This window comes from Orbicella faveolata, unplaced genomic scaffold (genome assembly GCF_042242905.1).
Source record: "Orbicella faveolata isolate gen_17 unplaced genomic scaffold, um_ofav_v1 contig_12, whole genome shotgun sequence".
In the NCBI taxonomy this organism is placed as follows: Eukaryota; Metazoa; Cnidaria; class Anthozoa; order Scleractinia; family Merulinidae; genus Orbicella; species Orbicella faveolata.
In genome coordinates, this window is record NW_028301539.1 from 15,470,022 (window position 1) to 15,542,110 (window position 72,089).

The 72,089-nt window shown below is 40.5% G+C and overlaps 2 protein-coding genes, 1 long non-coding RNA gene and 4 pseudogenes across 4 annotated transcripts in view; 5 read left to right on the plus strand and 2 right to left on the minus strand.

Moving 5' to 3' along the window:
- Positions 1-2,763: 2,763 nt before the first annotated feature.
- LOC149116860 (cyclin-dependent kinase 2-like) lies at positions 2,764-4,413 on the plus strand (annotated as a pseudogene).
- An 18,817-nt stretch (positions 4,414-23,230) lies between these two features.
- On the plus strand, positions 23,231-23,887 carry LOC149116861 (uncharacterized). Its single transcript, XM_089280409.1, has one exon. The coding sequence runs from the start codon at positions 23,231-23,233 to the stop codon at positions 23,885-23,887; it is 657 nt and encodes a 218-aa protein (XP_089136535.1).
- An 8,131-nt stretch (positions 23,888-32,018) lies between these two features.
- Positions 32,019-37,129, minus strand: LOC149116862 (uncharacterized; annotated as a pseudogene).
- Positions 37,117-38,486, plus strand: LOC149116863 (uncharacterized; annotated as a pseudogene).
- Positions 38,487-42,737: 4,251 nt separating this feature from the next.
- LOC149116864 (uncharacterized) lies at positions 42,738-44,500 on the plus strand (annotated as a pseudogene).
- Positions 44,501-51,969: 7,469 nt separating this feature from the next.
- LOC149116865 (uncharacterized) lies at positions 51,970-53,771 on the plus strand. Its single transcript, XM_089280430.1, has 2 exons — positions 51,970-53,208; positions 53,277-53,771. Exons 1-2 carry the CDS (start codon positions 51,970-51,972, stop codon positions 53,769-53,771), a joined length of 1,734 nt encoding a protein of 577 aa, XP_089136556.1.
- Positions 53,772-58,974: 5,203 nt separating this feature from the next.
- The window catches only part of LOC110045277 (uncharacterized), a 30,199-nt gene continuing 17,084 nt past the window's right edge, over positions 58,975-72,089 (minus strand). Inside the window, exons 5-6 of one of the 2 annotated variants that reach the window (XR_016205483.1) lie at positions 71,514-71,706; positions 58,975-70,480 (exon numbers count right to left, since the gene is read on the minus strand). This is a non-coding gene — a long non-coding RNA (uncharacterized LOC110045277). Of the gene's footprint in view, positions 71,707-72,089 lie in introns of both variants that reach the window. The other variant, XR_016205482.1, reaches the window with a different exon arrangement.

Genomic DNA, 72,089 nt, shown 5'->3' on the forward strand with positions numbered 1-72,089 from the left:
CACAATCAAATATTCAGGTAAAGTAGGTCAGTTGTTAGACCTGGCACAGGAGGTCTTGCTGATGGAAGCTCAAAGTGACAGAGGTGATAACATTTTGTTTGCACAACTCTGGGAGGTACAAGAAGCTTGTGAGTTTGAAGGATCTAGTGGGACAGCTTTGTTGCAAGTCAAGGGTAGTCTAAGAAGACACGTAGAGTTTTGGCACAGCATAGGTGCCCCTAGGTATATATTATCAGTTATGTGCGAGGGTTACCGTTTGCCTTTTAAGCAAACTCCCCCTGGGTTTACCTCCCGAAATAATAGATCAGCTTTGCATCATTCAGAGTTTGTTAATGAAGCCATTTTGGAGCTTTTACATTCAGGTAGGGTTATGGAACTAAATAGCCCACCTGATGTTGTCAATCCTTTGAGTGTGTCCATCCAGCCCAATGGTACTAATTCTTGATCTCCGTTACATCAACAATTATCTTATTAAGCGTAGAGTCAAGTACGAACATTGGAAGATTGCCTTATCCTATTTCCAAAAGGGTTCTGTTATGATAACTTTTGATCTCAAAAGCGGTTACCATCATATTGAAATTCATCCAGATCACCTGAGGTTTTTGGGGTTTGCATGGAAGTTTCCAGGGGAAGCTTCCATACAATATTTTGTGTTTACAGTTCTTCCTTTTCGTCTGTCTTCTGCACCTTACATTTTTACAACCATCAATTTATTGTATTTATTTATCTATGTTTTTAAGAGGAAAATAATTTATGTTCATTTGAGTGTAGCAAATTAGAATGTAAGAGGTACTTTTCCAGCAGTTGTGCTTTAGTCCAGTGTGCTTTAGATGATATAGAAAGTTTGTGAAAGTTATGTTTTATTTCTGTTTAGGTTTGCCATTTTTCACCGATGCTCAGATGCCAAAATGAAGGATGTTACGCACCAAGGTATTCATCTTGAAACAAAAGAGGCCAGAAAAGGAGGCAGTTACGGATGAAGATGAAGAATTATTTTTGAGAAAAGGACTGTTAGGTTGTGGAATAGTCTCTTTATTTCAATGGAAAAATTTTCGGATTGAGGGGAAGTGAGCATAGGAATTTGAGTTTGAAGAATTTTGAGCTAGGTCCAAACTTTGTGCAAAACTTTTCACAGATGTTTGTGTGATCTCAAATATGTTACCAAGAGCATCAAGCACATTTGTTTGTTAGCAGTATATCAATTATACATTGGTTTCGTAGAGTGTAAATCTGACAAAATTGATTCTTTTTATTTTAGGCCAAGTAAACAAAAATTAGCCTTTGAGAAAAGTCCAGTTGGAATTAACACGCTAAATGGAATCTTGCCGAACTTGTGTAAGGAGGTTGTAATTAAACCCAAAACAGCTCATCCTTTGAGAATTGCCTGTGCAACGAAGTTGTTCAATTCAGGTGTTAGAAAAACTCATTCAAGAAAAGACCAGACATAGGTCAGATGCCTTGATAACATATGAGAAACCTAGTCTAGAGCAGCGTGTTTAAGTGTCTAAACATCCTGGACCTTGCACATCTAGTAGCATAACAGAAGTCACGATTACTAGCAGTGAACTCTTACAAGGTGAAAGCAGTGTGCGTAGAATGTTAAATCAGTTAAATTCTGGAATGTTCTTGAATTACAATGTAAACGTTAACGTTAACTACAAAGAATGATTACTGTAATCCTGCCAGACTAGTTAATACACATTTGTTCAACTACTGCATTCTTTTGCAAATTGATTTCCAAACACACTTGTTTGGATATCCTAACATGTGTGTTTGGATCTTTTCTTTACCAGATATCAAGGGGCATTGTTTAATTACTTAGTGCATAATTAATGAGTTTGAGAATATTATTTCTAGGTATTGTAACATCACAGGTCTACTTCATCGCTGTTACTAAATAAACCAGTTGACATTGAGAAGTCATTTCTTTGTTCAGTTGGAGGCTAAAATTGCAGCACAGAAAGTCGAACTTGATGCACAACTAGCAATCAAGGAAGTTGAACAGGAAGGTGATATGCAAGAGAAAGAGGCATTGCTTCCAAAGCAAGAGGCAGATAAAGATAATATTGTTGAATGAATGAAAGATTTAAGAGGGTACGTCGGTGCCATGAAAAGCAGACAATGTTGAAGGACATGAAACCCGAGGTGGAAAAAAAGTGACCAGGCCATGAACAATATTTGTTCTGAACTGACAGAATACTAATTTTTAGAGATCCAAACTACCAGGTTCTGAAAAATAATATGCCCTTCTGTACAAAAACATAAGACCACTTTAAAGTAATGCCAGAAAATAGAATTTTTGTACAATACTGTGCTCCCCAGACAAATGCTACGAAGGATCAAATCCTCAAAGAACTGGCCACCCCTGAATCCAAAGTGACAGTTATCTTTGCTATTGTTGCCATGGAGATAAGAGTCAATACTCCATCAATACGGCATGTCATCCACATGGGACCACCACACACAATAAGACAATACTTTCAAGAAACAAGACAGGCAGGACAGGATGGATGTATCTCTACTGCTATCTTTTATTGGATGTGAGAATTTCAGCTGTTTTTCAGTCACAAATCTAAAGTTGAAAATGTATCACACTCCTCTTTGCATAAATTACAATGTAATCTGAGCATGCACAGAGTTTGACAGCTGTGAAATTGTGTAACACAACCTGATTTCATTTCATTGTCATCAATATTCCATTCTTGAAATGCATATTGAGCAAATTACACTGATGATCAAGTCAGCATCAGTTAACCATCTGAAATGATTGTCTGATCCTTCTCATTTTTATCAGCCAGCCGTACATAACCTTTATAGCAAATGTATTTATCACATGCCATGTGTAAAATCTCCCGCCAGAATTTAATTTTGCTAGGGAAGGTACTAGCACATCACTGCATCGATCCACACACATGTATCTCTGGGTCAAGCATGTCACTATTTTGGAAATTCAAGCTCCCCAAAATTGTCACAGAGCAACAATTTGCTGAACATTAATAAGTTCGATTGTAGTGCGCTGCCCATTAAAGATTGGCTTGGACTGGGTGCTTTTGGCAATGTCTACATGACGGAATATAGAGCTGAGGGAGATGTTGTTGAAACAGTGGTGGTCAAAAAATGTTGCAGGCCCTGGACTTAGACGAGAAGAAATTGTTCTCCAAAGAAGTAGCTCTTCTCGATGGACTTGCCCACCCTAATGTAAGTTGTGAAACTAATAGGGGTTTGCCATCAGCCACCGGCAGTGATGATTGAGTGTGTTTACTTTGATTTCAAACTGTTTGGGGAAGACAATTTGCCTGTCAGTTTTCTTTCGGATTTTCTGGTGCATATCAACAAATTTAAATGCCACCCGATCAGGTTAATCATGCAGCCATTAAATTTATCCAGGGAATGGCCTATCTCCACTCTAAGGGAATTGCCCATAGAGAATTCAAACCGGCCAACAGATTAGTGTGTAATAGTCACTACAGTATATTTTCTGACAAACAGGAAATTGCCTTGCACTGTCAATCAAGGCCAATATCATGTAAGCTGACCAACTTTGGAGAGAGTCGCTCGATGTGCATGGAAACACAAACTGTTGCCTCAAAGACCAGGAACATAGATTGGGGAATAGTGGTGTACATGGCCCCTGAAATTCTTGTTGAGGACCTTCGGATTTCTCATGCAAAGATTTCGATTTACTACTTGCAGATGTTAACGCCCTGGGATTGGTTTTCTTTTTTTGATAAACCCTAGCCTAACATATCCCTTTTTGCTTGAGATTCAATCTGCAGGAGGCATCAGTTCTCAAGAGGAAGTTAAAAGAGTCGTCAGTTCTCTGCAACTCAAGGGAAAGCACCTTTATGCCAGATGAAGAGTGCGTGGTTAAACATGGTACTACGTCATGTGAGTTGGAGGAGGTGCATGGGGGATACATTAACTTCAACCGACAGAGTTGTTTGCCCTTAGACAAGGCAGCAGCTATCTTGAGTAGAGAGGGCAAAGACTTTGACTTCATTCCATTAAAGGGAAGCCAAGCTACTCCTATACAACAGTTTGATCAGAAAGCTGAAACCCACCTTTAAGAAGCTGGTTATGAAGTGACCGCGTAGTCGAGATCCCACCTGAGCAAAGATGGTACCAATATGTGTACTTTTCTGCCAGTAAAGATAATGGATACAATCCTGACAGAAATTGGAACAAAAGATGGTGTTTTCACAAAAGTAGCTGATACTGCAGAAGAAATAATATGGGTCTTACCAAGAGAAATAAATGCCTATCGCGACCTCAGTAAAATGTATGATCACACGGAAGCATATCACATCCTTCTGGAAAAAGATCACAGGGGCCTTCTATGACTTCTCAGAAGAATTACTGTTTGTAGATGGGGTTTTTGAGCGTGTCATTGAGCGTGTCTGTTAACCAAAAACATGTAACCAAAGAATATTCATACTACTACGCCGGAAAACAAAACGTGTTGTTGGTTACGCCATTTCCTAACCATGGATTCTGAAATGCCGTATTCACGAGCAATTTCACGGTTGTTGTTTACCGCCTCGGCCTCTGCAACGATTTTCAACTTGAAGTTGAGGTCATACGAATGACGGCGAGAGCTTGGCATATTTACGATTGAGATTTGACTGTTTACGATGAGAACGTATCAGTAAGTTTTGCAACTGTGTTTAAGTTCGGCTTGTTGATGTTTTTATAATACAAACTCGGATCGTTGAATATTTAATAGAATCTTTATAAAAAACGAAATATGTTTCCTGAGCAGGAAAGCTGAAATTAACGTGTATGCGTTGTTTGTTTACACTCAAGTTTATCATTAGAGGTGCGAACTTTTAGCTTTTGTTTTCGTGTATATCATTAACTGTGTGACTTTTTCACTTTTGTTCACGTTTACAGAGAGTTCGCATGCTAATTGTGCCAAGAGAATAAAATTTTATCTTTATGAACTCTTCATTTCTTGGTGCGTCTTATAACCGAGTATTTTCACATAATTTTCAGTTTGGGAACTTTGCAAGATTAAGTTGCCAAGTTTGGGGTGCGTCTTATAGCCGAGTGCGCCTTATAACCGAGAAACTATGGTAATCAAACTTCTGATGTGCGAAGATTGTTTCCCGATTAATGCCTGAATGACCAACTGTACGATTGAGAGGAACAAAATAAGTGAAGATTAGTCACGATTGATTTGTCGGTAGATTTTTGGTTAGTCAAACCTGCCAATGTTTGTAAGAGGGAGTTGCTCGTCAAAACAGAGAAAAAAATGCGAATTTACTAGCAGAAGCACAGCGTTACGAAGCATTATCAATGACTACAATCTCTAACCGCTGACCATGTGTATGACATTGCAGACTCGTTTTCCCATGCTCTTAGAAGTGACGTGAATTGGTGAGTGGAAAAAGTTTTCTATTTTTTGCAAATATAACCACGTACAGCTACATGTATCAGTGAATGTGCCAAAACATTGTTCTCGAATGATCTTGCATGACTTTGAGTGGTTTCTGAAAGGTTTTGATTGGAAACACGATTGTTACGTGCCTTCAAAGCAGCTATCGACCAAATAAAATGCACATTTGCAAATTGATGTTTATTTCATGTTTTCATACAACCCGGAACTCGACATAATGTTTGTTTTATTATAAATATTTGTTTCAGCTACAGGCAGGACTGATTTTAAAATGCTATGCTGACAAAAAGATATCTGAACCAGGTCAATACAAAGATCGTTGACATAAATTCTTCATACAGAAATTCTGGATTTGTTCAATATTAAATACCGACAGATCAGGAAGGTTTGCTTTACATATATAAACAAGAGTAAGTTCCCTGTCGTCTGTTTATCACTGTTTAAGCTTAACTGGATAATATTTCTATACTATCTCAAAGGGATGTCATTGGTTTTATATGGTTTTATGAAACTTTTTATGAAGCGAGAGTTATTGACGCCACTGTCCTATACGAAAATTGGCGACACGGCATGCGAAAGTTTCCCGTGTCCACTGCCATTCCCGTCTTGGCCTTCCCGTCCTTGCATCGTATAAAGGTCCCTAATGTTGCTTGTGATGCAGAGGACATTAATGCCATGCACTCAAATTTTAAAACGATATTTTGCAATGTCAAGCAGAATCTGCAATCAGGCCAGTTACATCACTGGGCCACTCAAATGGCACAGAAATCACGAATTCACTGTTCACGGTAATTCATTCTTCTCAAGGAAACTCAAATCCCTTTCCAGGGATTATTCAGCCCTTTTGAGTTATTTCAAGGGATGAACTATGGATTGTCAAGCTTGCTCATGAAGAAGAGTCTTTTTACTCGATTATTTTTAAACAAAATTTGAACAAGATAAGTGTTGGTCTTCTGGTAGGAATTATAAATGTTATTCAGAATTTTTGTCCAGCTGGTGAGTTCAGTTTGATAATAAGAACTATCTCTTGTCAGAACAGAAGCTTTTGTTATCTGAAGACATTGAATTAAACCCAGGTCCTGCAGAGATTCCTAATCCACTTACCTATAGCCTGTAAGCAGGCTCACCTTTGGGTTATGAGCACAGGTGGTGAAGAGCAATTCAGCGGGAAGGAGTCTGGTGAAGAGGCACCATGAAAGTGAGCCTGCCTTGATCTCTGTATTTTTTAATTTCTGCTTCACCTGAGCAAAGTGAAATAAGGCCTAAAAGCAGGAAAGGCGAGAAAACTGTCAATCTATTATTTTTGATGAGGAGCAATTAGATCCCCATGGAGTTGGTAATTTATGGTATTTACCGCACATTCTCACAGTAAAAAAATAAGTCATCCACATTTGGAGTCAGAGGAAGAGTTGAGTGTGCGTATTACTGATGTTTTAACAAAGTTTCAGTCTAATTCTGGTTAAATTTCAAACTAAAGAGGGAGCAGAAAATAGCAGTTGAAAGTATGTTAATGAATTAAGACGTACTTGAGTTGCCGACTGCATATGGGGAGAGTTAAATATTACAAACGTATGTGATTGCAAGGAGGCAACAAAACAGCATGGAGGTGTTCGCCCGTCTACCAGCATCATCAAAGACCAGACTGCCAAAGCAAAATCACTTGGAATCAAGTGAGTGTCCTTGCTGGACATAAACACTGAGGGTTTTTCTTTGGCAAAACTTTATCAACAACATATATCGTGCCTGCATGTTTTTATGAAATTCCGAGAAATCTGAGCTCCCAAAGTTTATACTTCCGGTGAAATTTTTCTACAGTTTCTTGGATGAAACTGAAAAATTTGCAGAGATCAGGACAGGCTCACTTTCTCGTCTTGCAGCTTTGCCACTCAATTTCACGCTCGCGGCTATGCTGCACGCAATTGTGCTCCAACATGAGCCTGCTCCCAGGCTAACTTACCTACGGCCGTGGATTCATGCCCTCATCGAGCACCTATTTTTTTCTGTTGAAGGAAGACAGAAGTTGCACTCAAAACTATGTGAACTCAGGTGTGGGGACTGCCACAATCTTCACCAGTGATCCATTTGTATTGACAATTGGATGTCTTAATGGATGATACATAGACACCTTTATGTAAAAGTAAAAAATCTAAAGGTAAAATTGTCAGGGTAGTCCCTTCAGGGAGCTTACAAAGCATCTCTGCTATGAATAGAAGCCCTGAGGCTATTACCTAACATAGAATACACACTAATAGGATATATACAAAAATACAAACATAAATATAGGAAAGAACATTGCAACAACAGCCTATAACTACCATAGTAATATCTTCAAATTTGTGTACATTTACAGTGTTTATTAGAAACCGTACTTCCATGATAATAAAATGATCTCCTGGCTGTTTCCCTTCTTACTGTAGGCAGATGTAAAAGATTGCTCTGCCAGGTTAGGCGAGTACAAATGTACTCAATGAAAACAAAATAGTTATTAAAATATTGAGGATACCGGCCATCTATGCATTTCCTCACAAGCTTAAGGATATGTTCATTGCGCCTTGTCCTAAGACTTTGCCATTTTAAAGCTTCCATAGCAGTGTCACTACTACATGTAGATGTCTTTATTACTATTCTTCCTACTTGCTTCTGCAGAGCTAAAGTTCCACTGTCTACTTCCCCGTAACACACCCAGGCCCCAGCACAATACTCTAATATCAGTCTAATCATTAAACTATAAATGCATAAGACCAACTTGATTGACACCCCATCCTGTTACACTTGGGTCTGGGAATGGTAAGGATCTCGGGATGGTTGGAAAGGGAAACACCTGACATTGGGCTGTCATTCCACTGCTGGGTATGGAAGTGACTGTTTCAGAGAGGTGTTAAGGAGAAAACAGGCCAGTCACTAGCAGATGTAACCCCGCCCCCCTCGCCCCCGCCGGACTCTCCTCCTCCTCCTCTGTCAACTTTTCCCTTGCTTGTCACCAAATTTTTAAAATTGGCAAAACTATAGAAAAAAATTATTTGAATTGACATGAATTTTTCAGTATCAAACTACTGGTATGAAAGCAAAAAAGTGTGACAATTTGAAGGCAAATAATTGACAAGGTTATGAGGAATAATCATTTCAAGTTTAGTGGGGAGGGTAGAGTTGACTTTCATGTGGAATACAGCTAGAAAATCTCATTTCTTAGAGATTTTTGTCAGGAATGACTTTTAAACCGATTACCCATGACCCCCTTAAAACCATGCCTATCACCACTATTTCAGAAGGTTGAGCGGACAAAAAATGCTGTACAAGTATGTATATTAAACAACATTTTTGAGCTCACTCAACTCAACCTTGATTTTGAAAATTGCCAAAACAGATCAAACATTAAACAGGAAACATCAATACCTTTGTCATTTTCAATAAATAGGTACTCAAATTTTCATAGAATATCAATCTATCTTTCTTCAACTTATAAATAAAACCTGATGTCTCAAGATCACATGGTTCAAACTGTTGTTACTCCCTGCCTTCAATAAAGTCACCAGTGGCATTACCTGTCAAAAAGATATCTTCTGTGATGTTTTTGTATTATCCATTATTTTCACCTCATTGTCATGTTTAAAGCCTTCTTTGATATAACCATAACAGACACCTTGAAATAAATGTTTCTGGCTATTTTGAAATGTAGTCTATATACCAGCTGTTGATTAAAGTCAATGTACAGAACTTACTGGTTTTTTTGTTTTGTTTTGTTTTGTTTTCAAGCGTTCCTTCAGCATTTGAAGAAACCAGGAAATCAGGTTTCTGGGAATGCCCTCAAAGAGGTAAAAATAGTTAAAATTGAATTTCTAACTAACAGGTAGTAATAATCTTAACAACAAAAGAATGTAGTTTCCATTAACAGCTGTGCCTGTCTGTCTTTAAAAAGAACTGCCAATTAAAATTATTTTTTAATGCTTTCTCTTTTGCCACACTGTTGAGAGATTATGCCTGATATTACGTTCAATGTCAAAGAAAAATGCAGGTCTCATTAAATTATAATAAATTTTAAGTCTTGTGCTACACAATTCCTTCATCTAAGTAAAGTACTAGCGATATTACATAGAAGATGCTCGTGCCCCATACTAAATTATCACTTCTTGTGGAATTTCATGAATGAATAAAGAAAAAATGCTGTAACACACAGGATGTTGTTTTAAAGGGTAAAGAAGCAGCCAGTGGAACTTTAATGCCCGTGCATACTGTTTTGAATGACAAGGTAACATATAGCTTCTCACTTTAACCCATTGACTCCTAAGTTTTATATTCTAGAACAGGGAAGGGGATGGTTTATTCACTGTTGAAATGGCATAACTACACTGTTTTGTTTATGCACATGAGCCTGCTAAAGATCCATGATTTCACCAATTTTTCTGGGGGCCCACGTGGGCATTTGTCGGTATTTTGAACTTTTCTAAATTTCACAAAATAAAAAAGTGGGAGATATTTTAAACATGATTTTTGAAAATAGTTTTTCAAGGGGTCTTTTAGGTAAAATATGAACTTTCACTCCTGTTACCAGATTCTTCACATTTCATGTAAGAGCTCATAAGTAATTATATTGAGTATTAATGAAGTTGCTATAAAAAGTTGCACAGAACCTGTGTGCCAAGATCCAGACAGCTGCCGACTGTGGCTACGCCAAAGGGATGTACGAGGGGATCAAGACGGCCACCGGCCCCATGAGCGTGAAAACAGCACCGCTCAAAGCGAAGTCTGGCGAAGTCATCACCGACCAGAGCAAGCAGCTGCAGCGTTGGGTCGAGCACTATCTCGAGCTCTACTCGACCCAGAACATCGTGACAGACGCTGCCCTTGATGCCTTGCCCGGACTTCCAGCCATGGAGGAGCTAGACGAGATGCCCACACTAGAAGAGCTCAGCAAAGCCATTGACAACCTCGCCTGTGGCAAGGCGCCAGGGTTGGACAGCATACCAGCAGAAGTCCTAAAGCATGGCAAACTTTCCATCCTCCAGCCGCTTCACGAGCTCCTCTGCCATTGCTGGGAGAAAGGACACATCCCACAAGACATGAGAGATGCTAGTATAGTCACCCTTTACAAAAACAAGGGTGACCGAAACGATTGCTATAACTATCGCGGCATTTCACTCCTCAGCATTGTAGGCAAAGTCTTTGCACGTGTCGCACTGGGTCACCTGCAGAGTCTTGCTTCGCGAGTTTATCCAGAGTCCCAGTGTGGCTTCAGAGCCGGCAGATCCACAGTAGATATGATCTTCTCCCTCCGCCAGCTGCAGGAGAAGTGTCGTGAGCAGCAGGAACCATTGTTCCTCGCTTTTGTGGACCTGACAAAAGCCTTCGACCTGGTCAGTCGTAGTGGGCTCTTCCAAATCCTTCAGAAGATCGGCTGCCCACCAAAACTCCTTGCCCTCATCACCACCTTCCACAAGGACATGCAGAGCACCGTCTGCTTTGATGGAGCCACCTCGGATGCCTTCCCAGTCAGCAGTGGAGTAAAGCAGGGCTGCGTTTTGGCGCCAACCCTGTTCGGGATTTTCTTCTTGATGTTACTCCACTACGCCTTTGCCGATTGCTCGGAGGGTGTATACATTCGGACGAGGTCAGATGGCAAGCTTTTCAACATTGCCAAGCTCCGCGCCAAAACCAAGACCCTTAAAGTGCTCATACGTGAGCTGTTGTTCGCGGATGATGCTGCCCTGACATCCCACAGCGAGGCAGGCCTTCAACGCTTGGTTGATAAGCTGTCTCACGCCTGCAAGGAGTTCGGCCTTACCATCAGTCTAAAGAAGACAAACATCCTAGCCCAAGATGCAGAGACACCTCCCGTCATTACCATCAACAACACTGAACTGGAGATCGTGGACTCTTTCACTTACCTAGGGTCAACAGTGTCAAGCAAGGCGTCGCTAGATGTCGAGATCAGTTCAAGGATCGCCAAGGCAGCCGGCATTATGGCCAAACTCAACAAGAGAGTGTGGATTAATGACCTGTTGAGCAAGAGGACCAAGCTGCAAGTCTACTGATCTTGTGTCCTTTCCACTCTCCTTTACGGAAGCGAGTCGTGGCCCACATACGCCAGACAAGAGAAGCGGCTCAATGGGTTCCACCTCCGCTGCCTTTGGCATCTCCTTCAAATCAAATGGCAGGACAGTCTCCAACACCAATGTTCTTCAACGAGCCGACATGCCGAGCATCCCTACACTACTCATCCAAAGACGCCTACAGTGGCTCGGTCATGTTCACCGTATGGAACCCGATTGCTTGCCAAGGGAAGTCCTCTACGGGGAACTGTGGGAGGGCGCCCGACGCGTGGGCCGACCTCTCCTTCGCTTTAAGGATGTTTGCAAGCGTGACCTGCGACTCGCTGATTTCAATCCCAATACCTGGGAGGTCCTCGCGCAAGACCGCGCCGCCTGGCGTCACGGTGTGAAGGAGGGGGCACTCAGGGCCGAGACGAAGGCCAGGGCCGAGACGAAGGCCAGGGCCGAGGCGACAATTAAGCGGGCGGCGAGAAAGGAACGACAAGTATCAGTTCGTGAGGCCACCAACTACATCTGTACCAGCTGCAACAAAGACTGCCACTCAAGAATCGGGCTCTTGAGTCACTTAAGAGCCTGTCGACAGTGACACGCTGACCATCACCTCTCCGAGACAAGGATGCCATATATATATAATCAATTTATGTAATAATGTATGTTTATAAAGTTCTGGATTATTATTTTTATAGGTGCCAACACCTTTGGACACTGTTGACGATGATGACAGAGTTTTACTTCAGAGTTTTCAAGGTAAAAAATCATAATTTTGTTATTTACAGAAAATAGTTGCCAGTCTGTTTCAATTACTGTAACAGTGCCCACCCCCCCCCCCTCCCCTCTTCCTGGCCAAATATTGAGCATACTTTTTTGAAACAATATTATACCCATTTATCGTGACAAAGCAAAACCTCGACTGCCTATCAAAATTAATGCTGTTGATAACAGTACTCTTTGCAATATGCTTTGTGTGTTAAAACCATGGCAAATGGTTATAGTTAACTGTAGACTTTTCATCTTTGATTCCTGCAGAAATGAAGACATGGAATCTCATAGGTCTAAAGGACTAGAAACTGGAAAAGGAAAAGGTGATGATTTGAAAATTTATTTTCTATTCATTACTTGTGTTCAGTTTTTTTAACCAGGTGGGGCAATGATTGTGTCTTGATGGATAAAGAGATAATTATGTATCGTTTAAAATAATTTGGCAGTATAAATGCATTATTTGCTCACAAATAAAATTTATGCAACAATTGAACCATGTATTTTGAACCATGACCATTTTACCCATTGCGCGATAAGAGGAGAGGTTGAGAGCTTGGTACTGAGGATGTTTTGAATTTTAAATCTGCAATGATTTGCACAAATTATGTCATATTCACAAATCTTCGCATAATGGATGTCATGTTTGTGATTTCGTTCACACACACACCTTTTATCGACCCTTTTATCATTTAAAATAATTTGGCAGTATAAATGCCCTTTAGAAATGCAATATTTGCAATAATTTTGGATGGCAATGATATATCTCTAAGAAATACTTATTTACTTACTTAGGCCCATCACTACAGGTGGAGCATAGGCCATCGACAAACCCCTTACCAGCAAACTAAAACTTGGGCTTTTCGTTCAGCTTCAATGTCTAATAATTAAAATCAATACTGAAATGAAAGGTACTGAAAGAAACTATACAGAATTTCATACAAATGCCCAACAAGTGGCTCAAAACTACTAAGTACTCTGTTTTAATTTTGTTTATTTCTATATATTTAGGTAACTCTATAGTAACATCAGAGAGCCAAATTCATCAAATGTGACAGAATGATCAGATTTGATGAATTTTTAGTATCACTGAATACAAGTAAAAACTTAAGTATGAACTCTGACTATTAACATATCACGTTTTTAGTGTTCGCAATACTTGTTAATGATTTTAATATCAACATCTGATCCACAGGGTTTGAATGAAGAGCTCGCAAAGGCTACCTTGGTTAAAAAAGGTAATGTAGTATTTTTTTTATTCATTAATTTATTTATTTACTTATTTATTCATTCATTTTTTTTTGAGGTATTGCAAGGTTAAAAAGCAGCAAAATAAGCAATGCATTGCAAAATTATCATTTATGTAGTAGTGCACATAAGGTTAAACCACCAAAAGCAGCCTCCATGAAACATTTTCATTGGTTATTTTAAAGTTAAAAAATCAGAAATCAGTTGTAGTTTTGATAAAATAAAAAAGTATTTATCACGAAAGAATGTAGAACAAATTCATTTAAATATATTAGCATAACTTGTAAACTACTAGTTTTTAATGCAAATTTTTGTTGTTTCATATGCCCTTTTGATCCTTAAGTTTAAAAGTGTTTGACTCAAACAATGCTAACAAAACTTTGGCATATGATATGTTACATTGTGAAGCATGAGTGGGGACGATTATAAAAAATCTTGTGCCATTTTAAAGAGCAGTGTGTATCTCTAGGTCCATTTACTATTATGATGCAAAAACTAAGGTTTGAAAGTTTTTGTGATTGTTTGAAATCAAACATACAAATTCTTTTGTTCTTACATACAGTATTTCCCATACAACATGGTTTAACACAATGGTATTGGCTTGCCTGTTTGACATCTGGATCATGCAAAATTTAAGCTTTACTGATTTCACTAAAAAGTACATCATAGCAAACTTCATTCCAAGACTTATCATTGATGTCAATTTCACACTGATCCAATTAAGGGAAGTTTGCTAAAAAGCTGATTGAAAATGTTAGTACTGGTCTCCAAAAAACTGTCTCGAAACGTCTAAACACGAAAAGTGTCAGTGGTAGGGAAGGTCAAACATATCTTTGATTTTGGGAGTGAAATCCTGGAGGTTTCTTGTGAGTATCACTGGTCCTAACTTTCATATCATGCTCATTTAGGCATGTTGCAGGAGACCTTTTCACAATCTATCAGCTGATTATCAAAAACATCACAAGTGTCACAAGGACCATGGTTCCCATATGGCCGGTTTTGACCAGTGTAGGAGTCAATGGACTAATTTTACCCTATTTTGAAAAAGGTAGTTAAAGGTGAATTGCTACTGATGTTTAAACGTGTTTAAACGAAAGAGAGTTTAAACTCATTTAAATGTTTTAGTTACCTGTTTTAAACACTTTTTCTGCACGTCTAAACATTTTTTCTATGTTTAAACACAAGTGCAAAATTTCCTCTGTTTAATACTCCAATAATTATGTAGTGGTTAGTTTAACAAGCCCATATTGTTCATAAATTAGAGTAATTGTTGTGGTTACCTTGGGTTTCCCGCAATTACATTTTCCTCGGTTATGGTCATAGTAAAGTGAATTGATTTGTAACTTAAATGCATGGTCCGTGATTGTGTCAAACAACTTTGATTTACATTCAAAACATTGATGTCTCAATCGTAAAAGACACTACTAAGTTCATCCTCGTCAAATTGTTTAATGAAGGAAAAGCTTGAAGCAACAACAAGCCTGTTTTAGGCTAAGGTCAAACAATCCTTGATTCCATAAGTAAACATACCACTTATCAGGATGTTTCCTATTTGTTACAATATGCACGTGATTACTATCAATGTTCAACTAGACTAGAATCGAGTTTCATCCTCGTGTCTTACTGCGTTGTACACTATTGAATGTGGGACTAAACAGAACTTGAAACATGGTGGCACCGAAATAGGGAAAAGAATCCTTCGCCTACCACTTACAGAGTCACAAACTAAAGCTGAAATAACCCTGTAGCCATGTCTGACACTGAAACGGAGACTGAAGCACCACCACCAGGTTTTTCGCAACAGCCACAAGCACAACAGGAACTTGTGCAACACCCATCTTTCAGCACGATGGCCGGGATAATGCACCCTGGAAAATTAGTTACGACTGGGAACGTGGCGGACAATTGGAAAGTATGGAAACAAATGTGGAGCAAGTACATGGTCATTGCTCAACTCGAGATGAAACCATTGGCGTACAAGGTCGCATTGTTCCTCCATTGTATCGGGGTTGATACACTAAAGATTTTCAACAGCTTCCAATTCGACAATCCAGACGATAAAAATGACCTGGCCAAGTTGATACAAAGTTCGACGAATTCACCATCAGAAAACTGAACAAAACCTTTGAAAGGTACACTTTCAACTCCAGAAACCAACAGAAAAATGAAAGAATTGATGCTTATGTCACTGCCCTCCGCACACTCACGAAAACATGTAATTTTTGTGACTGCATGAGTAATTTGATAATTCATCACAGGATCGTCCTGGGCATTGAAGATCACCAAACTCGCAAATGGCTTCTACAAGAACAGAGTCTCACTCTGTCGAAGTGTATCGATCTTTGCAAAAGTTCTGCAGCAACGAATTTGCAATTAAAAATGATCTCTGGCGCCCAGCATGAAGATGTTCACGCCATGCAAGATAAACACCCGCCTTCCAGCTGCCATGATGACAAGTCCAAGAAGAGCTGCGCTGGGAAACCAAAGACATGCAAATTCTGTGGCAAAGCACATCCTTTTGAAAAGAGCAAGTGTCCAGCATGGGCAGTGAAATGCACAAAGTGCGGTGGCAAAAATCACTTTGCAACAACCTGCACAACTCCAACTAGAAAAGTGCACAACCTGAGGGATGAATCCTCCAATGACAGCGATGTGGAGTACATTACAAGCATTGTTGCACAACCGGAAATGATACACACCGTCACGCAAGAGCATGATTACCCAAAAGCAATCTACACTGAAATGTTTGTAGACAAGGCAGAAGTGAAATTTCAAGTAGACAGCGGCACCTCAGTGAATGTAATTCCCGTCAGTTTTGTGGCTGACAAGAAGCTCAAGCCCACCCCAAAGATGCTACAAATGTGGAACGACATAACACTAAAGCCACTGGGTTCCTGTCAATTAATTCTCAACAACCCAAAGAACAAGAAGTTCTCAGTGGAATTCCTCGTTGTTGACAGACAACTGACACCACTCATAGGAGCAAAGGCAGCTCAACAGATGGACCTAATTACTGTCAACACACAAAACTTCAAGATCGCAGAACTGCCTGATAGACAAAGGACAGAGGTTAGGAGTATGCAGACAGCTGATGAAATAGTAGCCAGCTACCCAGAGGTGTTTCAAAGAGAGCTAAGAGCACTTCCAGGAACAGTTCACCTTGAAGTCGAACAGGACGCCACTCCCGTTGTCGCACCGCCTCGCTGTGTCCCAATGTCACTCAAAAAGAAGCTGAAGGAAGAATTGGATCGACTACAGCAGTTGGAGGTCATAACTCCAATCAATGTGCCCACTCCATGGGTTAGCAGTCTTACTGTGGCTGTGAAGAAATCTGGAGCGCTGAGAATCTGTATCGATCCCAGGCCACTTAACACCGCCCTGAAGAGAGAAAGGTATCAGCTTCCTCTGCTTGAGGACATACTCCCGGAGCTGTCAAAAACAAGAGTATTCTCGACAGTTGACCTCAAGTCGGGATACTGGCACTGTGTCCTCGCCACTGAATCCAGCATACTCATGACCCTCGCGACCCCCTATGGAAGGTATAAATGGATTCGTCTGCCCCTCGGTCTCTCCACCTCATCCGAGATATTCCAGAAGCACCTAATTCATGCACTGGAGAACCTACCGGGTGTTCTGTGCATCACGGACGACATCCTCATCTATGGCACTGGAGAGACCGATGCAAAGCAACCGCAAACCATGACAGAAGTCTACAAGATCTCCTTCAAAGGTGCAAGAACCGCGGCATTGTCCTCAACCCAGACAAGATGAAGCTGAGGATGAGCGAAGTAAATTTCATAGAACATCTCCTGATGAACAAGGGCCTATAGCCTGATCCTGCTAAAGTAGAGGTGATCACGAAGATGCCTAAGCCACAAGACATTGAAGGCATTCAGCGCCTCAACAGATTCGTCAATTATCTAGCCAAGTTCCTTCCAAAACTGTCTGAGGTCATGGAACCAATTCGCCGCCTGACTCGTGAGGACTGTTCATGGAACTGGTCCTGAGAACAAGACCAGGCGTTCGCAAATGTGCAACAGCTAGTCACAGAAGCGCCTGTTCTATGTTACTACAACCCTTCACGGGACCTTACCATACAGTGTGATGTGAACCAGGGTGGCCTTGGCGCAGCGATACTTCAGAACCGCAAGCCCATAGAGTACGCAAGTCATTCCCTCACCGACACAGAAACCCGGTACACTCAAATAGAGAAGGATATCCTGGCGATTGTGTTTGCTCTTGAGCATTTCAACCAGTACACATTTGGTCAACATGTACACTTCGAAAATAACCATAAGCCACTGGAAATGATTGTACTGAAGCCACTCGCTTGAGCACCTTGACGCCTCCAGTTAATGATGATGAGGTTACAGAAATATGATTTCACCGTGCACTATGAGCGTGGCAAGAACATGCATTTAGCCGACATGCTGTCAAGGGCTTACCTGCCCTACAGGGGCAAAGAAGTAGACGATCTTGAATCAGTCAACAAGGTCCATTATCTGCCCATATCTGACCAGTGTTTAGACAAAATAAGGGCAGAGACCCGGAGGGACCAGTCTCTGCGAGAGTTGTCAGAGACTATTCTCGTAGGATGGCCTGAAAACAAGGAACATGTTCCAACACTGACACACCATTACTTCAGTATACGCGATGAGCTGACCGTACAAGATGGGTTAGTTTTCAAAGGGAATTCCGTCATGATACCGAAGAGCCTTTGTGCGGGTATGAAGTTGAAGATGCATTCATCCCACCTCAGAATAGAAGCGTCTGAGGCATGCACGCAAATGTATCTACTGGCCAGGCATGGCTGCAGAAATGAAACTGTACATCTCCGTGTGTGAAACGTGTAGAGAACTCAACAGCACTACCCATGCAAAGGAGACACTGATGTCCCACGAGGTTCAATCTCGTCCTTGGGAGAAGATTGCCACAGACATCTTTACCCTTGATGGCAAGGATTACCTGGTCACCATAGACTATTACAGCAATTTCTGGGAGGTGGACAGGTTGCCAAACACCAAGGCCAGTATCACCATTCTGAAGCTGAAGAGTCACTTTGCCAGCTATGACATACCTGATCAAGTGATCAGTGACAATGGGCCGCAATTTACATCTGACGAATTTGCCAACTTCTCCAGAACATGGGACTGAGCATCTTACCAGTAGCCCTGGAAATAGCAAGGCCAATGGCAAGGCTGAGTCTGGGGTGAAGACAGTCAAGCGTATCCTGAAGAAATCAATCAGGGCTGGAACTGACCCATATCTCGCCATACCTGTCTATAGAAATACGCCCACACAAGGAATGATGACCAGCCCAGCACAACGTCTGATGAGCCAAAGGACTAAAACACTCCTTCCTTCAACTCAGAATCTACTACTGTCCAGGACTATAAACCTGGAAAGTGAAAAGAAAGAGCTGCGACAACGCCAGCAGGCCCAAGCCAAATACTACAACTGGTCAGCAAAAGATCTACCTAGTCTGTCTGAAGGTGACAATGTTAGAATGAAGCCATTCAAGCTTGGCGACAAGGCCCAAGTCACTGCAAGGCTTGACGAGTGGTCATACACTGTTGAGACGGACAACGGAGCAGTCCACTGCAGGAAGTGACAGCATCTGTGAAAAACGTCTGAACCGCCTGCTGAACCCATCATCACAGAGCCAGAACTGGATATGGCCAGTGCAGATGAAAAGGTGACTACAACTACAATGTCTACCCCTGATCAGAGTAGTGCCCTTCGTGAGTCACGCCCTGAAGTGGTGACTGTTCTGGAACAGTATCGGAGATCAGAGCGAGTCAGGAAGAGCCCAGCATACCTCAAGGACTTTGTCTGTGACTAGACTCGTGACTTTAAATCTTTCGTTGCCATTATCATAGCGATAAGTGTTTATCGTTTATTGATTGTGTTGTGTCGAACTCACCAGCTGCTAGATTTGTCTTATGCACCCATTGATTCCGAACTGAAGTGACATTGACATTTTTGTCATATTTTTTTGTCAAAAGGGAGGATGTTACAATATGCACGTGATTACTATCAATGTTCAACTAGACTAGAATCGAGTTTCATCCTCGTGTCTTACTGCGCTGTACGCTATTGAATGTGGGATTAAACAGAACTTGAAACACTGTTCATCTCAGTTCCGAAAAGATAGATATAATTATGCATAAAAAAATGTAGTGTGTTAATGTTACCTTTGCAAACTAAGGTGTGTGTCCACCATAAGAGGTGTAAGTATCAAGGTACTATGTATGCAATCAATCACAAACCCAAATCGGCTGAGCAAGTGCCTATTATTTTTTCATGAGCAAAACACAAGCTTCCCACATCACAGTGGACATCGTTTCATTAAGTGAAGTTTACCATTTAAAATTTGTGATTTCTTGGACATTGTTTCTACATTTCAGACCATTCCATGCCACTTGCAAATGCATAAACAGAGTTTTCGATTTTTATGTGAAATATTACCTGTAGGAACAAGCAAATTATTTGCATTGGCTGCTGGATTAATTTGATTATCTTTGTTGACGTTACATAGAAACATTAGCGGGAACAACTCTGAACAGAAGGAATATCAGTGTCTATGAAATGAAGACTGTATACCGGTAGCTTTAATTTATCAGCAAAAAAACCTGGTACCCCAGCAATAATGAGGCAGCTGATCCAAATCATTCAAGCGTCAACCTTGAGCGGCAGAGTTTGTTTTCATGTGCTTATAGCTTGAAACACTGTATGAATTAGTACACTTTTTTCCAAACGTTTTTGTTTTCCTCAAGAATGAAGTTTGAATGAAATTAACTAGAACCAATATGGGTTTCTGAGCTAATGTGAAGTTTTGGAAACTTGAGCAGTGTTACACAAGAATCAAGGAAATTCCACAGGAAGATATCTCATGATTTATTCTGGGCTTTATTCTTATGCTAGAACAGTAAAGACTGTCATCCTTCATAATGCTAACTCCAAACATAATGAACATTTATGAATTTCAAATTACATGCAGCCAACTGTTATATACATGTACTTCAGTGAAACTTGAAACATTTCTCCATCTAGTTTCTGATGGGCATGAATCGAAGTATCATATTTTGAAATAGTGCGGAGAAACCATCTTCATTTGATGCAAATTCATACCAAATTAAACGACTAGGGAAAGACGTGCAGACACAAGTAAGTCATTTTGTTTTATTCCATCAGTGTAAACAGGCTGTAAGGTGCAAGGCTATGTCCCCTATCATGTGTCACAGAATTTTAGCTAACTTTTGACATGCAACAATCGCCTTTTTTGACTTTTCTGAAAATGGATCGTTTTAGGTTTTATATAATTTTCATGGTAGTTCACTTGTGAAAAAATCATAACCAGAATGCAGGCTTTGAGCAATTAATTGATTTTAGGCTGCTCTGAATAGACCAAATCCTCATTACGTTATGTTAGTTATGAAGCATTCAGTAATTTGCTACACATTTTCACTATCACAAATGAGTTCCCACACTAACTGAGAATGATGGCGAAAATATTTTACTTTTAGATACCATTCAGTAAAAATCACATCCCCCAGGGCTTGCATTATAATGCCATGATTTCAGAGGTCACCAGGAAGGGTAATGTAATAATCTGTCATAACTATTAAATAAATCATAGCATTTAAATGCTCATTTGGAGGTAACATTCAACATTTTTAAAACTAGTTTAACCTTTTTTACAGTGCGTTTGAACATTTTTTTACCCGTGAATAAAAGCGTTTTCCTCTTTTAATCTTTAATCAGCTTTTCCAAAATAGGTTTACTTATAGTTGAATTCGTAAAGTACTGAATCCTCTTTGCTGCCTGCTCTACAGATCCCATATTTGCTGACCAGTTATGATTCATAATTATTAATTATATAAAGAATTTTAACTTAAAATAGTTATAAAAACTCACAAAACCTTCAAAGTTAAAGGTGTATTTACAAGGATGGTTGCCATCCTTTATTCTCAATTGACCTTTTCATTGGATACTTTTCTTCATAGTGGCTACGATCAAGTAGGTGACAAACACAACAAATAAGAAACAAAAGGCACTCAAATAAATAATTTATTATCTTCCAGGCAAGAGGACCAGTACAGGAAAAAGTGTTGAAGAAAAACCTTGAAAGGATTAGTCCTTTTCTCAAAAAAACTCAGTTATTCTATTTCACAAAGTTTATTTCTTCACACTGCACTTCACAAATTACAACTAGCAACTGGCAATGAACACTTTTCTCACACTGTTTCTATAATGACCTTTAGGGAACTGTAACTCATTCATCAAATTGACATTTTCTCATAATTTAAGGCCCTGTGCAGTACGCAGTTAAGGTGACCACAACTGCGCACAAGGGTCAAACAAGAATGATTACCATATTTTCCTTTGAAGAGGCAAACAATGTCAAAATGCTATTTTTCGTCAATTTTAACCATCCTTCTGTTCCCGTTTCTGACAAATGTAGATAGTTTTTTTACTTTGTTTTTGAGGTGTTGGCATAACATGAAATTTGATATTTATACCAGAATTCTGTTTAGTCAATGATTTACATGAAAACAGTAATATTAGTGGTTTACTTAACATCACATATAAATAAGGCGTATTTTAAAACTTTATGTAAATATTTTTCAAGTACTAATGAGGGATATTGGTTACTACCTCATCATTTATCGTGTACTCAATACTGTTTGTAAATCAGATCATTTCACATTTTGGAGAATTTCACACTACTAAGTTCTCTGTAAAGTTCTCTATTTGTTATAATAAAGCTTCCCACAATGCCACCTTATTTTAGTGTTGTATTTCCCCAAACTCTTTTGACACAATCTATTAAATATAAACAGTATTTAAATTAAAACCATCCTAGGGCCAACCTGCAGATGCCAACAAAAAAAAGAAAAGTTGCTACATCACAGAAATCGTTTTCTGGCTTGAGTTTGCAGACATCATTTTTTGGTGGAGACAAACAATAGCTGGAAGAAAGTCTGCATTCGCAGGCTACATAGAACTTTAAAATAATAAACATCGTAGGCTTCTTCTCTCAATGAGCTTCTTGTCAGTAACAACAATTATTAAGTTCGAAAGTAAGGAACGCATCTTCAAAAAGCAAAGAATCACAAGTACGCAAAATCATCTGGAGTTGTCTACTAAAGTTATTTCATTATGTTTTTGCTTATACTTCACAATACTTTTGCTGTTACTTTACACTAAAACAGTACAATACAGGTACATACACTACTTACAATACAACAGAGCTATTAACACTACTTACAGTACAAGACAGCTTCTTCACCCCACTTACTATAAAGAATTGATTTTTAACAAGTTTTAAAGGAACATTACGTACGCAACAGCAATACAGGTATTTTCTAAATTGCATATCCTTAATTAATCTATTGTAGCAATTTATCTAGAGATATAACACCCTTTTCTAATACCTTTTAAAAGCATTAACAGAACAGAAAATGCGAAGAAACATCATATAAGAGAACCAGAAACTTGATTTTCTATTCTTAACTTGTAATTAACTTGCAAAAAAAATCTTGAGTTAACAAAACATCTCAAGTTAGTAAAGTAAATCAAGCAAAAAAGTAAACCAAGCAAGTAAAGCACATTAGGCAAGTAAAGTGTTATAATCTAGTCACGTGCGGAGTCATGTTATCGGTAATCGGATATCCATGTTGTGTAATGTAGGATTTCAATTCATTCTTCTTCGTGATTATTAAAGCATATAGATCTACAATTCGCTTCACCTTGATTTATTACATTGGCGACGAGGATAAACATGGCAACCTACGGGAACGTGGGAGAATTTAAGGAGTCAGAGGAATCGTGGACTCGACACGCGGAACGACTCGAGCAGTACTTCGCCGCAAATGAAATTAAAGACAAGAAGAAACAAAGAGCTATCCTGTTAAGCGTATATGGAAGCAAAACATATGGGTTAATTCGCGATCTGTTACAACCCCAGAAACCGGGCGATGCGGGTTTAAAAGAGATCTTAGAAAAGCTGGAAAGCCATTTTTCGCCGAAGCCAAGTGTTATCGTTGAGCGATTCAAATTCCATAGCAGGAGTCGCCTCGAAGGGGAAAATGTTGCAGAGTTCATCGCAGGACTCAGAAGGTTTTCAGAGCATTGCCAGTTCGGAGCAACACTCGAAGACATGCTGCGAGATCGACTCGTTTGTGGAATCAGCGACGATCGCATTCAACTACGACTGTTGGCTGAACGGGAGTTCACATTCAACAAGGCGGTAGAAATCGCTACAGCAACCGAAATGGCTTCAAAGAATCTAATCGATATTGGCGGGAAGACGCCCGGGTCCAGCAGTGACAACAGCCTCAACAAGGTCGAAGAAGAAACTAAACCTCCACATTTTCAGCCAAAACAGGAGTGCTATTGCTGCAGTGGGAACCATGATCCCTCGAGCTGCAAATACTGAAGACCTACTGAACTTTGTTGATAGCTTGCAGCCATGCCTGATGGGGGAAAGATCATTCACTTTGCGCCACGTTAAATATGAAGAGGTCCTCAAGGAAATCAAATTAATTCGTTCCGATACATCGACAGGACCTGACCAAATACCAGCTAAGTTCCTAAAGCCTGTAGCCGACCTGATTGCAGGACCTTTGACAGACGTGATAAATTCCTGTATTGCCACATCAACATTTCCTGACGCTTGGAAAGTTGCAAGGATAACCCCAATCCCTAAGACCAGTGGCTCTACCTTCAGTGTATCAGACATGAGACCGATATCAATACTTCCGGTCCTTTCAAAAGTTTTTGAAAGACTCGTACACCACCAAGTCATCGATTACATTGATTCTCACTGCCTGTTAAAAGAGAATATCTCAGGCTTCAGGAAAGGACACTCAACGACTACTGTTCTATTAGGGATCAGAGATGACATTATTCGCGCCATGAAGCGAGGAGAAGTTACCCTCATGGTACTAGCCGATTTCTCTAAGGCGTTTGATACCATCAAGTACAAGACTGTTCTTGAAAAGCTCAGCCTGTTAGGCTTTTCCAAGGAATATCTTAAATGGACGATCCAATATCTTACAGGAAGGAAACACTTTGTGCAAGTCGACGACAAAACGTCAGAGCTTTGTAGGGTGAGTTTCGGCGTACCTCAAGGTTCTATCATGGGGCCACTCACTTTCAATCTCTACGTGGCTGACCTTCAGTCATATGTACGCGGAGTTAAATGTCATCAATATGCTGATGATACCACATTGTACACACAGTGCAAACCAGCAGATCTTCAATCAACTCTAACTGAACTTTCTGCAAGTATAGGCAAATTGGAAGCATGGTCACGTGAAGCAAACTTAGTCATTAATCCTTCCAAGACTAAGCTGATGTTATTATCTACTCCGCAGTTATCAAAGGTCCATCATTTAAACACTGAAAAGTTCGACATCACAATCAACAGCATCCCCTTGGAACGAGTGACCACCACTAAATTATTGGGGTCTCACATCCATGAGCATCTGAACTGGGAAGGAAATGTCACACAAGTAGCAGCGTCCTGCTATGCTACTCTAGCAACCCTAAGGAAGTTAAAGAACATCCTGCCTTTCCATATCAAAAAGAATTTGGCACAGGCACTGGTTCTAAGCAAGCTATATTATAATGACATAGTATACCACTCACTCCCAGATTATTTAATGAAACGTCTCCAGAGAGTACAAAAGGCTACAGCTAGTTTTGTGCTTGGTAGATTTGTGTCATCCGAAGACATCCTTACAAAACTCAAATGGCTTCCCGTAAAGGAACAACGCGAATGGAACCTACTTAAGGCAACTCACAAAGCCCTTCACAACCCATATTGGCCAAGTTATCTGAAACTTAATGTATTTCAACACGAAAGATGCTTAAGATCTTGTAACAGCATTCAGTTAGAGAGATCTTTAATTAATAATACTCTACAGGACCAGACTGCAAGTTTATTTAACACGTTGCCCAGCAACGTGAGGTGCTGCCAAGACTATATTAAATTTTGTAAAGACACCAAAAACATTATTTTTAAGAGAGCTTTAGAACACCTGGCATAATTTTAATTATTTATTTATTTATTCATTTATTTATTTTAGCATATCTTAAAACACAATTTTATCTCGTTTACATATAGATATAAATTCTTAGATATCTTTTAATCTTTTTACAATTGTAAATTTAGTTAGCATCGGGTAGGCAAAGAGCCACCCTGTGGATATACTGCCCGAAATGCCATTATTATTATTATTATTATTATTATTATTATTATTATTATTACAAGAACGAAGTGTGTTACAAATGTCAAAAGAAAGGCCACATGGCTAAAGTATGTCTAGGAAAGAAGAAACCTCAAAAGCAAGACAAACGTGGGCGCCGGCCAGATGGTAAACAAAGAACGCATTTTGTTGAAGAAAGCGCCGATCAAGACGACATCTATGCCATGTATCATCTGTCCAGCGATCGAAAGAAATCGTTCAAAGTGGATCTGGAACTTTGTGGACGGAAAACCACGATGGAAATCGACACGGGTGCTTCGAAGACGATATTAAATGAAGCAACGTACGGAAGATTGCGTGACGCATTGGGTCCACTCCAGACAACAAAAGCGGTTCTAAACACGTATACAGGAGAAAAGATTCCAGTACAGGGAGCAGTTACGGTTCCAGTAAAATATGAAAGCCAGCAGAAGAAATTAAACGCTCTCATTGTCAAAGGTGGCGGACCGAACCTACTTGGTCGAGATTGGCTTGAAGAAATTCGCTTGGATTGGGAAACAATCTTTCAGATAGCCAGTGATAATACCCAATCGGCACTTCAAGACGTGCTTTCAAAATACCAAGATGTATTTGCTGAAGGACTGGGCACGCTAAAGGGTGTAAAGGTAAAGATCTACGTGGATCAAGACGCTGAACCAAAATACATCAAAGCCAGAGCAGTACCTTACGCATTGAGAAGTAATGTTGAACTTGAACTCGAAAGATTGGAGCGTGAAGGAATTATATCTCCAGTGGAATTCTCAGAATGGGCAGCACCCATTGTACCTGTGGCAAAACCCAATGGGACTGTGAGGATCTGTGGAGACTATAAACTAACAGTAAATCAAGTGTCCAAACTGGACAATTATCCAATACCGAAAACAGAGGATCTTTTGGCTACCCTGGGAGGTGGTGAGAAATTCACTAAGCTGGACATGTCGCAAGCATATCAGCAGATGACTCTAGATGAGGAGTCTCGGAAGTTTACCACCATAAACACCCATAAAGGCCTATTTCAGTACAATAGACTGCCTTTTGGAGTGTCCTCTGCACCTGGCATTTTTCAGAGGACGATGGAAAACCTCTTGCAAGGCATTCCTCAGGTCATTGTGCGAATGGAGGACATTCTCATCAGCGGGAAGGACGACAACAATCACATTGCCAATTTAGAGGCAGTACTCAAGAAGCTGTCTGAAGCTGGACTGCGGCTGCGAAAAGAAAAGTGTTTCTTCATGGTGCCGGATGTCACCTATTGTGGTTATGAGATCAATGGTCGTGGTATCAAGCCAGTAGAAGCTAAGGTGGAAGCCATACAGAATGCCCCAGTGCCTGAGAATGTTACTCAGCTGCGTGCATTTCTGGGAATGCTAAATTATTATCACCGTTTCCTACCAGACATTGCTACAGTACTAGAACCACTCCACAAGCTTCTTAGACAAGGTACAAAGTGGTGTTGGAAGACCGAGCAGCAGGTGGCTTTTGACAAATCCAAGAAACTACTCTAGTCTGCAAACCTCCTGGTACATTTCCAGCCAGATCTGGAACTAATCTTGGCGAGTGATGCCTCAGATTATGGAGTAGGGGCGGTACTCTCCCACCAGATGGCAGATGGAACAGAGCGCCCAATTGGTTACGTCTCAAGATCACTGAACACAGCTGAGCGTGGGTATTCCACTATTGAAAAAGAGGCTTTGGCCATCATCTTCGGAGTGAAGAAGTTTAATCAGTTCTTGTACGGTCACAAGTTCACCATACAGACTGATCACAAGCAGCTGGAAGGGCTTTTCAACGAGAAGAAAGGAGTATCCCAACAAGCCTCTCCAAGAGTTCAGCGGTGGGCCCTTACCTTGGCAGCATATGAGTACAAAATTGCCTATAAAACGGGGACCACAAATCCCAATGCGGATGCATTAAGTCGACTCCCCTTGTCCAAGAGGCCAGAGTCTGTTCCTGTACCTGGAGAGACAGTTTTGCTCTTAGAACATCTGGACCACACCCCAATCAACTCACGTCATATCCAAGAATGGACAAGGCACGATCCTTTCTCTAAAAAGTGCACCAGTTTACACTTAATGGATGGCCACACCACTGCCAGGATGTGCAGTTACACCCATATTTGAGCCGGAAAGCAGAATTAACCATAGAAAGTGGATGCGTTCTATGGGGAAACAGGGTGATAGTACCACCTCAAGGACGAGCACAAGTCATAGCCGAGCTTCACAAAGCCCATCCGGGCATATCAAGGATGAAAGCCCTTGCACGTGGTTATGTGTGGTGGCCAAACATGGATCGTGAGTTAGAAGATGCAGTTAAAAAAGTGTCAGCAATGCCAACTGCACCAGAAGGCCCCAGCAGAAGCACCTCTCCACCCATGGGAGTGGCCCGGTCAACCCTGGTCACGGGTGCACGTTGATTATGCAGGGCCATATAAGGGTCACATGTATTTAGTGGTGATCGATGCACATTCCAAGTGGATGGACGTCCACATAATGCAAAGTACAACATCAGCCGCCACCATAGTGAAGTTGAGAGAAATCTTCGTGACCCATGGTCTCCCGGAAACCATCATCAGCGACAATGGTCCCAATTTCACAAGTGCGGAATTTGAGAATTTCCTCTCAAAAAATGGCGTCAAACACACCAAAGTATCGCCATACCATCCAGCTTCGAATGGACAGGCGGAGCAAGCAGTTAGAGCCTTCAAAGAAGGGATAAAGAAGATGGAAGAGGGAACCATGCAAGACAAGTTGTCACGTTTTCTGCTCAAGTACAGAACAACACCACACACGACAACAGGGGTTACACCAGCGGAGCTGCTGATGAAGAGAAAGCTGAGAACTAAGCTTGACCTCATAGTGCCCAACACTGCAAGTCTGGTGAGACAGAAGCAAGAACATCAAACAGACCCACGACCACCACGCCAAACACAGGGACTTTGAAGCCAGTGATCCTGTGTTCATAAAGGACTTCAGTTCCCCCAAGTCCTGGCAAAAAGGAACTGTGGTGCAGATGACGGGCCCAGTCTCAGCCCTAGTCGAATTACCGGATGGTCGAGTTGTTCGACGACATCAGGACCATATGCGGAAAAGCCACAGCCAAGACCCAACAAAGTCAAATCCTGAGATATTAGTACCAGGAGTGGGGTCGGAGGTAGATTGCACAACAGACACAACCCAACCGAGTAGCCCAACCAAGCCGGTCGTGAGTTCGTCTGATGCACAAGAGGCTAAACCATCACGCCCAGTCCGCGACCGACGTTTACCCGACCGTTTCAAAGACTATGAACTTTAAAACTTATGACACTGCTTTTGAACATTGATTAGCGATCGGCAAGAATCATTATGTGAAAAACATTTCATTGATTTTATTACGCTTCTGCTCAGTGTTTCTTTTTGTTTTGTTTGGAATAGCAAAAGTCTTAAGGGGGAGGAATGTTATAATCTAGTCACGTGCGGAGTCATGTTATCAGTAATCGGATATCCATGTTGTGTAATGTAGGATTTCAATTCATTCTTCTTCGTGATTATTAAAGCATGTAGATCTACAATTCGCTTCACCTTGATTTATTACATAAAGTATACCAAGCAAGTAAAGTACATCAAGCAAGTAAAGTACACCAAGCAAGTAAAGTGCATGAAGCAAGTAAAGTACATCAAGCAAGTCAAAGTGTGCCAAGCAAGTAAAGTACATCAAGCAAGTGAAGTACATCGATCAAGCAAGTAAAGTACATCAAGCGAAGTATACCAAGCAAGTAAAGTACACCAAACAAGTAAGGTACATCAAGCAAGTAAAGTACATCAAACAAGCAAGTAAAGTACATCAAGCAAATAAAGTGTACCAAGCAAGTAAAGTAAGTAAAGTATGCCAAGCAAGTAGTTTGCCAAGTAAAGTATGCCAACCAAGTAAAGTATATCAAGCAAGTAAAGTACCTCAACCAAGTTAAGTACACCAAGCAAGTAAAGTACATCAAGTAAGTAATTAGCACATCAAGAAAATAAAGTATATTAGGTAGTATGATACCCTTACAGCCAGGATCATGGCAGAGTTTTAGTGCCAGAATTTCCAATGCAAGTACAAATAAAAAAGGACTTAATGGACATCCCTGCCTTATACCTCTAGACTTTAAATAATTTGTCCTGTACCTGCTGTTCATCACTCTACTTTCTCTATTGTTGTACAGAATCGAGACCCACTTTCTGTTCCTAGGCCCGAAGTTGAAGATTTCCAAGGCTTGATGGAGAAAACTCCATTTTAAAGTATCAAAGGCTTTCTCGAAGTCTACAAAAAGAATTCCAGGGATTTTGTTAACGTCTGTAAGGTCATTAGGTCACCTAATAGGTAGATGTTCTGTCTGATGTAAATTCCTTTTATAAGCCTTTTTGATCAGAATGAATCAAGGACGGAAGTGAGGGTTTGATGTATGTTGCTATTATCTTAGCGACAATTTTATAGTCGACATCAAGAAGGGTTATTGGATGCCAGTATGTTATTTCATTTAAGTTTTCCTCAGTTTTTGGTACAAGGAAAATTATTCCTCTTCTTTGTGATATTGAAAGTTGGTTTTCATGGAAGGCTTCATTGTAGCAATCCAAACTCTGAAAAATGAAAGCAGTAAAGAAAAGGAAGTGGATAATCGCTTGGAAAAATACATTTTACTGACCTTGTGAACGATGCAAAGTCGGTTGCAGGTTTTTCTCCTCCCGGCCAATTTCAAGTTGGGCGGAATTACGTCACATAAACACAGCCTGGTTGCCAAGGACAGTTCAAAATGGCAGCCTCTGAAGTCACTTCTGTCGAGATGAATTTCTTCATGATAGCAGGCACTTAGTGGTTGAAACTTCGATGGGTGAAAAAGCTGAATGTTTACTTGCTATAGGTGAAGACAAAAATATAAGCTTTTTGGAGTGACCCTCTCCTTTAATGATCCTTCTATCGTGATTCCTTTTCTCCAGGTTGAAGAAATACTTTTTTGGCTTCTCTCCCTGTTCAACTCATCTTGCTTTGGATTTAAACATAGCCTCTCCTTTTTTTGAATCGTACATATCTTCTAATTCTTTCTTAGCCAATTTGTAGTTATCCAATAAATTTTAGTTGAAATATTGATTGCCACATATTTGCTGGTCTAGTCTTTGGATTTCTTCCTGCAGTTCAATTTCTTTTCTTTTTAAGCTTAATCTTCAATTTTTAGCGGGGCATCAGGGCACGAAGCATGCCAATGAAGCACCATGGGTAAGGAGAATTGGTAACTCATCAAGCTGAGAAAATTTGGGTACAAGCGAACAAACATCCATCCATCCATACAGACTCTGGGGGGGGAGAGGCGTCTCAAGATAGCCCTCATGAGGAACCTAAGGAATGCAATCTTTTCTTGGCGGGATTTTTCAAAAAAGTCAGAAAAAACCTCATTTCTATTTGTTATGTCAACAAACAATTGAAGACGTTGATCTAACGTTTTCAAGATAGGGTTTAACTAAAGCAGAACATGAAAGAGGATGGCAGAGAGCAAGGATTAACAGCCAAAGTGGCGAGGAAGATCGCGAAAGAGTGGGCCAGGGCTAGAAAGGAGGCGAGATAGTACTGAACAATGCTGTGAGGCAGAGCAAACCAAAATTGACTCAGAAGAATACAGAACTTCATGTCGAGATGTGCAGCCATGCAAGAAGTCGCATAATTTCATCAGGTGATCAACAAGAGAAATTAAACATGTTTCGTGTGTTTAGAGGAAAAACAGATTGGGAAAAAGTGGTCAATTCGTTGATCTATTGAAAAGATTAGTTCAGTTCAGTCTTTGCAACTCTTGCTGGAAGTTTCTGCCTATAGGATTCAAACTGAAGTCAACTGCCAAATTGTGGTAAGCGACTTTGTGACAAAGAAACTTTTGCGTTTTCCATAAAAACTATCTGGTTGCTTCAGCGAGATAAGCTTACAAGTTAAACTTATATCTTCAATAGGAGTTTTTAAGTCTCCCTGATTATCTGATTTGGAACATGGAGAGAAATTTGAAAAATTTCAAACAATCAGACTACAGTTGTTGTTGAATATTAAGTTGCATATTGTAAACAAATAAGCTTAGTTGTCTGTCTTTTTCACCATATACCGATAACCTCATGTCTAGAAGTAATAAAACTGTATTTGTAAAACCGCCAGGGGAGTTTTGAAGTGTTCTTTCTGTTAGTAGGGACAGCCGCTTTGTAGACTGCTATAATTTCTTCTTCTGTTTACCATTGGAGGAAGGAAAACCATCGATTTGCTATCTTTGACAGCTTTTGACGCTCATATGTTGCCATGCATATTGTGTTTACAAATTATGGAACTTCCTTCTTTTGTTTGTTTAATCTATTGGGTTTAGTGAAATGCTTGGCTGAATTTCTTTTAAGGTTATTGGTAAAAGACTGGTAAAGCTACGACTGAAAAAAGGACTGCAAAGCTGTAGGCAAAAATAATATTCAAATTACGCTTTAGCGCGAATAATTATCAAACTTGAACATCTCAAGTCTTTGAGATTTTGGGCATTTTCTGGCTTCTAAATGCATCTCTTGGCTTTAACTGGAATGATAATCAATCTTAAACGAATTTTCTGTAACATTTCTGTCATCCTTCTTTTGAGTCACCTGTAGTGATATGCATATTGTGTTTGTATAGGTAATAGCATGACCTGTACGTGGTATTTGGCAATAATACCGCGAGTGATATTTCAAAATTGCCCAAAATACTACAAGCCGCGAAGCAGTGAGTGATATTTGGAAAATTTTGAAATATTACGAGCTGGTATTATTGCCAAATACCACATACAGGTCATGCTATTATTTGTTTATAATAAAAGCCAAGAAATTTTCGGGAACACACAAGAGACCTTTATTTTGTTACAGTTGGAAAAACAAACACAGGCGTCTGGATTTGTAACAATCTTTTTACATTAATGAAAAAAATGATTGACACTATTTTGTGAAACCAGTTCAAACCACTGAAGGCAAACAACATGAAATAGTTCAATGAAAGTTATTTTCAAATCATGGTTTTTGCAGTCACTGCAGCCGTGAAGTGAAACCACAAATTAAGAAAAGGTATGGGCAAGCTTCTTCCAGTGTTTAATTGCTGCTTTGTTGAAAAACACCCACGCCAGCTTCGTAATTTATCGTGACCTGACAGCCATGAAAGTGGTAGACTACTGTTTGGCAGGCTGGCGTCGCTGTACACTTGTACTGAATGGGCAAATTGGAAAGAACTGGGCAGGAATTCTGAACCTGTTGGCCGACAGGAGAGCTGATGATGGATGAAATCTGTCGCTGTTCTGCTTCGTCACCTTCCTTGTAGTCTGCTCGCTTGTGTAGCCTGTTACACTGATGATAGCACTTCTTGGCTGATTCGAGACCTTCAGCTTCTTCACAACTGTTTTTCTTACCGAATGGCTGGTTAACTTTCTTCCCTCTACATCCAATTCTGCTTCCAAGGCCATATTCTTCATGAAGGAGTCGATCTTATTGACACCCATCCTCTGTTTCTTGTACCACACTTTGGATTTCCATTTTTTCAATAATGGCAAGATAAAATGGGCCACTGTTTTGCATTTCTTCAGGTCTGTGGGCAAGATATGTTTTGAAGAACTGGACTGGACAACGGGGATCACCAGTGGCAAACATCTTTGGCTGGATGGCTCTTCGTTTCTTTCTTAGACTGCCTTGCCGGGTCTTTGTTGGGTTTTCTTCGAATGTCACATACTGTGCCTTGGTCGTCTTTGTTCAAGCTAAAATCTTCAACAAACATTTCATGGTGCTCTTGGCAACCTCGCAGACCAAAATGAAGGGTGAGCAGATACCACAGAGTATGAAGGAGTGACTGGATTTTGTTCACCAAGTACACGATTTTTCCATAGCTGCTCTTCATCTTGGACAGTAAGTACTTTAGTTGTATTAGGTTGTTTTCTGTGGCCTTTTTCACGAAGAGCTCTTTTTTTTCTTCCTCATAACCTTTATTAACCACATTGTACTTAATTACATCAATAAATGTGAAAGGCTACACATGCATGCACACACACATAACAATAACTTAGGTAAATGCCTAATTATTTTACAGATTACATTAACAAACCCTAATTTGACCAAAAAAATTATAAGCTAAAGTGACCATAGCAAGCCATCCTTGCAGTTCTTAGTGTAGAAAAAGACCCCATCTTCTATTAAAATTGTTAAGAGTCCCATTCTTTACAGCAATATGACTTTGTCTCTTTTTTACTTCAATCTTATATAAAAACAAATTAAAATTTAGAGGGCAGTTTGACGTCCTACATTCCCAGATACATAATTTACTTAGAATCAGCAGATAGTTTAATATGTCGTTCCTTTCTAAAAAACACAAGATAACATCTTTGAGTGTCAACGTTAAATTTCATCAGACATCTGACCACATATCAATGGAGCATTCCCAAAAAGCTTGCACATGAGAGCATTCAAAGAAAAGATGATACAGAGTCTCTTCATTTAGATCACAAAAGGTACACTGATCAGTCAACAACTCAATTTTTAAAAGCTTAATATTGGAGAAATCATTAACTAGTTAATGATAGTTAATTGACCAGTGAGAGATTTCAGTATATCAGTTAATGTTCTCGATTTCGTGTCAGTTGTCTTGATATCCAGAGTGGAGACGTAAGCTTGATTTCATCACATTTACCATTCCAAGCTCAGTACAATTTACAATGTCTGCTTCTGAAGGTGTTCGTCCAAAACGTAGAACTAAGCCGGTTTACCATGTAGATTTTGTTTATGACCTGCCCGTCAACTCTCTGTTCTCCGACAATCTCTTGGGGTCAACACTCGATAGTAGATCAGCTCCTTCATCCCAAGAACAGCCTCCCGTTTCTTCTTCAAAGTCAAATACATCAACATCCCTGCTATAAGCGAACACGATCCCAACATCAACTTTGACGTTCAACCAATAGCTTCAGTTAGTCCAACTACAAAAGGAGAAGCTCGAATTGGAACTTAAAGTTTTGGAAAGCCAAAGGGAACGCCCTCTTCATTCAATGTATTCAGAGCTTCACCTCGGTGACGCTAGCACCAAAGATCCCACTGTAGCAAGGAAGCCAAAACGAACCATCGACTGCCAGCAAGATTTCGTCCCTGGCGTGCAAGGCGAGTATGATAAACTTGATCTTTCTGAGTTTGCCTCTGGTTTTTTACTAATGATTAAAGGATATGAAGTCGCTGAAAAGGAGGCTTTATTGTCCCAGTTAGAGTTATTGATGACAAAATCAATAAGCTATACATGGTCTAGCATTCGTGCGTTTCACAAGTTCATTGCTAAGCAAGTTGAACAACGACGTATTGCGTGGCAAGATACCAAAGATATTCAGGATCAAGCCAATACCTTTTTCCGTGATTCCGATCTGCAAAATTCCACTCGACAAGATGCCCCACCAGTTGGGTCGGGCATCTTTAATAATTCAGCCACGTCCATGTCTAACAACAACACCACGACTAAGGCATGCAAGGCGTGGAATTATACGGGCGCCTGTAAATGTGACAAAGATATACCGAATTACAAAGATCATAGTTGTGGTGTTTGCAAAGCAGATCACCCCATGCTGCATTGCCCGAAACGTCGTTCTCCCATTCCAGCTTCCCCCCAATGACAACAATCTGTCAATCATCTCGACCATTCAAATGTTTTGACTTGGACCGGACATGGACATGAACTTTGGACAAGCTTTAACATCTCCATAGTGGTTCGACATCTGCTCACTTCTCAACATCCCAAACCAAATGCTTTCGGTGCAAGAGTTTCAGTACCAACATTGCTGCTTACCAATGTCTGGCGAATTCTTTTACCTGATTATCATGATAACATTGTGGCTGAATTTCTCGCTTTTGGCTGCCCGATTAATTACACCGTGCCATCACTGCCTTCCTCTACATCGCATAATCACCCTTCAGCAACACAGTACGATTCCCACGTGCGCGAACACATCAATACAGAACTGCATTGGCAGGCCTTGGCCGGACCAATTGACCATTCTCCCTTTCCGCAGCCCGCCATTTGTTCTCTGTTACAAACCGTTCCTAAACGAGGGTCAACATCGCGTCGAGTTGTTATGGATTTAAGTTTTCCACCAGGTCATTTGGTCAACAATGGCATTCCTTCAGACAGTTACCTAGGTGATGCTTACAAGTTGCACTTACCCGGAATCGACCGATTAATGGAATTTATTCTACAGAAAGGACGAGGTTGTCTTATTTTTAAGAAAGATTTGCGGCGGGCATATAGACAGTTTCCTATAGATCCCAAAGATTACCATTTGCTAGGTTTTTGCTATGACGGAAAATTGTACTTCAACACCTGTTGTCCTTTTGGGTTGCATTCTTCTGCGATGATTTGCCAAAGGTCAACTAGCGCCGTAGTACACATTTTCACCAAAACTGATTTTTTAGCGGACGTTTATCTTGATGATTTTTATGGAGCAGAGATTGCCTCGCATGCAAAGAAAGCCTTTGATCATCTTGGTGACTTGTTTCTTAAACTTGGCTTAGATTCATCCCCTGAGGATTGTCCTCCAGCTACAACAATGGTTTGTCTTGGAATACTTGTGAACACAACCACGTTTACTCTCGAGGTCCTGGCAGCTCGCGTAATGGGGTTACTTACCCAATTACGGGTTTGGACAAAAAGTTCATCGATTACTAAAAAACAACTTCAGTCGCTTTTAGGAAAACTTTCGTTTGTCACTGCCTGTGTAAAACCTGGCAGAATATGCATGGCATGTCTGCTTAATCGTCTTGAAGCCTGCAATGCTGCTTCTCATCACCGGTACTCAATTACTAATGACATGCAATTAGATATCCAGTGGTGGCTTCATTTCCTCCCCCAGTTCAATCGGGTATCATTAATCAAGCCCTTCTTATGGGATTTTCAATGCTTTAACTTTGCTACTGACGCTTCTCTATGCGGCGGTGGCGCGACTTGTCGATCAGACTGTATACGCTTTATTTTCCCAGATGACATTTTGTCTTCGTCACTTCATATTAACACGCTCGAACTTTCTACCATTGTTGTCGCAGTCAAACATTGGGCACTGCAGTTACAGGGTTCCAAGTTTATTATCTCTTCCGACAACTCAACCGCAGTAGCTGTTATCAATTGATCTGCCTCGGCCAATCCCTTTATGCAACGTTGTCTTCGACAGCTCTGGTTTACATCGTTGCTATTTGACTTTGAAGTCCGGGTCGAACACGTTCTGGGCAGACATAACCAATTAGCTGGTTATCTCAGCCGTTGGCATTCTGACATTTCCGCCTGCGACAAATTCCATCACTTGTGTAGCGTTTTGGATCTTACATTAAGCTTTCAAGAAGTTGCGCCCTCTTGTTTTTCATTCGATGTATTATGATGACATGGACTTTTGTTCCTTTTCTAGGCCAGCCACATGTCCGACTCCAGATGGGAGATGTTTTCTCACCGGTATTTCTAGAATCCTGGGCGTCTCGCCTAGTCTCTTTGGCCCATGCGTCATCCACGCAGAAGAATATGGCTGCTCATGCCCGCAGTTTTAGGAACTTTTGTGAACAGTTTTTTCTTTGTACTTTTCCTATTTCTCTCAAATCAATTAGTCTCCATGTTGCTTATTTAGTGGCTCATCAGCGAGCCTATGGTACAATTTTAAACCATATAAGTAGCCTTAAGCATTTTCATCAATTAGCAGGATATGAGCTTACTTGGAGCTCAGATTATCGGTCTACACTTTTGTTACGTGGTGCTAAACGTTTTCTGGGGCAAGCTGTTTCCCGTAAATCAGCCATTACGCCTCACATTTTACATGGTATGTTTGTTCTCTTCGATTTTTCGCTTCCCCTGCGTGCGGCCATGTGGGCCTTGTTTTTGGTAGCCTTTTTTACTTTGCTACACATATCTAATTTAGTTACCAATAATCTCTGGGATATTTCTTTTAAGGTCATTACAAGAGCAGATCTTGTTTTCACTGATTCGGGTGCCCAGATTTTTGTCAGGGCGACAAAAACCATTCAGTTTCAGCAGCGTGCTTTTACATTGCCGCTGCCCTGTATTCCGTGATCTCAGTTGTGTCCAATCGCTGCTTTACGCCATCATTTAACCCTAAAACCTGGTTCAGGTTTCACCCCCCTTTTCTCAGTACTTTTTGGGTCCCAGCTTCACCCTATCACATATAAGCAGTTTTCCGTTTTTCTTTCCTTCATTTGGAACCTTCTTTTTTCTCCCCACATAGTTTCCGACGTGGCGGTGCGACTTTTGCATTTGACTGTGGTCTTCCCTTGGAAATTATCAAGTCTCTGGGAGATTGGCAGAGCGATGCCTACCTTATTTACTTAGAGTTATCTGATAAACAAAAGTTAAACATGTGTCAAGCTATGGCACATAAACTGCAAGCTACATTTTAGTACGTTTCTGTTACAGGTTAATATTTTCTTTCACTTACATCCACGTCTATTTAATGTTTTCTCAATCAGCCTTCCTTTCAATCCTCCTTTCCCCTACAGTTTGGGCTTCTTGGCGTTTTTAGTTCATTGAACAGTAGGGTCCCGTTTTATTCACTGTCCAATAAACATTTTTTAGCCCAAACTGTTGTCCTCTCGTTATCACGTGGGTTGATTGAGAAATCATTAACTAGTTAATGATAGTTAACTAACCAGTGAGAGATTTCAGTATATCAGTTAATGTTCTCGATTTCGTGTCAGTTGTCTTGATATCTGGGGTGGAGACGTAAGTTCGACCACCCTCCACTCTCAGTTTTTGGTTTATTGTACAGTAGGGTCCCGTTTGATTGACTGTCCAATAAACATTTTTTAGCCCAAACTGTTGTCATCTCGTTATCACGTGGGTTGATTGTAAACAATACGTAATTCAACAATCAGTACTGAAAGGACCATACATAGGGTTCATTCACAACAGTTTGAGGCAAGAGATAAATTTTATTGAGCATATCTTCAACGTCAAAATCAGTAATTAACCTATTTAACATATTTGGTAACTTAGCTTTTTTGGATAATAAAGTTTGTAAAATTGTCTGTTTTTGGCAGACTTGATATCAAAACCCTTGTGAGCATCTTCTAATACCACAGGGTCAAACTCATTCACCAACACTCTAGCCTTCAAGGACTTTGGAACAGAGGTCCGCAAGGCAGTCGAGGTCAGGAAGTTAGTATGCAATCCTGTGTTTAAAGTACTTGTAAGAGGTGACATTATCATATTCAAATAACAAATCGTGTAAACAAGTAATACCCAGACTGTAGTGATTTGCATAAAAAACAGGCCTATTATTTATCTTAATCTCTTTATTGTTCCAAATTATGTTTTCTACACAACTCATGTGGAAAAGCGACCTTCTGAAATCAGCCCACCATAGAAGCAACTCAGCGTAAAAGCCAGTACGGTTTAGGCTAAGATCATTGACATCATAGTTACAGCTTAGCAAAAAGGCTCCACCATGGTTTCTTAAAAGAAAATTAAAGTACGATTTCCATGTTCCTTTCCTTTCATCTAAAATGCGAAAGGATCCAAGATAGCCTTAAAGCTTTGATCTGCGTTTCAATGTCAGTTAAATTCAAACCTCCATGTTCTAACGTATTTATTACTGAATTTCTCGTAACTTTATCTGGACCCTTACACAAAAATTTGTAAATCATCTTTTCCATCCACCGTGATATATCATACGGTGTTTCAATAATAGATGACACATATAACAGTTTTGGAATCAAAAAAGGTTTTACTGATAGTAACCTTACCAAAGAGCTATTGCTTTTCCTTCCAGGACCTGTCTGCACTTGACGAATTCTCAGTCCTTTGCTATGAATATGTTGCTGTCATTTTGTTTGAGGTGTCTGTAGAGGGCAGGTAACATAACTCTTAGGCTGTTCAGCTCATAATCGGAGCCATTGCTTTTGCGAATTTCAGGAAAGAATCACAAGACATTCATCTAGTTCTTGAGCTTCGTATTTGACAATGTCATCCTTAAGACCCTTGCTTTCTGCCCACGACTTCCAAACATTCATCCACGTCTTAGCAGTTTTGACTGCATTTTTGTTTATTGCTTTTTCGGCAGGCTTTTCTATTTCCTCAAAGGAAATTTCCGGGAACCTTGGCGCCATTTTTTTGAAAACAAAAGCAAAAACGTAACTGTGTTCAGTGTCGTCATGTTAGCCTTGTTTGTTATACCATCCATTTTTGCTGCTATGCCACTATTATGCATAAGTAGTGATACCATCAACCAATCAAAACTCTGAAATTTCTCAGCTTATATTATAAATGTAATTTACCACGGTTTTGTTGAAATGTCGAGTGGATGATTAGTATTGCACTAAACTCGCTGATGCAGCAAGTATGGAATATAATTTACCAAAATACTAAATCCATACAATCTTCTGAAACCTGGTAAATTGCTAATAGCACCTCCATATCCCCTTTTTGCACATAAACATGAACTACATTTTCTGCAAAATCAGTGACCCTGCATGCAAAGAAAGCTCTACACTGAGTTTGATTCCATTAGAGCCATTGTATTTGGTCAGGGATGTACAGTCCCTATTTTTCAATTTTTTGGGGGCTTTAAGTGTTTAGCTTTGGTGCATCTAGGATATATTTTTTATCTATTTAGCTATAATGTTACTGATGTGTTAATTAAACATATCTTGGCTTGACTGACCAAATGCACATATGCATCAAAACCTTCGCGTGTGTTCAATTGTCTGTAGTAAAGTGTTATTTTTACCATCTATGCCAGAGAGATTTTGTCATTGTGAATGTTGCAATTTTGTGATGGGGAATGGATCCCATTATATTCCTGTATGCTGTTCTGAATACTGTACAGCTGTCATACTTTTAACTGTATCGCACTTTTGGGAAGTGTCTTAAGGCTGTGTAGAATTCCAGTAATTTTAAAAGCGAGTATTAATAGCATATTTTATGAAAAGAAACTGAACTATTGATTGATGTACAGCATAAAGGCAAATAGCAATGCACGATTTTGTTATAAAATACATGTACAAATTCACGCCACAAGTAATTCAATTGTAAACATTGTAATATAATAGATTTAGCTAAGCCTAAAAGTGGAGCTCCTGGGCCGGGTTGCTCAAAGCCAGATTAAACCAACCCAGAATAAGCAAGAATTTTGATTTGAGTTTTGTCACTTTGCATTGAGGTTTTCTGTTTTTGTCTGGTCTTCTGTTTTGAGTTTCAACAATCTCAAACTACATTATACATAAGTGGTGACAAACATTTGTATACCTTCCAAACAACCTAGCCCTGATCAACAAGTTAACCTTGCTTTAGCCCGGGATCCAATTGAAAATCAGTACTTGGTCAGCAGTCAACTTAAAAAAAAAACTTGTGACCTTGATGGGCTCTAAACCTGAGCCCATGATATGGTCACATGATACTGGTCAGCAGATACTTTGTTTTGACAGCTGTCAATGGACAATAACATGGATGTCCAATATCATGTATGTATGATTAAACCAAGGCTGCATGACTTGGTTTTAGCTGGAGTATGGCCGCCACGTTCCGCATCATTGGGCACACATGCCACGATCCATGCCGCTAGCCATGTAGACCATGAAAAAAGAGTTGTATGGTTTTCTATTTCTATGCATGCATGTGGTTCTGTTTCTATAGCTATGGGGCTCCACTTTCTATGGTTATGGGGCTCTGGTGGCCGTCAGGAGCTCTGCTATAAAGGTGGCTGTATCATAAATTGTTTCAGAAAAAATGGAAGGAAGGAATAAGTTCCTGGTTTAAGGTTACCATATACCTTTAGAAGTGTTTCGCATCCAAGAGAAGTAATGCTTCAGTCTGTTTTATACTCTACTGTAGATACCTAAACCCCTATATCAAATTAAAGCTTATAGAACTGGTTATACAACGAGACCGAGAATTTTGAAATAAAATGAATTTTCCAGTTATCCATGCCCCCTAATGGTCCAAATCACCTTTACAAAGCTACAGGTCAATGCAAATTTTTGCTAATTTAATTCGTTACTCAGGTTCCAGACCCAAAGTGCTTAAACAGTGTGTCTGCATTTTGCCATATTCAATTTCAGTGAAAAGTTGCAGAACATTTTTGAAATATGTGGAGTGATTGTACATAAATCACTCTTGGGAAAAAAATATTTCTAAATAAAATATTCCCTGTTGTTGTTTCATGTCAAATTAGCTACATTGCTTAGATGCAAAACACTTCAAAAGGCATATGGTAATCCTTAAGACACAGCATTTACAACAGAGTGATTCTAAACTATATCCTTATTCTAGATCTAGACTATGCATTTATACCACTATCACCCAAGACTGCATAACCTTCATGACCTAAAGGCAAGGTCAAGATCAGATCTACTGACTGTTTTTTAAAAAGAGGAAGCTTGGGATTGCATAACACCAGATATGCATGTTTGCCAAGGTGACTTGACATCCCAATTTGTGTGCAGTTTTTTTAAACAGCACATTCAATATAGACAAGGGACAACAAAAGAAAAGCCACTACCTGGAATGCAAACAGTTTTAAGACCTAAATGGAAGATCAGGATTTATTATATAAACACCAGTGAAATACCAGATTCTTCCTTTTACTAAAAAATCATCTTCATCACACAGTGACGATACTGTTTCTCTCTTTCACACTGTAAAGATATCATTCCTTTTTGATAACATTTTTCTTTTGTCCCTTTCACTACACTTAAATTTGTTGATGTATGATTGAAACATCTTTGGATCTTCTTCGGTCGTCTTCAGCAATCTTCGGCAATCTTCGGTATTCGGAAAATGTTTGGAAAATGTTCGGAAGCCTTCATCTGGCCTTTGGAACAATTTTGGAAAATCTTCAGAAATCCTCAGAAAGTGGTCGGAAACCTTCAGAAAATCGTCAAAAACGTCATAGTATGTTTATGTAATAAACAGAATATTACATGCCCGCTTGTGAATAAGAATTTTATCTTCTCATTTTCAACTCAATATCTCACTGCGAGTTGAACACTTGAAGATAAAATTCGTATCCATGAAATAACTCTAGCTGGCCACATGTATGAGAAATATCAACTGCATCTTAATTTAAAGGAGGAAAATGCCTCAATGGATAGAATCCAAGAAAGACTGAAACAGCAACTCTGATTTGAGGTCCATCTCTGGACTCTAAGCATCTTCCAATAATTCCAGGTGAGACGACCAAAGGTAAGCCATCCTTTTCTTCAAAAATTTCAACAACTTTTATTTTCAGTGATATATAAAATAAAAAAGAATGCCTGTCAAGATGGGGGCAGGACTCAAAACAACCTAATACTAGAAAAAGCACAGCACCAATATTTGAAAAAAAGGGGAAAAAAAAGACATGGAAAGGAGAAACAAACTAACTACAAGTAAATATAGAAAAGACTACTTTAAGACATAAGAATAGTAGATTCAATGAATGAATTTCCTTAATGTTGTGCTGGCCGTAATTGGATATGCTGTTCATTTAGATATGACTTAAGGAACTTATACCGTTTGTTTTGTTCAAACCTATTGAATCAATTTTTCTGGACCTAAGAGCATTTTTGTGGTCTCTTAAGGTAATTACTCTGAAATAAAAGTGACCATAGATTTGCGTTCAAACTTTGTCCACTGAATATTTGTCATATGATAACTTCAATTTTGAAATAAAAAAGGGGGGTGCCCATGCTCTTTAAGGAGCAGTGAGGCATTGAAAATGCCCCATTTTGGCATTATTTAATGCTTATTATAAGAACGCATTCCCAGCAATTTCAAAATCTTTGTGAACCCAGACTCATAAGAACACGCATTAACCTACAGTCAATACATTGTGTCGGACACAAATAAACATTTTAAGTATGATTCAGACAGAAAGCTAAATCCTTGATTAAAAATTTGAACCAAATTTCTTGACGTGGTTACCGACTGCAAAATAGAAAAGACCACAGTGTATCTGCTATTTTTCTTATTTATTCAATTTTCAGCAATAGAAATTAGATCAGTCTTTTCTCACGCAAAGCTTATGATTAGTTGATTACAATGACTGGAAAAAAAATTGGGGTGCCCGTGCTCGTTGGTGAGCTAGAGCCATTTTTTCAACTGACAGAGCTCAATATCAAGGCAAATCCGTCATGTTTTCAATATGCACGTGCACAAGCGCGCGCTAATGACGCCATAAATTATGCGCAGTAAGGATGCGCAATGCAAATGTGAGGAATGACCTTAAATAGGGTCACAGTTCCGAAGAAGTAGCCGTAAGATTATGGTTGCAAAGAAGAATGAAATGCCTAACTTAAGGAAGGGAAGAGGGAGAACAAAGAGGGCAAAAACAGGAGATTCTGGAACAGCTGAAAAAAATGGTTGCTGAAGAACCCGAAGATGAGAATGACTTCTTGGAACTTCATCCATCAAAGTCCCAACAACCCGTTCAGATGGCTAGCAACATTGAAGTCTCCTCGCCTAAGGAAGAAGCTGCAAGTGTTGAAATCAGTTTTCAAGTGTACCCATTTGCTTGAACACTGTGTCACTACCAGCCGCAGCCCAAGCGTCTTGCTACGCTGTTATGGGATGTGTTCTCTGCATTGGACAGTGGCATGTGTCCAGCGCAAATGCTTCAAAATGCCCCTTGTGTTACACGTCCATGAATCACATGCTGATACCCAGTGCGCAAAATCTGCAATTTGTTAGGGCAGCCTATCCACAACATCCACAATGGTGCAAATGAGGAAAGTGACACTGACACTATCCCCTATGGTATTGAAGACGACGAATCTGCCCATTTGGAAGAGGAATTTAAGCTTCGCCCAATGCTTTGACTTTAGATCAGCTTTGTTTCACATTAAAAAAACACTAAACTTTCCCAAAAGTTTGAACGTTGAGTTAAAATATTTAAGCAATAAGGTAGTATATAGTTTACCTTCACTGATGTAATGTAACTAAAAAGAAAGTTGTAAGATCTTCTCCCTACTGAAGTTGTGTTACCTTACAGAGAATAAAACTTAAATGGTTTAAGTCACGAATTTTCTCACGGTGCTTCTTTGAAAAAAGAATGTGTAAGTTTATTCATGAAACAAGAGTGATGTATTGTTACTGCTATGCAATGTGATATTACTAAAACTGTTTGTTGTTAGAATTATTCCAGGATTTGAGTAAATTTGAAAAAATGATCAAGCTAGGCTCTTTTAGAATTCAGTGGGGAGTCCAAGTTCGAAACTAATCGCATGCAAAGAGGGCGTTTTTATTTTCATTCTTCAAGAGGGTCCTTCCATCCAGGCTTTCCCACTTCCAATGCCATCCCTTCATTGAGAACTGAACACTAGCTATCTCGCCTTTTGGGAGCCAGGAGCAAACATAACACAAAATTTCATGGACACCAATGTTTGATCTACGATTTAGAATTCAAAATTCGAGCAGTTTCAAAACTGAAAAGACCTTGGAAGTTGTCTTCTTATTAAAATAAGAAAACTAATGAACATTGCTTCCTTCATAAAACTGGCCAAGTAGGTTATGTACCAGTCAATTCGAAACTTCAACACCCGCCCGAGCAACCCCCCTGGGCATTAGACATTTTGAATTTTTCGTTGGTCAAATTCCCATCCCTGGGGTGAAAATGGTGTTCAAATGCCCCACCTTGGGTGCCTCCTTAGGCGATCAAATGCCTGTATCCAAAAGGCACAGTAGAAAACTCAACATTGTCACTTGCATTTTGAACAAAACGAATTTGCATTCAAATTTATGACAAGTAACCAGCCCACCCCTCATCAGATGGTCACGTCAAAGCGGCAAGTGTGGGAGCGACAACACTTTTCCCAGCATGTCAACATACAGGAATACTGGCTCATGGTTGCCCCAAGTCTAATTGGTTATTTCTCCATGAAATTATCATTTACATTTTAAACGGTTTTCTGTTTTGTGCACAGAGAAAATCTGAGCAGAAAGTGAATCTACTAAAACAAATTGGCACAGCAAATGTCCTCCTGTATTCTGATATAAAGAATACTTCCCTTGATCTGGAATGAGAATAATCAGGGTGATAAATGTCTCGTGATGTCAATGAATGACAGGACAGGTCTCCAATCAAGGAACCATTCCTGTTAACGTGTTGAAAAATTTCTGTTTTGTGTCAAATCACTGGCCAGAGGATCATTGCCAAATGAAAATTCACAGGTCACATCACCGCCAGCATTAGTGTACATCTGAACAGCATAATCAGTGCTTGGAACTTTTGCTAGGTTTAGTGGATGAATGTCTCGTGATGTCAATGAATGACAGGACAGGTCTCCATCAAGGAACCATTCCTGTTAACATTTTGAAAAATTTCTGTTTTGTGTCAAATCACTGGCCAGAGGATCATTGCCAAATGAAAATTTACAGGTCACAACACCGTCAGCATTAGTGTACATCTGAACAGCATAATCAGTGCTTGGAACTTTTGCCAGGTTTAGTGGATGAATTCTTCTGGTTGCTTGTGCCACTATGTCTGGAATTTGATTGTCTCTTCCTTCAGAGTAAAGAAATATTTTACCCGTACTACTCACTCTGTGAGGGCCCCCATGTTTTTTAATTGAAAATAAAGATGCCCTGAAGATGTGTTGATGGTTCCCGTCCCCTTTCTACCGACTAGCCGTACATTGTTAGCAGGCAGTGCTTATAAAAACTGTTTACCAGTCCATGGTCATAACTATACTGGAGCACTGCCACTATTGCCGTATTATGATCGGTGTAATATCAACATCATTCGCTGTAATTGGAAAAAAAATTCAATGAAGTTATTCTTTTCTCGTTTCCTTCTCAATTTTACTCTATCTAAATTAGATACTCTCAATTTAAGTTTGTCTAAATTAGTCATCTAGTGTTTCTTGAGAGGAAACCTAAGCTTACAAACCCTGTGGTTTTTATGAAGTTTCCTCGCCATTCTTTCAGTTAGTATATAAATTGTAGTTTTGTATCTTTATTGTAATCTTGCATATTAATTTTTGTTCTTTATTAATCATTGTACTCTAGTTCTATTTTTGTTTGTGTGGGGTATGGGAACGAGAAATAGGCCAGAAAAAGATCAAATGACTTGTATAAGTTGTATTTAGCTTAGGAGAGTGAATTCAGGAAAAAGCTGCAGTTGTAATGGTTCACAAGTGTTCGGAAAGTTATAATCAACATTCAGAGTCGTTTTATTAAAACTATTATGCGTAATTTTTTGCTTGCTTACTTTCCAGACCTTGCTCTTCTTGTCACAAACTTTTCCACCCCACCCCCTTTAGATGTGTCAAAGCTGAGATCGTAAGAAAACTTGCAGTGCATTTTTGGGGACAACAAATTATCATTCAAAAAACGTGGAGAATTTTCGGAAAGAACGAATTATCGCTTGAAAATACATGACTAATTATCACATACTGCAAATTATCAAACGATAACTTGCGGTAGGTGGTACACAGTTCCGCAACAATGAGCATCACAAAAATGCAAGGAAATTTCCTTGAAATTTTGTTTTGAGTTAAATTTCTTCAAAAAGTCACAAAAAGCCAGGAATTTCGTCGAAATTTATTTGCATTACTTTTGCACAATACTGTATGTTCAAAGTGCTACAATGCTGATGAACAAGACAGCGAAAAAAAGAAGTTCAGCATGAAGGGCATGTCAAAGAGACAGAATAACATCACCTGGCAGTGTTTCAAAGCAGCGTTAAACAGCAGCACTGATAGAGCCAAAGATAGAGGATTTTTATGGTTAACAGCAGGATGGCCACTTATGAGCAGCAGAAGCTGGGGCTGAGAGCTTATTATGGCAAATGCTGGGTGCTGCCAGATGGGATTCACACTGAGCCAATCGAGTTTAACATGACTTGAGCGGGCGGAAGCAGTGTGTTTGGCAGCACAATCAATAGTTCTTCGCGGACAAACCCGCACTTAGGCCCATCGTGCAAATATACAACAGGCTCGTTCGGCTTTGTCACAGCCCTTTCAAGCGTGTAGACTTTCAAAGACCAGATTGGACCTGTAGCCCTTTGAGTCCCACCATCAAGCTCACTAGGCTGGTAGAGATAACGAACATTCACATTGGAGGGGATCTTTTTTTCATTTATACCAACTGGCCTTGGGTATGGAGTGGAAAGTTTTGCCGAAACGGGCTTGTCTTTGATGGCGACAGCTCGTTTTTTACCAGACAAGCCTGTGGCCTCATTATTCAGTGCCTCAACAACATTGAGAAGCCTTTTGACCCACGTAGTCGACTGCTGGCCAGAAGGCAGGAGCATTTCCATGGAATACTGATGACCGAACAATCGCTCAGCAACTGTGCAGTTGAAACACTCAACAATGGCTTGGTCTCTGTGAATTCCAGTGCTCCCGTGACAAATATAGGTTTTGAGGTTTTCCATTTCTTTGGTCACACTTCCCATGAGCTTGCGCCCAGGGTCAACCTGCGGCATCTGGGGCCACATCAAAGGGCTATGCTTGTAAATCGACTGAAAAGCTTTCACAACTTCAGCAGAGTCTTTCAAGGTCAGAGGCTCAGCTTCTTTGTAACGGCTGGTGACATCGACAACGATCAGTGCATATTTATAAACTTTGCAGCCACTGGGAAGCTTGTTGTGTGGCAGAAAACAAAGGTCTGCTTGGTGGACTGCATTAGGAGACCACACGTCAAATTTTGGGCAAGGAATGTAGCGCGGCGCAGGAAGATAGCTCTGCCAGAGTTTGTTTGATAAGCCACTGCTTGACAGTTTCTTCAGGGACTTTTGAAGCTTCTGCTAATTTCTTGATGGCAGAGATGCCTTTCCAGTAGCCGTTGGGGCTGTAGAAGACTTTGGTGAGCTTGGTGTCCATTATTTTACGCCCACGAAAGTTCAAAGAAAACAAAAAACTGCCTAACCAAGTGCGAGCTCGCTGCTGCCCACAAGAAGCAGCTTGCCTTGTTTCTCCTGCTCACGGGGTTGATAATAGTCTGCAAATTGAGGTTCTTTGCAAGGTTTGATTTGCTGGTCTGGGTGCGCCTGGTTATAGCATTTGAATGCATAATCGGCGTTCATGAAGTTCTGCTTTCCCTGTGCTTTAATTTCCCTGTTGGTTTCAATCCAATCAAAAAGCTTGGTGCGGTTGCACACGTATTTGGCTTGACCAGTTTCATATGCTTCAAGAGCTTTTTCATGCCACACTTTATGCGCCAATGCAGCTTTTCCGTTGTCGCCAGACAAATATTTAGCAAGATAGTTGCTGCCGGTGAAAGAAGCGGTGTTAAGAATTGCACCTTTGATCATCATTGCAATGCTAGCCATCGTGCATAGCAATACGCTTATTTTTTAACAGGTTGGGCGAATCTCCTTGTCCTTGAGATACTCTTTCAAATCATGTATATGTAGCAGTTTCCTTCATACAGAAAAAAGGTGGACCTCGCCCCACATATTCTTGCTTTCAAGGCCATTGTTGTACAGCATGTTGGATGAGCCGTTGATCGTCATGCTGACTTTCAACAGGTTGGGGAAGATGTATTTTAAGGTGGTCTGTGTGTAACACACATTGAAACTTTGTGTAAGGCTCTACATTTGCCATGGATTCAAAAGCTCCTAAAAAGTGACAGCTGGGGGACAGAAAATTGGAAAGTCATCCCATGTTCCTTCTTTAAGAAATATGGGGGCTTATACTTCTTGCTTCACTGAAACTTTGATGAAAATTTCCTAAAGTCGATTGAAATGCCATCCTTCTACAAGCAAATTCTGAGTTTCTTTTTGGAACTGACGAGTATCTATGACAAGAACAGAGACCAGGAATTAATCCTTTTTTAACAACAAAGAAATACAAATAGGTGGTAAAACTGTGTTTTATCAGGATTGGTTTTGGCCAAGGAGTCTACTCAATTTGTGACATTCTTGATTCCACTGGAATGTACTTGAATTTTGCAGATTTCTGTCAGAAATTTTCAGTTAAGTGCAATTTTCTCACCTATTTTCAAATTCTGTCTGCTATCCCTAAACGACTGCTGGAAAAGGCGAGGGACTTTTTTTGGCACCAATCCAATTTTTACTCCAGGGAATTCCATTTTTCACCCGTCATCGTCACTGTCAATCGACTTATCTAAATTAACATGTAATGTCGTGTCTTTTGTATGCATATCGACCTGTGAAGTACTTTTACGGCATAACCATTAGATTTACAATCTCAGGGAATTTATATTCAAGAGAGCTCAGAGAATTTCGAAGTGAACGTAGATTAAAATGTGACGCGTAGAAACGCATATTAAGGCTAAGAAAAATTGTACGACGCTGTGGAACTCTGAGGTAAAGGTCAAGATTCTTGATGTTGGTGAAGAAAGTTTCGTAAGAGAGCTCAGAGAATTTCGAAGCAAACGTAGATTAAGATGTGATGTGTAGAAACACATATTAAGGCTAAGAGAAATTGTACGACGCTGTGGAACTCTGAGGTAAAGGTCAAGATTCTTGATGTTGGCGAAGAAAGTTTCGTAAGAGAGCTCAGAGAATTTCGAAGCGAACGTAGATTAAGATGTGATGTGTAGAAACACATATTAAGGCTAAGAAAAATTGTACGACGCTGTGGAACTCTGAGGTAAAGGTCAAGGTTCTTGATGTACTGCAAGGTAGTTTGAGAGTCGGTCCAGAATACTACTCTTTCAATCTTGTAGGTTAACTCCTCTCGACAAACTTGATAAATCCTGGCAGAGAGCGTTGCAGCTTTCAGCTCGGGAACCAGGTATTTCCGAAGAACGTGTTAGTTTTCCTAGAGATGCACAAAGTTCCGTTTTGACTGGTTCTCGAAAATTGAGACGTTCAAGTCATAGTTCAAGTAGTGGTTCAAGATCACGTGAAAATGCTGCAGTAGAAAGCATTTTGGCCGAAGCGAAATTGGCTCAGTTAAAGAGAGCTAAAGAGAGAAAGTTGAAACAGCAGCTGTTACAGTTAGAAAATGAGATAGCTGACGCCGAGGACGAGGCTGATTTAGCTCAAATAAAGACTCGTTTTTACGAACATTTGGATTTAGACAAGGGAAGCGAAGGGTCTGAAGAAGTGCCTATTGTCAACGAACCATCTACTGAGCCAGCTGCTTTGGAGAAGGTAGTCCAGTACTCTGATCCGCAAGTAAATGAGAAGCTTGAACCATTTATTCCTGAAACTTGCCTGAAAGGGTCTCAGCCGTGTACCAGCGTTCCAGATCCAAGACTTCTTGAGGAGGTTCCAAGATCAGCATTGAACCCTAGGGCTCCTCCTTTTCCTCAGCCAGATGGTGAATGCGGAGCTTCATTTAAGGTTATTAATACTGACAGTACTAGTGTTCTCGAGAGTGTTGTCACTAACATGAACCTGATTGCTACAGGTGTGAGCTTGCCCCCCCTGGAATTGGTAAAGTTTTCCGGAGATCCATGTGAGTTCTTCAAATTCAAAACACATTTCCATCAAATGGTGGAGTCTCAGAGTCTGTCTGACACACAAAAGATGTCCCGTCTGCTGTAGTTTCTCGAGGGCAACGCAAAAAAGGCTGTAGCAGGATTCGAAGGCTCGCCTGGTGGAGTTAAGAAAGCCATGCGATTATTGGAGCTACGATTTGGCCAGCCACACATGATAGCCAAAGCATGTGTTGATGCTTTAATTGAAGGACCAAACATTTCAAACAGTGACAGAGAAGGCCTGAGAGAGTTTGCAGATTGTAGCAGGACCTTATACGAGACTCTGAAAGAAATGAACGCCCTGTCAGAAATGAACCTGTCAAACCTTGGAAGAATGTCCAGAAAGCTGCCTACTGTCCATCAGGCTAGATGGAGAGATGAAGTGCAACGGATCCGCGAGCGGGGGATGTTGCCAAGCTTTAAAGACCTTGTGGAGTTCGTAGAGAAACACGCAGATGCTGTAAACAATCCAATCTTTGGACGAATTGGCGAAACAAGCAGAGCGGCAAATGTATCTGGCAAGAGAAATTTGGAAGTGCCTCCTCCCGGCAGAACTGACGGTAAAGTGACTACGCTAGCAATGCAGCTTTCTCTGCCTGGCCAGAATGGTTCCTGAGGTACAGGCCGCCCAGTTAAATGTATGAATTGCGAGGCATCCCACAAGTTGGCCGATTGCGATAAATTTAAGAAAATGACTGTGAGACGATGAATCTTTGTTCGAGGTAGAGGTCTTTGTTTAAACTGCCTGAGGAAGGGACACTTCGTTTCCCAATGCCTTGCCAAATCGAAGTGCAACCTGTGCTCACAGAAACATCTCCTCTTGCACAACGCCACATCGCAGTGTGTTGAACCCCCTTACCGAAGCCAAGACCAAGTCAAGGTAACCGCTAGCACTATGATGGGCAATGGTAGTACATTCTCCTCTAGTCAAAACCAGGACCATGTTAGAGTATCAGCGAACGTGATGACGGCCGATGGTGGTACCTCCACTGCCTTCACCTGTGACCAAGCTATCAGTGAAACCCCAACGATCAGTACGGTACATTTTGCCAAGTCCACATCCTACAAGGCGAGCAGTCCGACAGCGTTCACTTCACATAAAGTTGCTCTGCAAGTGGTCCCTGTAAGGGTGGAGGGAGAAAATGGGAACTCAGTCAACACATGGGCGTTGCTCGATATGGGAAGCGAGGAGTCGTTTATTGCTAAACCTACCGCTGACAAACTGAAGTTGAAAGTGAAGAGCTTCGAGTCCTTGGCAGTTTGTACCTTGACTGGGGAGTCAACAGTACGTGTAGGCAAAGTGGACCTGGCAGTTTTACCAATGGAAGGTCCAGAAGGCCATCGAATTCAGATTAAGGATGTCAAGGTTGTTGAATGCCTCAATGTGAACATGTCTAGGCCGCAGGACCTGTCGAAATGGGAACACTTAAAGGACATACAGCCTCCAGAGATTAGTGGAGAAGTTACGTTGCTAATAGGAGCAAATGTCCCTGAAGCCCAGATACAGGAGGAAGTTCGCGTTGGTGGAGCGGGAGAACCATATGCTGTTCGTACTCTACTTGGGTGGGCCATTATGGGTCCGCTTAATAGCAACATTAGAAGCCAATCTGACAAAGTAAATGTAAACTTTCTGAAGTATGGCAGCGAGATGTTAGACCAACAAATGAGTCAGTTTCTTGGTTTGGAGAACATTGATTCAATCAGCAGCAGTAGGAAAGGGATGTCAGTTCAGGATCGAGAAGCCTTAGGCAAGCTGAACAGTTCTGTTCGCCTAGTAGATGGCCACTACGAGGTAGGAATGCTGTGGAAGCACGAGAATCCGTGGTTACCAAACAACCGAATGACCGCTGTAGCTAGACTTTGTTCCCTGAAAAGACGGCTGTGCACAAATGAGCAGTTGTGCTGTAAGTACCGGAGCTTTATGGATGACCTTTTGACAAAAGGATATGCACAAAAGTTGACGGAAGATGAGGCTGCGGCTCGAAGTTCCAGGACGTGGTACCTACCACACCACGGCGTCTTCCACCCACGCAAGCCGGGAAAAATCCGAGTGGTATTTGATGCCGCAGCATTGCATGATGGGGTCTCCCTTAACAGTCAGCTGAATCAAGGGCCAGATTTAACAGTTTGCTTGGTGTGTTACTGAGATTCAGACAAGAACGCATTGTACTTGCAGCAGACATACAATCTATGTTCCTTCAGGTGAAAGTACCTCCCGAGGATGCCGACGCCCTTCATTTCTTATGGTGGGAAGACACTGATTTCCGTAAGCCTCCTGAGGAGTTCCAGATGGTCTCTCACATTTTTGGTGCGAAAGATTCTCCAAGCTGTGCAAACTACTGTCTTAAAAGAACCGCTGACGATAACAAGATCTTTAGCGAAGAAGCCGTTAAGTCCATCCAAGAGGACTTTTACATTGACGATCTGTTGAAGGCCGTAGAAGCACCCAGCAAAGCGATTTCATTGGCACACGAATTGATGGCCCTACTTGAGAAGGGCGGATTTCGTCTGATTAAGTGGACAAGCAATAGTCAAGAAGTGTTAGCGAGCATACCCAAATATAAACGAGCGCAGCCAACTGTAAACCTAGATTTGGATGAGTTGCCAATTGAGAGGGAGCTGGGTGTTCTGTGGAACGTCGAGAAAGATGTCTTCCAATTTGAAGTCTTCAAACCTGACAAACCAGCCACTAAATGAGGGATCCTGTCAGCTATCAGTTCCCTTTACGATCCTATGGGTTTCGTCTGTCCAGTCGTGCTGGAAGCAAAGAAGATCATGCAGCGACTGTGGAAATTACAGTTAGGATGGGATGATCCTGTCCCAGAGTGTGAGCTTGCCCATTGGGAACGATGGAAGTCTGGGCTGTCTGCTTTGACGTAGGTGCAGATACCGAGATGCCATTTCCAGCTATGCGGAGAAGTCAAAGAAATCTCTCTCCATCAGTTCTCTGACGCGTCAGATGAGGGTTACGGCATGTGCTCCTATCTGCAGTTCGTCTATGAGGATGGTTCTATTCAATGTTCCTTCCTGATTGGCAAGTCAAAGGCGATGCCAGTGAGACCGATTTCAATCCCAAGACTCGAGCTGCAAGCTGCAACGCTCTCTGCCAGGATTTATCAAGTTTGTTGAGAGGAGTTAACCTACAAGATTGAAAGAGTAGTATTCTGGACCGACTCTCAGACTACCCTGCAGTACATCAAGAACGAAAGCAAACGTTTTCACGCCTACGTAGCCAACAGGATTACTGAAATTCGTGAGATAACCAGCCTAGACCAATGGAGACACTGCCCAGGAAAATTGAATCCAGCCGAAGACGCTTCCCTTGGTTTGAAGCCCCAGAAATTGACCGATCAGTATTGTTGGTGGAAAGGACCAGTTTCTATGGGAATCAGAAGAGAATTGGCCTCAAGCAGAGATTGGCGAAGTCTCACAAGACGATCCTGAAGTTCGGGGTGAAGTGCAAGTTCATTCAATCAAGATCGAAAACCCCGACGCTGGACTCAACCCAGAACCCCCATGCGTTTACAAGATGATGACTCACTATAGCTCGTGGTTTAAGTTGCAATGTTGCGTTGCTTGGCTACTGCGCTTTTGCTATTGGCTAAAGAACCGGAAAACCTCTTCAAATACAGAAGCATTAACCACAGAGGAGCTACGTGAAGCAACCCTGCTAATCATGAGGTTAATTCAGGCTCAAAGTTTCGCTGAAGAGCTGAGAGACCTCAAAGCCAACAAGGAAGTAAAGAGTTCCAGCAGACCTGCGAAGTTGAAACTGGTGCTGGCAGAGGCGGTTCTTCGTGTTGGAGGCCGGCTGGAGGAAGCAGTTGTACTGTCCTATGACGAAAAGCACCCGATCATACTCCCAAAGAAACACCACATTAGTCAGCTGATTGTTCGCTACTGTCACGAAAGTCTGGCCCATGCTGGTAGAGAGCAAACCCTAGCGCAGACGAGAAAAATGTTCTGGATACTCAGAGGCAGAGGTTTGGCAAAGAATATCATTAGAAATTGCTTCAAGTGTTGCCGGCTGAATGAGAGGCCAATGAAGCAGGTTATGGCTCCTCTTCCTAAAGAGAGATTGCAACTGTACAAGCCACCCTGTACATTCTCCGGTGTCGATTTCTTCGGGCCACTAATGGTTAAATGGGGCCGCAGTTCAGCAAAACGCTGGGGATGCCTATTCACTTGTTTAACAATGCGAGCCGTTTTCCTGGAGCTAGTACCGTCATTGGAGACCGACGATTTCATCATGGCCTTGCGACAGTTTATCAGCCAAAGGGGACCTCCTGAGGAGATCAGATCGGACAGAGGTACTAACTTTGTTGGGGCGGAGCATGAACTAAAAGAAGCAATCAGGGGCTGGAACAACACTAAGATCTACCAAGAATTGCAGCAGAAAGGAGTCAACTGGACTTTTCACCCTCCTACAGCGGCCCACATGTCTGGAGTCTGGGAAAGACTGGTGCAGAGTGCAAAGAAGCACCTGAAGGTTATCGCGGGAGACAGATTGCCCAGTGAGTTTGCGTTGCGAACTCTGTTCACCGAAGTGGAATTCATTATGAACAACCGCCCGATTGTAGCAGCGTTGGATGACCCTGCCGACTTGGAAGCGTTGACCCCCAATCACTTCTTGCTGCAAAGAAAGGTGGCTGGATTGCCCCCAGGGGTTTTCATCAGGGAAGACCATCTAGGCAGGGAGCAATGGAGAAAGGTGCAATACCTGACCGACGTCTTGGAAAAGGTGGATTAGCGAATATTTACCGACCTTGAGCGAACGAAAAAAGTGGCTGAAGGATCAACGAAATGTTAGAGTGGGAGATATCGTGCTCATTTCGGAAGAGAATGTTCCCCGTAACAAGTGGAATTTGGGTCGTGTAACAGACGTTTTTGTGGGACAAGATTCAAGAGTGCGATCTGCCAAGGTGAAGACTTCCAGCACGGAGTTACACCGCCCTGTTGTTAAGCTGTGTCTAGTGGATGGCTAGGACAGACACCACGATTGGCAAACGTTTGGACTTTGATGTTTGCGGGGCCGTTGTCGTGTCTTTTGCATGCGTATCGACCTGTGAAGTACTTTTACGGCATAACCATTAGATTTACAATCTCAGGCAATTTATATTCTGACTGATGTGATAAGTTTCGCGTGCACATGACATTTTGTTTTTGAATAAGTGCGTGCAACTTTACTCTTTGAGAGTAAAGCACTTCGGAAAATACATGCCGATAACTATGGAATGTTTCTTCCTCCTTCACTTAACTGGAAAGGTTATGGTATGGGGAGCTAGACATGCTGCTTTGCCCTAATCTAAGCATTTCAGTTCCAGAATCTGGACATTTTCCAGTTGCTGCTGTACAAAAGAGTGAAGATTTTGTCCCTGAATTATCTGTTGCTGTAGAGGACAAAAGAATGATCAAACAGGAGTGGTCTTTACTGGGTACAATGACAGAATTTTCTCAGGCATATGCCACAGCTATTGGTTTTTTCTTTCTTGTGCCATTATAAATTTTGTATGAAACGTTCTTTCATACCAAGTTTGTTGTTGTGTCCTCAGGGGTTTGCTGCGTTTTTTTACGACTGCTAAGAAGACATAATGATTGCGAAAGCTTGTCAGTGGTCTGAATATTCCCTCGTTTTGTTGTGGAGTGTACTTCACTATCGTATTTTTTATCCACCCACGTGGCCCAGGGTGGGTAATGTAACTCTCCCATTTGGCTACTCAAACAGCGTACGTCCTGATTTTCGTTATTTAGATGAAGACAAATTTCATTTTGGGGAAAGCCTAGACTCGCCAGTTTTTAGGAAGACACACTTTTGCTGGAAGACTTAGAGACGACGTGCGGAGGCCTGATAAGGGCGTATTCATAAACGTCGTGCATGAAAAAGAGGACAAACAGGATCATTAAAATTCTCACTTCCTAAAAAAAAAAGTGGCTGAAGGATCAACGAAATGTTAGTGGGAGATTTCGTGCTCATTTTGGAAGAGAATGTTCCCCGTAACAAGTGGAATTTGGGTCATGTAACAGAGGTCTTTGTGGGTCGATATTCAAGAGTGCGATCCGCCAAGGTGAAGACTTCCAGCACGGAGTTACACCGCCCTGTTGTTAAGCTGTGTCTAGTGGATGGCTAGGACAGACACTTACCACGATTGGCAAACGTTTGGACTTTGACGTTTGCGGGGCTGCTGTCGTGTCTTTTGCATGCGTATCGACCTGTGAAGTACTTTTACAGCATAACCATTAGATTTACAATCTCAGGCAATTTATATTCTGACTGATGTGATAAGTTTCGCATGCACGTGACATTTTGTTTTTGAATAAGTGCGTGCAACTTTACTCTTTGAGAATTAGTATGTGAGTTAGTTCGCGAAGTTCGCGAAGATGGTTTTGTAAGAGAGCTCAGAGAATTTCGAAGCGAACGTAGATTAAGATATGATGCGTAGAAATGCATATTAAGACTAAGAAAAATTGTACGACGCTGTGGAACTCTGAGGTAAAGGTCAAGATTAAAACATGGAGTTTTCATGTAAAGATTACCACTGGATTTTTTGAACAGGAAGGAACCTTGCGCAACTGGCCCTAGCAAGTGGCAACGTGACCTTCCACTGTTCATTCTCTTGAAGCACAATTTTTAAGCAGATAAAAAAAAAAAAGAATTACATTTATATGGAACTGAAGACAACAAGAGCTGTCATTACTGCGGGGAAGACGACTCTTTACTTCACTCCTTGTTAGGTTGTCATATTGCAGTTGACTTCCTCCGGAATGTGCTATGCTGCTTTAATGAAAAGGAAAACTCTTCCATCACATTCAGCTGAAAAGAAATACTCTTCAGAACTGTTACTGATAACGACAATAAAATAAAAAAAAATAAATTTCTGTCTCCTCTATGCCAAATTCTGCCTTCATTTCCAGAATATCAACCAACACGCATGTAATTGAGATGCTTTTGTCCAGAAACTAAATTGTATGTTGAAAATAGAAAGTTTCGCTTAGTTCAATTTGTCCTCTACCTCTTGCAATAAAAAAAACTCACAAAATCTTCATCTTAGCAATTATGTAATTATATAGTATTATTATTAGTACAGTAGTTACCCGTAGTGTTGTATGTAGCGTTATGTTAATGTTGAAAAAAACGTATTGTAGGTAAGTTTATCATAAGTATTGTATTGTAAGTAGTTTATGGTAATTAACATATTTTAGGTGAAATTTATTGCAATAAAAAAAAGAATCACTTTAAAAAATGTATTTTTCTGAATCCCTTGTGCTTAGGAAATACTGCTCTAAGAAGAGGAGGACGTCTTTCATTGACCTTCTTTGGGCATTAACGATGATGTTCAGCCTCGTGTCAGTGCCTTTCATGAATGGGATCACTTTATGATGAAACATGTGGTCATAAGCAAACTCCTTGCCACTGGAGTAAATGCTGTCCACCTCATCTGCAAGTGTCTTGCTTTGGATCATTTCCTACTCGAGCTGGATGTTGGTCAGCTTGTATTTGAGCTTCGTGGGGTCAGAGCCTTTGACCACTTGTGAAGCTGGGGCAAGGGTAAGTTCAAAAACGAGGTCATTGTAAAGAGCCTGGGGATAGAAAACACCTGGGTCAGCCAGGATATGGTCAAGCCTGATGTGATATTTGGTTCCATAAACTTCATTCAGTTTGTTTTCAGCAAAGATGCCCAAAGTTTTCTTGTCCCCTGCGATTGAACGGATCTTGCATAAATTCTTGCTCTGTATTCCCTCAGGTACCATGTTGTCTCGCTTTTCCTCTGAAAGGAAAAGGTCCTCAAAGGTTTTCTAGATGTCGTAACCAACTGTGTCTTGCAGGATAGTGCCCCCAAACTTCACAACCAGCTTGTCAACAAGTGCACGCGTGATGTCCTAAACAAGAAAGTTACATACATACATACATACATACATACATCATTTATTTGTTTACGCAGGTCGGTATATAGGCAGCATAAGCTGATGTGGACCTGCGGTTAATTAAGAGTTACAAAATAAAAAGTAAGAAACCTAATAAACCTAATAATTACAAAAACGTGTAAAATTCTAAAATATGATTACAAGTTAAATTAGAATTCCTAAAAATATTTACAATTTGTTAAATCTTTAGTGTAAATTCTTGCTGATTGGTTGAAAGAAATTTTGTCAGTAACTGTAGAAAGATAACGAAGCTTGTTTTTAAATCCATGGTGGTCTTCTATGGATTTAACTGATTGCAGTAAAGAATTCCAAGCCATTGCAGATCTATGTTTGAATGACAGTTTTCCAACATTAGAGTTCGGTCTGTCCAGAGTAAGTTTAAAGTTGTCTCTCATATTGCGTAAATTAGGACTTTTCTTAATGATTGTTGCAACTTGTTCAGGGCAAAACCTGTGGTAGCTTTATGTGTCAGACAGAGGAGCCTCTCCTTGTAGAAATAACTTAATGATTTCCAAGAGGGTGGTATCTGTTGTTTGAAAATGAGTTTGGCTGCACTAAGATGAATTTTCTCTAGACCGTCTAGTTTCGCTTCACTGCAATTTCCCCATACACTTATTCCATAGGTCACACTCGGAAGAATACCCTTAAAGTAAATTGGTTCTAATATTTGGGAAGGAAGGCTTTTAAACCTATGTAATAGCTTCACCTTCTTAGTCATAGATGTTGTAAGATCTTTTATATGGCATCCCCAGCTTAACTTATTATCAATCGTGAAACCAAGACAGTGCGACTTATTAACAAAACTAATTACGTGATCACCCAGCTTAACTGGTCTTAGAGGACCAATGAAATCTTTACGGGTAAGAAGCATAATCTCGGTTTTATCAAGATGAATAGTCACAACGTTCCTATTACACCACTTAGCTATTTCAATTATTGAGGTTTGGATCTTGGAACAGACATCATCAATGGAATCGCCAATACAATATAAAGTTGTGTCGTCAGCAAACATTTCCATCCTTCCACAGCTAGGCACCTATGGAAGATCGTTGACATAAATACTAAAAAGCCTAAGCCCAAGTACTGAGCCCTGAGGTACACCGAATTTGACTTCCGCTTCACTAGATCTTTGACCCTCAATCTCAACAAACTGCTTTCTCCCAGACAAATAATCAACAATCAAATTATACACATTTCCTGAAATTCCACAGGCTTGGAGTTTAAGAGCCATTGTTTTATGACAAATGGAATCAAATGCCTTTTTAAAGTCAATAAACAGAACACCCACAATTCTATTTCTATCCAGCCCTTGTCTCCACCCTTCGGTCAGGTGCAGCATTAGAAGTTCTGTAGATCTATTTGGTTTGAAACCCCATTGGTTTTCGCTGGACAGTCCTTTGTTTACAATGTGACAGTCAATATGATCCCCTATAATACTCTCGTACATTTTGCTCGGGATGCTCAACAGGGAAATGGGTCTGAAGTCACCTCTTTCAGAACTATTTCCCTTTTTGGGTACAGCTTTTACTTTACTCATTTTCCATTGGGAAGGATACTTTGAGGTTTTTAGACTTTCTCCCATAATATAGGATAGACCGACAGCTACAGCATCACCCCCTAGTTTGAGTCCTCTTGCAGTTATGTTGTCAGGACCACACCCTTTTCCAGGCTTAACTCTTTTGTCAATAACTCTTAATTTTGTGAGCATTTAGTTGTAATGGCTCAGCAGTAAGAGTGACTTGGTAAATATGGTGATGTTCATTTACACTGTTATCCAATAAGATACCATTTGCAAGTCTTTCCCAACTTTAGAAAAGAAATGGTTTAAGCTTTCTGCCTTATCTTTAGCATTGGTTATCATGTTTCCATCCTCATTTTTGATTGCACCCACACTACTCTTTGACTTGCCTTGCATTTCACGTACCACCCTCCAGAAATCACTTGAGCTGTTAGCATTTTTAAACTTATCATTCCAATATTCTGCTTCGGCTTCTCTCGTGATCTTAGTCACGTGATTTCGTTGTCGACAATACAGTTTCCAAGCTTCTGGATCACTTGGATTACTTTGAGCTCTTCTTAGCAGGGCATATCTTCTATTCATCGCCTTCCTGATGTTGCCATTCATCCACTTCAAACCATTAGTGCGCACTTTTACTTTTCTAGTTTTCAGATGATCAGTCATAACGTCCTTATATAAATACTCCCATGCCCAAGCAACATCATCTACGTCATCATATATCTCACAGACACTCCAAGGTGCTGTACTGAGCTCATGTCTGAGTTTGTCGCAATTAAGGTTCTTAAAATCTGTCACTTTTTTGATCACTGGACTTGATTTTTGTCTCCGCAAATTAACTACAACATATACAAGATGGTGATCAGAAATGCCTGGGGCATAACAGCCTGCAATTTTCACCTTGGATTTATGAGAAGTGAAGATTAGGTCTATGATTGTGTTTCAAAACTCTGTAGTTCTTGTAGGTTCTTTAATGACATTCTCTAAGCCAACATTTCTGGTAATGATCATAATGTTAGATCTTTTTAGCCACAAATCTTCTAAGATTGCATGGAACTTGTCAAAGAATTGATTGTCAGTTGGGGGTCTGTAGAAAGTTCCTAGTAAAAGTTGTTGAGATGCAAGCATAAGATCAATCTACACTTGCTCAAGGTCACTTTTTCAGCAGATATCATCCCTTTCAATGACATTCAGACAATTCTTGTACTACATTACACAACCACCCCAGGAATTTCCACATTTTGTCTTTATGTACCAATTTATATCCATCAACAGATATTTGGTGATCTTCAATTTTGTTGTTCAAGTGTGTTTCAGTTAACCCTAAGATGTCAAACCTCATTTCCTGGAGAAGGAATCTGATTTCCGACATTTTGTTCGTCAATCCATTAACATTTAAGTGGGCAACCTTTAGACCTTGCGTGTTAATTAATGGCTCCAGATCATTGTAAACCTGAAGGTCGTGTGTGTGTAGAACTTCCAGGGTAGAGTCATCAACAAGGCTGTGGAGTGGTTCAGGATCACTAGGTACTGTGCAAATAGGGCATATCCATGGGATTTCATCTTCCATTTGCAGTCTGCGATACTTGTTTATAGAAACACCTCCACATTTTATGTGGCACCATTTTGAACAAGAGTCGCAGTTTACAGCACGATAAGTCTTCGCGACTGTCCTCTTGCATATGGCACACTTGGCTGAAATATTTACAGTAGCCGTTGGACCGGGATTAGGGCAGATGTCTGCACTCACTATAAGTCTCGATAAGTTAAAGCAGGACTGTGAATTAGGATAAAATGAGATACGAGCGGAAAGAAATTTCCGACCATGTCTGCTTCGTCATTCGACCAGCTTGTGAAAGGTGACTGTTCCAAGGCGAAAATTGTGAAAAGTGAGTGACTGAATCATCCTTGCCAACAATTTTGTATGTTCTACTATTTAAGGAGCTTTTTAGTAGACATATGAGCACAGTAATCCTTGCGATCCACAACAAAATGGAGGACCGAGAAATCACATGTCTGTTCGCCATGACCGCTGACCGTCCGTTAAAACATTTACTAAAGTTTATTTGTATCATAGTAAACTTAATCAAGGTGCTTAATGATCGGAGAACTTACCACTTTTTCACTAAAAGTCTGCTTTCCTGGCTGGTTCTGCAATTACATGTAAGCCAAGCTTGTGTTGTATTGCTTCAGGAGAAAACGGCATTTGGATGTTTAGACAAACAAAGTTCTAAAACCTTCTGTGTCCATTCCTCCAGAGGTCTTCAAACACAACATCTCTTCATTCCACAATATAGCTTCAACATGCAAAAAAAACTTTCACACATGCAAGATGGCAGAAACGTGCAAGTTGTTGGTGTGTCCTCCAGAAAAGTCCATGTCAAAGCAAAGCGCCAGCGAACCTGGCATGGGAATCTCGTTCTCGTTCAGTTTGGGCACAGAAATATTTAGCGTCTCACTGCAGTTGGCTTCAGTGCGGTCAAAGGTGATGCGCTTGACCACATGCTCGGCCTTCAGGACACGTAATGTCTTTTCATTTTGCACAGGTTCTCTGGCACAGAATCCCTTCTTCAAAGAAGATATACACAGCTGTAAATATTTTCCTAGTTAAAAAAACAAAAAATATATATGTTGCGACAGTGGAAGGCAGTTTTGACAACCCTACTTTTGACCCCGATGCCTGGAGAGAGGATCCCGATGATGATGATGATGATGATGATGAACAAGAAGTAAACACAACCCAGCCCTGTCAGCCGGGCACGGCCTCCACTCCCTAACACAGCGGCGAAGAAATAGAAATGCAAACAAGGCAGCACAAGCAGACCAGGCCACCTGAAACTTCTTATGAAGAAACCCCTCTGCTTGGCGACTTAATACATGATGACAAACCGGCCATGCTTGAAAGAGCCAAAGACTTCATCAAAAAAAGGTTCCTGAAAGTGGACTTCCGAAAATTGGACCCAATTGAAATTATAGCTGAAGACCGCGACTCCATCAGAGAAAAACGTCAAAGATTGATAGAAGCTGAAAACCAATTAAAACAGGTGGAAACGCTTGCTGCAGAAAAGGAAAAAGCATCTCAAGAGATGCAAGTGCTTAGACAACAACTCGAGAGGACACAAGCTCAGATTGATGCCATACAATATGAACAAGGCACCAACGTTGAAAGTGAAGCAGAACTTTGCAGTCTGAAGCAGCGGAAAAAGAATTTACAAACCGCCTTTGAAAATGCATCAAAAGAAGTGGCCGCACTTGAAAAACAGGCAAAAAAAACAAAGAAAGAGCCCAAGCAAAGGTCGACAGACTCAGAGCATCGCCACACAAAAAAATTGAAAGAAATGCCATGGAAGAAAGGCTAAAAAGCACAAAACCATTAGATGACTTGAAAGAGCGAGAAAGCGAACTGCAGCACCAAAACCAGGAAGACCAGGTGATCATCCAAGATGAGAATGCCACACCCTCAGAAAAAGAAGCCGCAGAGGTCAGAGTAGCAGAAAAAAAGAGCTCACACTTTTGCAAACTCAGGTTGGAGAAAGAGAGAGGGCACCTCTCACAGAAAGTACCAGAAATCTGCGAAAAATATGGCTTGACTGTCACTGCCATTTTTCTTGCCACAGGGGTTACAATCGGGGTTGTCATCAGTTCAATTACTAACGCACTGAAAGCCACCAGCAAAGCTTTTGGGAACGGTCTTACGGATAGAGGTGCAAAACTCAGTTCTATGCTGCCTGGGCTGATTGGCTCAATTGTGAGCTTCCTTTTCAAAACAGCTGAGCAAGTGGTAAGCTATCTTGCCGAGCACATCTGGCTCTTGATTTTGGCGGTTGTTGCCTTCATTTTTGAAATACATTAAAAAGCGGCACTAACGTTGCAGCACCATCAGCAGCAAAGCCACGACTCCTACCATACCATCAATAACAGCGGTTTTGTTTATTTTGTGTTGCGAAGCAGTGGGCTCTACTTTTTGCCCTCCTTGTGTGGGTGCTTCGGGCTCGCTCTTTGAGGGAGGGGGTTCTTTGAAGCGGTTGTGGCCTTGTGGATCGGGTTTGAAGGGTGGCTGTTTGGCTGGTTAATTTTTGATGGCCCTCCTGCCATTAGTTTGAGGAGGGCCTTTTTTGTGCCTGGATTCACTGTATTGTTAACCCTGAGTTTCATACCAGAAATCACTTGTTTGAGCTTGTTGTTATAGCCAACTGTTCTTTCTTTGTTTATGATCATGCTCGCGGGCATTAGCCACGCCCTGGGACACACAGCAAGATGGAGTCTAACTTTTGCTGCATCAACCGCAAGCTGATATCTTTGCACACTCTTGGCCAAGTCTGGTTGTCTTATTGCATCTTCCATCAAAACCAGAAACTCACTCTGGGATTCTTTTGCTCTACCTCCTTTGCCAAGAATACTGCTGTGTAAGTTTACTTGCGAACCGAAGATTCAGTATACAAAGGCTTTGATTGACTGATTGATCTGTAAAAGGCCCACCTGCATCAAACCAAAGCCTTGGTTTGGAGCGAACCAGTCATACTGAGTGGACGCAATTGCGTCTGGCTGTCTGGCTATATGTAAGAAATCAAGTTTCTTTTGGTTGCAGCCCCTCCTTCATCACTGAATCTATTGAACCCTAAGAGGTTTTTCATTGATCCGTGCCCTGACACACTGATGTATATGCTTCCTAGCCCGTGGTTTTTCTTGCGTGTGAAGCAAAAATCACTCCATGGCTTTATTCCGAACTCATCACAGATTCTGTCGTATGAAGCTTCATCATAAGGATTATTGTATTGATTGAGTGTAGGATCCCCCAGCCCCACATCTGGAACAAAATTCGCCTGACTGTGAAATAGACATGAAATTTATAAACAGCTATTATTTGTTGCAGCAGGGATGATCTGCTGTCAAAGATTTTGCGAGAAATTCCACAACCCTCTGTCGCGCAGAAAACAGCAAAGTTGAGTTGTTGAGGCCAATATTGTGTGTGGGCTGCCCAACTACCATTTTGATTCTGCCACAGAGGTGTGTTTGAGTCTGGTTTTTTAGAATATGTCGCAGAATTTTGTCACGAAGTAGTTGTCTGGTGTCAAGTAGATGTTTATCTGACTGCTGAATATTTTCTTGAGGCTTGGTGCTGCTTCTGTGATTGGCAACGCTGGGATTGGTTGTACCGGTGACAGTTGATAAGGAAAGCCTGCCACACCCATCAAACTGAGCGCAGTTTTAAGTCGTTCACTCCAAAAATTTTTGTCACAACCAAAAACGCTCTGCAATGAAGTAGGGCTGTCTGAAAAATACTTCTGCACTGACTTTACTTTTTTCATCAATTTCAACTTGAGTTTTATAAGAAATAATTGAATTTTTAATTTAAATTGTTATTGTAAATAAGTTTTTTAATTTCTAGTATTTTCTAATAGTTAGGTTATTGTGACTGAAAAGCCCTGTTAAAGGGAGTTCCAATATTTATTTTAAAAAAAAGAACTTGCTTTTATCCGCGTTTGGAAACTTTTCTGTGAACGTCGCCCACACACGCACTGTTTCTTTGGTTTTTGCCTCTGGCATTTCCATCCATTTTTGAATTTTCTTGTAGGAGTCCATTTTGAATATGTTATATTTGTACAATATAAAACGGTTGTTTTCACAATTGTCACACAAAAGAACGGGGAAACTGTGTACTTTGAAGAGCCAATTCCAAAAGTACATTTCATGAAACTCATCTCTTGTTGCCTTGCCAATTCATGGCATAATCTAGAAAGAGCAGGGCAAATGTCTTTAAAAGAGTCTGGTGAAGTGCTTGCCTCTTTACCTCAGGGGCATCACACTGTTGATAGCCATGCAAAACAGCTTACAACAAGTTTGAAAAGTTATAACAGGCACAATTGGCATGAGAAACAAAACCCATTTCTGTGCCAAAAATAACATGATGGAAAACCTCAGACAAAACAATTTCAGTTAGTCACACTTTAAGCCAGGTTGATTGGCATCAAGCAGACATAACATGTGTTAACTTGTGTCAAAAAGCTAAACAGCCCATCCACTTACTTCATTCATTGTGATCTGATCGACAAAACCAAAAACCTTTTGAATGGGAAAAAATCAGATGTTTTGGCTAAATTTCAAATGAAAGGCTTGCCTAATGAAAAAGTAAGCTATCATCCTCCCCCAAAGAAGTTTTGCGTGACTGCATCACCCTTAGTGTCAAAGATGAAGATGGCAAACTCTTTGGTTTCAAGGGCTTGCCTATGGAATTTGAATTAGAAAAGCTTTTTATACAGTGTCGTTGGTGAATGTTTTGCCATCTGCTCCTCCTGAAGCTTTGCCGCAGCCTCTCTACCCCCAACTGCAGGCTGACTTTTGGTTGCAGAAAATCAATGAGATTTCAACTGCTCTTAACAACAAGGTCACCCACTATTGAGTGGTTGCCAAAAAGTATAAACAAGCGAAAAAGGTGCTTAACTAGAACGCTGCTGGCACCAGTGTTCTCTCAACAGCGTTTTTGAGTGCAAGCTTTGGTTTGGCTCTGTCCGGGGTTGGCCTACCAGCTACAATTCCATTAGGCAGCGTTGGTGGCTGTTTTGCTTTGATTTATTCAGGCCTGATAATCGGCAGCAAAAAGCTTGATTCAAAGATCAAGAAGCATCAAGAAATTGTCACGCTTGCCATAGCTGGACGTGAAACGGCTGACCCGCTTCTCTCCAAAGCGTTGGCTGATAACCAGGTCTCTGAAGCAGAGTTCCAGCTTACTATGACTGAATTTTCACAGTATGTGCTAAAAAAGCCACGAGGGCTAAACTCACACGGCAGCCATCACGTAAAGCAGCTGATGTTGAAAAGATTAAGGAAGACATCTGCAGTGACGTGGAAGAAGAGTTTTGAAAAATTACTGCCCTCATTTCAAGTTCGAATTAACCTTTGAAAACACACAGTTTCGTTTGCATATTATAAAAAAAATGATTGTTAGTTTTCAGGAGGGATGGGTGGGTTGTACACTAAAATTAAAATCCCTCCTTAGAGGTTCTGGTGGTCAGTGGTTTTGCTATTTTTGTTTTGCCTGCTTAAATTAACCACACAAAGGCTACTGATATACCCGATGGTTTGGTGTGACAACGATTTCACCTATATCAATCTTTTCTCTGTAGTTACCCAAGGCCTTTTCATGCAAAAGTAATCCAGCATAAAAAGCTCAGGTTCCAAGACCTGAGTCAGCACGACAAACTGAACCAACTTGTACCTTATTTGTATGATATGGAGACCAGAATTCTTGTTCCTGAAGTAGATGATAGCCCCTATGCCTTACAATCTGACCTTGGCTGGGAAACCACTGGAAGGATATCTCAGTACTCAAATGGAAAAGATAACCAAGAAAACGAGATAAAGGGTTTCCCAATGAATGCAGAAGTAAGTCTGGGAAATGCCAGACCCTTAAGTAGACAATGGTAAACTTCAGTTGCAATTTCTCAGTTTGGAACCAAGTTAAAGAAGTAGTCAATCATTTTCAAGTCATGAAGATGTTTCAAATGGACTTCTCCGACAGGCAGACAAACAATCAATGTTATCCCAAGACAACTGTTCCTTTGACAGAGATCTGATCACATATTCAACACATGCTCGCTCAAGACGTTCTTGGACATCTTGCAAGATCATTAAACACTTGGCTTTCAAGATGAAAGTGAATAGCTTTGTATTTTATTTCTTGCCTGGTCATGTGCACAAATCAAAATTTGAAGTTTGAACCTCTCATATTAGTCAGCAAACAACTACTACAGTCAACTGGGATTACCCAGTGCCAGAAGATTTTCCACTATTTATGGGAAAACTGGCAGACAGAGCTTCTCACAAAGGTTCCCTGTCTTCCTTTCCCACCGGGTTTTAGAGATCTAAAGCATCTCAGATGCATGTTGTAACGGTATCAACCAGATCTTCTATCTGTCTATTATCAGTCAGAACAAAGTTCATCTGAGTTTCTTTATGATGAGATCAAGAGTCTCTCCTCTCAAATTAATCTTCATACCTCATGAGAGCAAACAGCAGCTGTTGTCTTTGTCAGCATAGTCACAATGTCCAAGAGTGAACTTGACAGAACATCAACTGTTACTGTTACACCAACTTTAAGATTGCAGTTGAATACATCAACGATTAAGTACGTCATTTTGTGTCAAGTTGGTAAACTGCAAGCAGTACTTACGAGAAAACAGCTCTCTGCCACAATCAGCTTGATGTTCAAGGGGAACTAATTCTCTGGTCAATATGTCAATTAATTAACGTTATCTTTTTCTTTAATTAAGTTCATGTAAGTTCGTACTGATTTTTCTTGGTTATTTTCCTTTATTTTACTCTCTTCATTGAGGACCCTTTTTTAAACCACTTTGTGATGTTGGCATCCTCATTTAAGATTAACTTTACTATTATATTATTACATTTATTACTTTTTCATTTCCATTTTTCCCAATCTTGAATAATGCCATCAGCATTTAACCCAATTAATCAATATTATTAGGCATACACTTTTCTGAATCCCGCGCCTTTTGCAATGTTTACCATAGGCCACAAACATGATTGCTGATGTATGTCAACACTTTGGCCCCAAATGCTGGATCAATAGCAGTTACACAATTCAGTCGATCCTCTTCACCAGTATGGGGCCAGTCTAAATGTATTCTCTACTTCTAGGTTCCTCGATACAGCCTTCGATTTCTCAGACAGCTAATTCAAATTCTTTCCAGTGAGAATGAATCATTAAGACACAATAAGGAGCATGCTGCTCTTGACAGGTGGTTGACTGGGTATGATTCTTTGAAATTATCCTCCCTTGCTCGATGGAAAGTGTTGTGTGGACAAATCCTGTTGGATTTTTGGAATAAATGTATGGAATTTTGGGTTGTATGAATTCATAGAAATGTGAAGCACGTTAAGCAACAAACCAAAAATTCAGGCTTGAAAACCATTAAGTGAGAATGAAAATGGTATCTGTGGGTTAAGAGGGTTCAAGCCTGGCATGCATTCCACAAGCAACTGGATGAAGTATTGTGAATATGGGGTGCAATAAACCTTGATCTGATGACCACAGTAAATAATGCATCATTCCAAAAGACAAAAGAACAGACACTTGACCAGGATTGGCAAAACATGTGCAACACCATGATAGAAACTTTATTAAGAATGTCATCAACCACCTAGCTGGGGAAAAACTCCCCTACTAATATGGGGACATAACAAAAACGAGTTAAATTAGAAGAAAATACCTAAAAAAAAACCTATAGCTATTTACAATAGAAAAACCTAAGAATACAGGAGAAAAGGGTGAGTGAAAAATGGCAGAACACCTAAAGCAAAAAGAAAACGATCCTCAGATGGTAGTGAAGATTCTTACATGAAAAACATCTGTGATACTTGGCATTTGTCAAAGGAAGAGTGTTTTGAGGATAATCAACTACAACAGGCAGTAATATAGTGCCAAAAAGAGCAGACTAAGGCTTTGCAATTGGTACTGTGAAATATGCTGATAGATTGTTTTAAGAGTGACTGAAATCATCATTATTAATTTGACCATTCAGTTTTTTATACATCATGGACTTGTAGAATACTTTAACACTGAGTGTTAGAAAAACCAGTTTCCCCATCAACGGAATAGAAACAGACCATTATATATTCTGCGTTCTTCCTCTGCATGCAACTCTGATTGTTTACATGTGCCAACCAAGTACAGCATGCTCTTCTCAGAATGCAGCAAGTTCCCTCAAAGCAACTTAAGGTGACTATTTGGTCAGTGAGTTTATTAATGTTCTGGCAAACTCAATCTGATGAAGTACACTACGCTCAAAAACAAAGTTCTGTGTCACGCACTTGTTTACTTGTCTTGGAATCATCTTAGCCATTCCATGACCTTCAGACTCACATAAGCAAACAAGAAGCTTTAAATCCTTCACGTTGGTTGAGACCCCTAACAATGGAAGCCTCCATGTCTGCAGATGCTAGTAAAAGTCTGCAAAATTCACAACTAAATGTCAGAAAATTCTGTTTCTCATGAAAATTGATGCTCACACTTGCAAAACCAATTTGACAACAATAAAGCAGAATGAATAGCCCAAGAGTTGGGAGCTGGGGCTATGGTGACTTGACTCTAAACTTCTAATACATACACATAGCAAGGTGATTTGTTTTCACATGGGTTATAGACTCGTTTATGGATTATTCATATGGCTTATAATTTTAATTTGTTTGCCATTAATACACCAACGAATTCAATAAAATGAATTATAAAATCCTAGAACTTCTCCTAACAGACTTGTATTCACCCTGCAAGGAGAGTCTTTCCTTACTGTGCTATATGCTTCATACTGACAAAAGCTCTGCATGAATTGTGTCAAGTTTTTGTAAAGCACGCTTAGTGCAATGCTAAGAGACCCTGGCCAAATTATCCATTTGATCATTTAGTGAAATGCATGAAAAAACATGTACACAGAGCACCACAAATTGCCTTCATGTAGGACAACAGGAAAAAAGAGTAAGTTTTGCATTATACCCTTGGTTCACCTCAAACTCCAGTTAAAATAGGAATATAAAATTTAAGGAGAAGAGTGAAAAGGACTCCTGCTGCCTCTGTTGTAGGTGGATAAGTACAATGCAAGGGCATACAACTTAGTGAGTCATGATACCATTGCCAAGAAGATTATCCAATCAATGGATCTCCATATGATTGAAATTGATAGGCAATCTTGTGGAATCTGCTCAAAAGTATGCCTCAGTAACAATGAACACAGCACAATGAGTTTCCAGTGAAGTACAGTTTCTGTCACACCAAAGTAATATCATTGACTCAATTACCAGGCATACACAATCATGATTCAATTTCATTCTTGGTTTTATCTTTATTAACTTAAGCTCATGTTTCTGCATAATTATAATACTTCACTGACAAAAAGGAAAATTAAAATGAAAACCAACTTACTTGTCAAAGTTCAAAATAAAAGTGTTACTTATGATCTGTAAGAAGTTGAAATAAAATGACAACTCACCAAGTAATGCAATGGGTTTCATCAATAAACAACATCATAAATATTTTTGCTCAGATTTCTGTGCAGGAAAAAAATTTAAAATCCACTTTGCCAGTGGACCAGTAAATTTCAGTTGTCAAGGCTTTCAGCGTGACCTCTTTGCACTGCAATGTTCTCCTACCATCCAAAGGGCCCAGTTTTCATCACCTGTTTCCTGTAAAATTGATGATTGCATTCATAAAACCACTTTGACCAGAATAAACCAGAATGAATAGCTCAAGAGTTTGGAATTGGGGCTACAGTGACTTGAATGGCCTGTCCAAACAGGAAATGTATGGGGACCAAACATGATCAAACAAACAATATTGATGTTGTACTGAGTGGCCCAAACAGTAACAAACATACAAACAAAATAGACTGTAAACCAATAATTTATCATTTAGTGCGTATAATTTAGTTTTATTGCTGCAAGGTGAAGACAGGCAGCATACTATTCTTCAGGTTGCTGGTGGTTCCTTGGGTTCCCTGCCTTGTCATATGCAGACAGTCTCAAGATTTGTTTCATGATGATTTTCAGCAAGTGTATGTCCAGCGGTG

Coding starts and splice junctions, on each gene's coding strand:
- LOC149116861 (XM_089280409.1), top strand. CDS start 23,231: ATGGCAACCTACGGGAACGTGGGAGAATTTAAGGAGTCAGAGGAATCG.
- LOC149116865 (XM_089280430.1), top strand. CDS start 51,970: ATGATGGGCAATGGTAGTACATTCTCCTCTAGTCAAAACCAGGACCAT. Junction 53,209..53,276: donor CAGATTTAACAGTTTGCTTG/GTGTGTTACTGA, acceptor ATGTTCCTTCAG/GTGAAAGTACCTCCCGAGGA.